This window comes from Impatiens glandulifera, chromosome 7 (genome assembly GCF_907164915.1).
Source record: "Impatiens glandulifera chromosome 7, dImpGla2.1, whole genome shotgun sequence".
Classification (NCBI taxonomy): Eukaryota; Viridiplantae; Streptophyta; class Magnoliopsida; order Ericales; family Balsaminaceae; genus Impatiens; species Impatiens glandulifera.
In genome coordinates, this window is record NC_061868.1 from 11,432,733 (window position 1) to 11,504,821 (window position 72,089).

General features: G+C 31.1%; 1 long non-coding RNA gene across 2 annotated transcripts; it reads left to right on the plus strand.

Moving 5' to 3' along the window:
* Positions 1–1,963: 1,963 nt before the first annotated feature.
* LOC124910821 lies at positions 1,964–40,007 on the plus strand. 2 transcript variants are annotated; one of them, XR_007096462.1, is made up of 3 exons: positions 1,964–2,007; positions 39,606–39,705; positions 39,786–40,007. It is a non-coding gene; the product is annotated as an uncharacterized LOC124910821 (long non-coding RNA). The 2 variants fall into 2 exon arrangements; XR_007096461.1 differs by lacking the exon at positions 1,964–2,007 and adding an exon at positions 39,322–39,476.
* Positions 40,008–72,089: the final 32,082 nt, after the last annotated feature.

Genomic DNA, 72,089 nt, shown 5'->3' on the forward strand with positions numbered 1-72,089 from the left:
TAAATATGAATATATTGTAATTACATTAAATATTATTATGGAGAATATATATAATCGTAGAATTATGATAAAAATTTAATATATTAAAAAAATTGTATTTTATAGAGTATGCTCTATATAAAATAATAAAATTAATTAATGATCTCTATAGATAATAAATTTATTTAATAGGATTATTGTCCTTAAATAACTCTAAAAATTTATTTGTATGTATATGAACAATAATGTATCATCTTTATTTAATTTTATAAAATATCATTATGGAGAGTATTATAATATTATAATTTAATATTAAGAAGAATATTATAATCTTAGAATTTAATGTCTATATTACTTACAATAAATGAAAATACATATTTAATTTGATGAAACAAATATGTTTTCATATAGTTAACGATATATAAATGAACTAAACTTAGGACACTACAATAATAAAATTTATTGATAGAATTCTTGTCATTAAATAACTCTAGGATGAATATGGGAGAATATTGTATATATAGAATTTAATGTATTAAATTAAAATACATATTTCATTTGATGAAAAAATATATATTTCAAAGAGTTTAAGTTCTAAAATTAAAAAATACACTCATGAAGCTTTAAAACTAATAAATTTTATTTCAGAACTTATTTGTATGAATATGAATAATATGTACCCTATTTTATTTAATTATATAAAATTTCATTAAATATGATTCTGGAGAATATTATAATGTTAAAATTTAAATAAATTGAAATACATATTTATTTAATAAAACCATTTGTATTTTATATAGTTAAACCTCTAAATAAATAAATATAACTTTTAAGATCTCTAAATATAAATTTGTTTATTTCAATAGACTTATTTCTATATATATTATATAAGAATAATAATAATAATAATAATAATAACAAAAATAATAATAGAATAATAAGGCTTAATATTAGGTTATTGAGTACACTAATAAAATAAGAGTCAATAGAGACAAATTGTAGCACAATCTAAAATTCCGTCGCGTTGTTGTTGATAAAGAAATAAGCTATCACTACAACAAAATATACCTACGGTAACAAATAATTGCCAACGCATATTAAGCCGTTGCAAAGTCATACACAAATTGAATTTTACATACCTTAACTCAATAAATTAGTTTAATTAATAATATATATGAAATATAATATATATTTATAAATAATTTATTTAAATTATTTATGTGTAAGAAGATTAATAAAATATATATTATACAAATTGAGAATTTTCTTAAAAATAATAATATTAACAATTAATTTCAAAACATTTTCAACGAATTTATGCTTTATTTATAATAATATATTAAAATTAAGTGATAATAAAATGAGTTATTTTAAAAAAAAATATAAGAAGTATGAGAATTTGATAACAGGGAGTGTTCACAAGCGGCTGAAGCTTCTTTTAGGGTTTCGAATAGGCCGCAATTTGTGAGTTTGAGTTCTCGCTCCTCACTCACGCTCCCTTTCCCTGCTCGCGCTCCTGCAGCCTCATCTTAGCTTTCCCTTTCTAGGTCATATAGTCGGAGAGTGAGAGATACAAGGCTATGACTAAGGATCTGGGATACGGAACTACTTCGAAAGCTAAATTGCAGAACAACATGTGGATTCATGTAGTTGGTGCTTACCGAGTAGAAAATGAAGGATGTAAATGAAATTGAAGGGAAGTTTGATGATTCTCCGATATGCGATGATTGTGTAACTGATATCTACTATCTTCATAACATGGAGGTTAGTTGGAACTGAATTACTTCTCATTTCCTATTTATGCTGTAATGGCTACTGATTGCCGATTTCATAATCCTTTCATTAATCTTGAGCTATAGTTTGGAATGTAAGTGTTATTTTCTTTTAATTACATTAAAATTGCTTAGTTATGTTGAGCTGCGTTTACAGTCTGTTTCTAATCTGAATCGTTAAGGCACCCAAAGAGCAGTCAATCAATGGCTGGCGGAGAAAAACTTCAAATACGGCATCCTAGGTGGCAACGCTAGTGTAAGTTGCACAACTCCAATATTATCGCACCTCTAATTGAATGGTGATGTATAATGAAAATATCAAATCCATAGTATTACCTTAATTATGTTATGCTCATGTGCTATCATATTACTTATTTGTGTTACAGTTGTGAAGGAGGAACGAGAGATTAAAATTGGGCTTCCAACTGATGTCAAACATATTGCACGTATGGATTGGATGGAGCCTCAGACAATCCTCCACTTGGGTATGTATTCATTCAATATATACTCATCAACTGGATTAGAAATTTATTCATTTGATCAAACAATCAACACAATACCCAGATGAATTAATTCAAGACAAAGCCCAACAAGGTTCCTGCAACTGCAAATGTCAATGCAAATATCGAGGAGACAAGATCCCACAACTCTGCAATCTTAACATGGTAATCTCAAGGTTCTCATCTTCGATTTCTCAAATGTCTGATATTTTGGTCATTTTGGTCATCACTATTGGTACTTGTGATGATGAACCTTTATGGATTTCAGGTTGCTCCTTATGTGCGTCCAACTCTTAGCAAGGGATACCTTCTTTCTGAATTTAAGTTTTCAATCTTCTAAATCATTACTGCTGATAATCTAATGTATTTTATATTTCTTGTCCATTTGATACTGATTCCAGTCACTTAGGATGCTTAAAATGAGCTCAGATCTGCAATGGGATAATCAATGATTAAAAATGTTGTTGCTCATATAAGTCTGTAACTGGCTTTTTGTGAACTTATCTATTAATTTTGTAATTCTTATAACTATTTTCTTGTTGATTTCAATGAATAAAGTTTATTGTTCATTATTAAATTGGTTGCACACAACACCTCCAAGACGACCGGGATTTCACGGTTGTGTTGGAAGTGCAGGTGAAAGATTGCTAGTAGAGTGGTATATGGAGAAAGGTTGATTCTTGCTAATTCTTGAAATATTAAGATCACATCTCTCATGTGAGAGTCTAATAGACAAATGATTTAATCATACTTGTTTTTTTTGTTACAGGAATTGAATTGATTCAACCAAAGATAGTTAAGACAGATCTTGCTTCTAAGTCTCTCATAAGTGCTACTATGGAAAGTGAAAACCTTTAATATCAATCTTTGATCATTGCTATTGGTTCTAATGTAAGCATGCTCAACATTCATTCACATCAAATTAACTGTTTTCCTTATATTCTAGCTTTTTATAATATTTGTTTGCTTTTATAATATTTGTTTGCCTAAAACTTAATTTGAGAATCAAACATCTGTTTAAAAAAAATTGAGAATTGAACCAGGGTCTTTTGCTAGACAAAGAAAATTACTTGCTTTTCACACTGGATAGATCAAATTACTTGCCTTTTCTTTCTTTTTATTTCTTTCTTTTTTTATTTACAATAATTGAATGAGATGTTCTAATTTTTAAAAGAAAAATATACATAAAATATTTCATCTGTGTATACACAAGTTTCAATCCAACCTAATCAAGGAAAAAATGTTTGATTTTGGGTGATCATTCAAACGTTAATCTTGTTCGCAATCAAAATTTCAATCCACCTAATTTCTTTCTGTCCTTGGAGAAATCATTCAGAAGTTAACCTTTGAAACTCAATCATTCAAAAGTTTCAATCCACCTTCTTTTCCTATTGTCTTGTTATTTAGTTATATATTTTCAAATCTTGAGCCACTTTGTAGAGAAGTTTTTGGTGCAGATTGGATTCGTCACTCACCAGATTCACATGTTATGTATATGTTTTCTAAAATAGCTTGTTAACATAATTTCATTAGTTACAAAGTATGGTCTAGAGAGAGTTGTTTATATCAATTACAAATGTTAATACTTATAAGTGGAACTACTGAGTTTTATTTTCTTCGATTCCAATTTCAATAAAAAATCTAACATACAACTTCCATTGGAACATGAAAGGCTGGCTTTACTGGGACTGGTGTTGGAGCTGCTTACTACAACCTTGGCCTATTATAGAGTTCATGACATTAATTTCTCCATGCAGGTTAGCATTACATATAAGCTTTAGTTGAGTAAATTTCTATCCTTACCAACTATTCATTTTGATACTTCCAAAAGGCTATATCATATGTTGAGTTAAGATCTCTTGTTTTATATTGTGTGAAGATTGAGTAAGTTATAGAGATTTACTTGACTCAATTGCTGAATGTGAATTGAGTTTTTTTTAGAATATAGTATTAAAGTCTCTCTTAACTTGATTGGTGTGAGAAATTCTCCAACACCTTTTGTTGAGTGTATTTACGAAAAGGAGTGACGACGTATTTGACATCTTTTTTAACTAAGGAAATATACTTTGTTGTCTGCTGACACTATTTGTTTATGTTGTCAAGGGAAATTAAATGATTTTTCCTTGGATCTTATTGCAAGCAATAAATCACATAATTAATTCAGTTGCAATGCAAATCTAACTAAATGTCTGGTGGTCAAATATTAGTTCCAATAATGTTTAAAGGAGGATTTACTAGAGTTGGTGCCAAAAAGTCGGATACACAAAATTGTCTTTAAGTGGTTTATGGAGTAATTGTCTTTGTTTATATCTTTTTATATAGCTTAGTATTTTTTAGTTTAATTATTTTTTAAGCTATTAGAACATTATTATAAAATTATAATATGTTAATTAATGTTTTTTATTTAATTATGGTATGATTTATGAGATAATATTATTGAGATGAATTATATTTCTTTTGTTATTATTTAAATGATAATAATTAGATCTTCTAAATGTTTCTTTTTAATGATTATTCAATTAAAAAATTTGTTAAAAATGGAAATAAAAAATAAAATTTTAAAAATTAAATAGAGTTTTGGCGACACTTAAATTAATGTTACCGACGCTTAAATAAGCGTTGTTAAAACTTCCGCCCACCCTGCTTCTGACGACGCAAGAATAAGAGTCGGTGACATTTTTGGCGACGCTTTTTAAGGGTTGGCAGAAGTCTTTTTAAGCGTCGCCAAATGTCTTTTTTTGTTGCAGTGTATATTTAAATAGCTATAGGAAATTTATACTGTTGATTGTTTCTCTTTATAAAATATTAATTATATTTTAAATAAATTTAACGTGGACCTTACCCTAGAAATCTTCTCTTGGAGTGAGCTTCAAGGAGGAGGCTATGCTCCTAGTGTTCACACACAAAGGTGACTTCAGATCTGTGACCTTTCAAGAAGATAGTCATCATTTAGAGCCGTCTAATCATGATTATTAGGCAAACTTTCCCGGACGTCCATAGCCACTTAGGCTATTAGATCCAACGCGGCCTATCGGGACTCCTTAGTTATCGACGTAAACTCATCAATCTCTTCTTGTATTGTTTGTTTCGCTCTTCTTAAACTATCATTATGAAATTCATCAATTAATGGTATTCACATGTCTTTTGCATTCATATTTCCATTAAATCTTGTTATGTATCTTAAAAATTTATAGATATCTCAAGAAACAAGACTCTGAGTTGTTCAACAAGCCTCTTCTACTGGTATATTTCTACAATTTTTCTAATTATTGTTAAGATTTCTGTTAATTTCTATTACAGTTGATTTTAAACTTATATGTTTTAGGTAAATCTATCTCATTTATAAATACAGCAAATAGATGCAAAGTTTAGATGAAAAAGAGAAGTGGATTACGAAATAATACTATGGTGAGATTTGATTCACAAAATTTGTATAAATTTGCTTTCTTTTCTAATTTTAGTCTAATTTGTATTGTTCATTTTTGTTTAATTTCTTTGTTAAGCTGGTAATTTTCCAATTTTAATTACTGTGCTTTATTGGAGTTAGCTACCAATTTTTTTTGTTATTGATATGATTTTTAAGCTCAAACTAAGCCATTCTTATGTATTAATTTTGTGAATATGCTTCTCCTTGAAATTTGTGGTATACGCTAAGATTGTTATCAATACATATTATAAGTTTTGTTTCAGATATTGTAGTGATGAGATGCTTTGAGACAATTCTCATTTAAATTTTGCTGAGATCTTGAGATTGGTTTTCTGATAAATCAGCATCTTATTTTTTTTTTATCAAATTCTTTATATACAGATTTTGAATAATGCTTTATGTGCTACATGTTCAACTTTGAGTTTTATACTTCTATTACAACAATCCTGGCCTCTGTTAAATTAGTCTAGGAATCTAATAATTATTGTGTTTGGTTCCCTTGTTTATTTTAACTTGAATTTCTTTTGGAGCTTACATCTCTGTCTTCTTGTTTCAAGAATTTTCTAAAACTCAAATATGTATTTACTAAATTAATTTATGATGCCTGCTGCCCCCTTTGCAGCAACAGAGGGTAGAGTGGAGTGTGGGAAATTAGTGAGTGTTATTATTTGATGTTGATTGGTGGATTGTCAATTCACATTGAATTTGATATACTCTTCAACATTTAACTTAACACTCTTCAACATTTAGCTTTCTTTGAGAATGCATGTAGATTGTTATATGTGTTTTAGTTTGTTTTATTTTCATAAACAACTTTTTCTTGAAATTAGTTTATTTTTTTTTTCATATTAAATGACCTGGGAGATAACTTCTTATGGTTTAGTAAAAAATAGAGGCTAAAATATGATAGAATTAGTTGGTGTATTGTGAAAAGTGATCCGGGAGCAAATGCTTATCCTCTTATTAGTTGTGGTATTTTGAAAAATGACATAGAAATGAATGCTTTTGGTAAGCTTAGGGATTGAAAAAATAAAATTTGAGTGCGGAGGAAATTGTAGATAGAATAATTATTCCATTATGGTGATTGAGACACTTGGGTTGTTTGCATTGCTTCTAGAAGCCACATGTTATTGAGATTCTAGTTGTCTAACATGTTTGACATGCCTTCTTTATATTATTTGGTTGTTCAATGGTGATATATGCAGTAGTTATGTTTAATGACTTAAATGGAATTTAATTTCATCTAGACCAGGTATTCCACATAATTTACTCCATGCACGGGGTGAAAAAGGGGTCAAGACCGGGAGTAAAAACTCTCGGTTTTGACCCTATATTTTTCGGTAAAGACACCTTACCGAAGGTTTTAGTAACTCTCGCCATCTCTCGGTATTGACTCTCTTGGTTTTTCCACAAAGAGAAAAACCGAGAGTTATATGAAAACTTTTGGTTTTTCTCTTGTGGAAAAACCGAGGGTTTACAAATAACTTTCGTTTTTCTCTTTGTGGAAAAACTGAGGGTTTTAGAAATAACTTTCGGTTTTTCTCTATGTGGAAAAGCCGAGGGTTTTACAAATAACTTTCGGTTTTTCTCTTTGTGGAAAAACCGAGAGTTTTGATTTAACTTTCGGTTTTGCTCTTCGGGTAAAAACCAAGAGTTTTCTAATAACTCTCGGTTTTCTCCTTTTGAAGAAAACCGAGAGATTTCGATATTACTTTCGGTTTTTTCCTGTAAATTTTTAAAAACGTGCGGATTATTTTGCTCGCAACCAAAACCTGTTCAGCCAAACCAATATATGAATGATAAAAGAAATGCAACATACATTAAACGATCACATTAATTGATCATTAACATTACAAAATTCGAAACCAAACTAATATTCCGAACAATCTGTTATAAATTCAACTACTAATGAAAACATGTACATAATCGAAACAACCTTAGCTTGTGGGGGGAGGAGTTGGTTGTTGCCTCATAAACAATTCGATTCTCTCCATTCTTGCGTTCATCTCTAACTTCTCCCTCTCCATTCTCTCGTTCATCTCTAACTTCTCCCTCTCCATTCTTGTCACCATTTCTTTCTTTTCGGCTTCCATTTCTTCCATTTTGCGCCTTCTTTCTTCATCCCTCTTCTCCAGTTCCTCAAGCTTGAGCTTCATTATTTGATTCTCTTCTAACAATCGCTCATTATTTCGCTGTGAACTGTTTCCACTTCGACGATCCTCACGAAAGTGTGTGGGCCGGACGCCTGATCCCATTCCAAACACTACCCCGTGTTTTTTGTTGTCCGAACACCCTCTCCGTCAATTCAAAATCTGATATTCCCGGTTATATGATAATAAACAATATATGAAAAAAGAAACATTTACGCTTCTTTATCATCAAGAACCATTTGAAAAATGCCCCTAAAAGCATTATAATGCCGAAGGGTATATGTGAGATAACTTATTCTTCTATACTTGTTAGAATCTAGGCATATATGATGTTAGATTCAGATTAGCTCAGTAGACTAGGGTATGGTAGGAATACAATCATTCATGCACTTTTGGAGATCCTAAGCTGATATGTAAAACCTTTAGAGGTCAAAGTCGTGCATAAATTTCAAGATAGGGTAACATTTCCATAACACACATAGTAGTTTTTATTTTCTTATTACAAGAACCAACATCCAATAATCAACAAATAATTATCCTCACCAATTTTTTAATACTATAAATAATTGTGTAATAGTGTTAAGATTTATGAAATTAGACTAAGATGCAATCATTGTAAAGAAAAATAATTATTCTTTATAAAATCAGATGATGGACACAAATAATGCTGTTTTGGTCAAACTAGATTAAAGGTGATGAGCTATTTATTCCCTTAAAACATGATTATAATATAGCGTTTGCTCATTGTAGGTTGAAAGCTTTGATATTGGCTATGTAAACTACCACAATGTCTCGTTTGGTAAGTTATCAATACAACAAGATTATTTTTTCTAGTTTTTTTATTGGTACCTAAAATGTTATCTTAATGAGATACGTTGGACCAAAAAAAGCTAATGAAATATGGTACATGGGCAAGGTTTCTATAATGCAGATGATGCAGACAAGAGGGGACTTTCAACATTGTTGTCCCTGTAAGATGATTGATTTTCTTCTATAGGAATGAATTAATAAATCCATGTCACAATTAACCTCATGCTTATTTAATTTTCTCATATTTAGCTAGACAAGCTTGAGCAGGAAACTGAAAAGTGGTGCTAAGAGATAAATAAGAATAAACCAACTGCAATTGAGTGATCAAATATTCTATTAGTGTTCCAATTTGAGTGATACAACATATGATATAATTATTAAAGTAAAATAAAAATGTATTAATGATCCTTAAATCTGAGTATTGATTTCTTAGTCTAGATATTTATATATGTCAAGCTAAACATAGTTGTGTGATTTATTAGAGAGAAATATATGCTGATATTTTATGGAACTAAGAAATGGAATCATAGAAGGAAATATTTGTCGATCAAATGATTAATAAAGCAAAACGAACATGCCTAACTTTTTTCTTTAACTTAGTATTTGTGTAGGGGTTATTAATCAGAATTTGTATCATACATTCATCCTTCATAATTGTATCATATGTTGTTTTGGTTGCAGAGACAATGGGGATTGATGTTGCATTATCACTTATGATATTTTCTTGGGACAGGTTATTCATCTTTCCCTTTGTGTATATTTTGAAATCATTAGTTATATTATATTTAAACAAGAGTCTTCTTAAAAAAATGTTTCTAGGCAGAGTCATTCATGGGTGATGCATACAAATTTCTCATTATCCATAAAATGTGTTACAATTAATTTAGCTCAACTATTAGAAAGGAAGTGGGTAAAAAATGTCAACCAGTTGATGAATCTTTCTGAAACTTTTGGTTCATAGACATACTATGCATTTCACTTGAAAATTCTACAGTTATTTCCAGTGTAGGAATTTTGTTTTTTAGTTTCCTTGTTGGACTACACTTGTATGTGTTTCATAAGTGATATTTATAATGAGCTTTTGTAATTTTTCAATTAATAACTCGTTGGTTCAGATTAGTGCTGCAAAAGTTGGTGCTTATCCTTGGTTTCTATTTTGAGCAGATATTAAAAAACCTCGATATGTTAGTGTAAATACTCTAAAGTCAGATGTGATGACATTCATCCATAAATTAGGAAAACTATACACCGGTAATTTAAAATCTTAAAAGTTATTCCTTTATAATGACTTGAGAATACAGTTGCACATTTTATATTTGTTAGCGTAACAAAGAGAGTGCACAAGACATATTAAATTATGTATAGTTGTAAATGTTAATGATTAGTATATTTGTTTTCTAATTATATATTTATGAATTTTCACAAGTATATTACAAGATTGATGCATTTCATTAGCAAAACCGATGTTATCTCAATTCTTATATCATCAAACTACGAGTACAAGGAGGTAATTCAATCACGAATCTTTTATAGTATTCTTAGATGATAAGATGATAATGGTATCTGATAGAAAAATTAAGTAGATTAATTTTAAACCGGCCACACATTACAATTTTTGAATATTTATTCTAAATAATCAAAATGGAGAAATTGTTAGAAAATAATTGTTAGAACTTATGAAAGGTTTAATGAATAGATAAATTAAGTTCAAATAAATATGTTAAACCGCTAAGTCATATCAAGTATATTAATTGGTTTAAATATAACAAGAAGCTGTTGTAGCATAGTGGGAAATTGAGCAAAATCCGTTCGGTTGGAAATATATATATCGTTCGGTTGTTTGACTTCGGTTTGAAGTAAAAGCTCGGTCAACCGGTTCGGCCAAGAAGTTCAGTCAGCCGGTTGGTCAACTGGAGTTCAGTTAGAAGATCGGTCAAACAGGCATTTAATAAAGAAGGCTCCGGTCAACCGACACTTAATGCAGCCGCTCGGTCATAAATGAGTTCCGGTTTATTAAATTCTCCGGTTGATTAAATGCAGCCGCTCGGTCATAAATGCTCTGGTTGATTAAATGCAGCCGCTCCGGTCATTAATTTCCCTCAACTCCGGCTAATAAATACTCCCAGGTTTGAGATGAAATCCTTGTACAGAAATCCGGAACGGTTCAAGTTCAGGACCAGCTGAGTTGCAACGGGCAAATTATTCAAAAGATATGAATATCTTGAAGACGTGTTAAGACAAACAAAATATTCCTTGGGAATATGTAAGAGAAGAAATCAGGCATGAGGCAAGATAATTATTACAATATTCCTTGGGAATATGTAAGAGCTTCCGTGTGTCCAAAATGCAAACCGACTAAGTGCATGTCTGCCATGTGTCCAAAATGCAAACCAACTAAGTGCATGTCTGCCATGTGTCCAAAATGCAAACCGGCTTATGCATGTCTGCCATTTGTCCAAACCGCCTTATGCATGTCTTCCATGTGTCAACCGGCACGGCTTCCAGTGACCAATCTCCTAGAGAGAGAAAATATGACCTTTGTCATCTATTCACTATAAAAGGAAGCTGGATCATTTCAAGAAATATAAAAAAGAAGCTCTCGCGCGAACACACAAATACGCGTGAGATTTATACAAAAAAGCTCATTCAAGAGAGAAGAAACAGAAAACGAAAGATCTTACGCATAAGTGATTGAAATCCCGAAAGTGTTTGTGTATTGTGTGTGTATTTTACCAAGTGTAAAATGTTATTGTATTACATCATAGTGAGTGGTGTAACCGACGAGTAGCGATTAAGGCTCGTTCGGAATTGTATGAGTGTTGTAACATTCAAGTTAGTGGAGATCCTTCTCATAATCTGAGAAGAAGGGGTGACGTAGGAGGGTTTGCTCCGAACATCCATAAAAAATCATGTCTTGTGTCATTTCTTTATTTTCCGACTTACTCACTCTAAAACCGAACTATCACTCACTTCAAACGAAACCGGAACATAATCCTCTTTCTTAACCAAACCATTCTATCCATCCTCTCTAACCGATTCCTCCTAAATACTCTCCAAACCGAATCGTATTCGTTGCTTCAGATTAAAACGGACATTTCCGCACTTGAACTCGGTTCAAGAGTCTGACAATCTGTGTAGTGTTAAGAACGGTTTTAGTCTCTAACCGGACTATCACCAAATTGTGTGTTGTGTTGTGTAAGCGGCCACCCTTATTAAAACCGGAAACACCCCGGTCCTCCAAGAGCGTCCCCGATCCTAACAAGTGGTATCAGAGCGAGGTTGTTAACACTCAAGCAACCGAATATCATCATGTCTTTCATCAACGAGCCCCCCATATTCTGTATCGAAGAATATGTTGATTGGAAGACACGGATGGAAGTGCATTTGGCCTCACAAGACGATGACATGTGGTATGTTATTACCGATGGCCCGATAAGGATTGATAAGCCAAGATACAAATGGACGACGGAAGATAAGAAGATGAATAACTTGGATAATGTTGCCAAAAACATTTTGTTCAAGTCGCTGGACAAAAACATGTTTAGTAAGATCAAGTTGTGCTCCTCTGCTAAAGAAATTTGGGAAAAGTTGATCCAACTGTGTGAGGGCTGCGACCAAATAAAGGAGAACCGAAAAGAGCATAAGGCTCTGATAGCTACTGAAATCAATAGCAAATGGGCCGATAGCGATTCAGACGACTCATCATCCAGCGACGGTGATGATAAAGCTGATACATGCTTCGCGGCTGAGAAAGAATCTGAGGTATTTGATTTCTCTTCTGAAGAATTTACTAAAGAAGACATAGTTATTGCACTCAATGACATGGTCGATGAGTTCAAAAAATTGTCTGTTTTAATACCGACCTGGACAAAATATGAAACCGGAAAGTCAAGTGGTACCGCTGGTGAGCCAAGCGGAACCGAGACTTACGAACCGGTTGGACTGTCCTTAAAGAATGAGAAGTTCAAAGAGACAGTCCAATCGTTAACCGAAGAAAATGAGAGAATCAAATATGTCACGGCTTCTTGGAAGAGATCTAGTGAAGCGGTAAGCCAGATGTCTAATTACCAAAGACATCCCAAATGTAAATTTGGTATTGGTTATAATAAATCCGCCACTCACAATCATTCCAACGGGATAAAACTCACAAAAGACAATCTTCCCTTTATAAGATTTGTCAAGAGCTCTTCAATCGACAATGAGGTAGAACGTGATCTAAAACCGGAAAAAGAAATAAAATATGTAAGTCCAATTGACTCGGAAAAATGGCTTCATCCTAAGAGAAGGAAAGCCAATCGGCCAACAGGTAAACAAACTGATCTACGACCACATAGAATTAATCAAAAGTCACCACAAAATAAGGCACTCTTAGGACAACAGAAAGATGTCAAGCCAAGCACCGGAAAAATAATTAGAACCATAACCGGGAAAGTTATCCGACTTATTAAAGTCTGGATTCCCAAGGGACTAATAAGCCACGGACCCAAAGAAAAATGGGGACCAGATTTTCTATTGTATATGAATGCAGGTAAATTAAGACAGAAGTTTGGAAGAGACAGCATGGCATCCGGACAGCCGGCTGCTGACGAACACATCATTGTAAGGGAACTAGCATGAAGTGGCTAACATTCTCACAAAACCACTTCTCGAGTCTAAGTTTTCTTCCCTTAGAAATATTTTAGGATTGTTAGATTACAAAATTTGAAGAAAAAATTGTTAGAAAAATAAAGTTCTCCTTAAACCAAACCATTTTTCCAAAAAACCGGCCAAACAAATATAAGTTTTTTAAAAACCGGCCAATAATTACAAGTTTTGAATATTTATTCTAAATAATCAAAAAGGGAGAAATTGTTAGAAAAATTAAGTAAGTTAATTTTAAACCGGCCACACATTACAATTTTTGAATATTTATTCTAAATAATCAAAAAGGGATAAATTGATAGAAAAATTAAGTAGATTAATTTTAAACCGGCCACACATTACAATTTTTGAATATTTATTCTAAATAATCAAAAAGGGAGAAATTGTTAGAAAATAATTGTTAGAACTTATGAAAGGTTTAATGAATAGATAAATTAAGTTCAAATAAATATGTTAAACCGCTAAGTCATATCAAGTATATTAATTGGTATAAATATAACAAGAAGCTACTGTAGCATAGTGGGAAATTGAGCAAAATCCGTTCGGTTGGAAATATATATATCGTTCGGTTGTTTGACTTCGGTTTGAAGTAAAAGCTCGGTCAACCGGTTCGGCCAAGAAGTTCAGTCAGCCGGTTGGTCAACTGGAGTTCAGTTAGAAGATCGGTCAAACAGGCATTTAATAAAGAAGGCTCTGGTCAACCGACACTTAATGCAGTCGCTCGGTCCTAAATGATTTTCGGTTTATTAAATGCTCCGGTTGATTAAATGCAGCCGCTCGGTCATAAATGCTCCGGTTGATTAAATGCAGTCGCTCCGGTCATTAATTGCCCTTAGCTCCGGCTAATAAATACTCTCAGGTTAGAGATGAAATCCTTGTGCAGAAATCCGGAACGGTTCAAGTTCAAGACCAGCTGAGTTGCAACGGGCAAATTATTCAAAAGATATGAAGTTATTGTATTACATCATAGTGAGTGGTGTAACCAACGAGTAGCGATTAAGGCTCGTTCGGCATTGTGTGAGTGTTGTAACATTCAAGTTAGTGGATATCCTTCTCATAATCTGAGAAGAAGGGGTGACGTAGGAGGGTTTGCTCCGAACATCCATAAAAAATCCTGTGTTGTATCATTTCTTTATTTTCCGGCTTACTCACTCTAAAACTGAACTATCACTCACTTCAAACGAAACCGGAACATAATCCTCTTTCTTAACCAAACCGGTCTATCCATCCTCTCTAACCGATTCCTCCTAAATACTCTCCAAACTGAATCGTATTTGTTGCTTCAAATTGAAACGGACATTTCCGCACTTGAACTCGGTTCAAGAGTCTGACAATCTGTGTAGTGTTAAGAACGGTTTTAGTCTCTAACCGGACTATCACCAAATTGTGTGTTGTGTTGTGTAAGCGACCACCCTTCTTAAAACCGGAAACACCCCGGTCCTCCAAGGGCGTCCCCGATCCTAACAGTATCGTCTTGATCTTTGGCAGGTGTTTGACTAGCCAACTAATTTGAAGACTATAGGCTGAGATTTTTTAAAAACAAATGAGAGAAACATATTCTAAGGGTTTAAATTTATATTTTATGTTTGTTTATTTTAACTTTATAAGTATGAGAAATAATGTGTATTTAATAGTAATATTATGTAGGTTTGTTTTTGTAAATATGAATCATCTAATTTCACTTATAAAAAAAATTATTTTTAGATGTTTGAAACTTTTTATTCATGTTAAATTTAGTAAAATATATAAAATTATTAGTAATGCTTTTTAATTAATGTAGGTACCTCCAGCCACAGTAATTTATTAATACGCCACCCAATAGCAATGTCATATTTTAACTACAGAACCAATAACGTCAAGTGGCGACAAATAGCGTCAATTGGCGACAGGTGCTTTTAATGTGGCTATATGCCTTTAGCGACAGTATATTGAGAAATGCGACAGTTATTCTTGTCGCTATTGCACTGTTTTTTATTAGTGGTAATCGTACCACAATATAGACTTGTTTTGTGAGACTAAATGAGTCGGGTTGTTAGTTTGTGAGTTCATCCGTCCTTAAAACATGTAACAATTAGTTAAAAAATATATTTAGATCTTGATCTTGTAACCTACAGTTATACTATATATACATTTCTCTACCAAACTAAATTATTTAATATTTTATATTAAAAATTCAATAAAATTATTTTATGAAAATACAATGATGAATCTTCAACGTTGTATGTTTTTTTTAAAACGACTTAGCGTCATTTCATTAAAAATTCCCAAAAACGTGAAAAAAACCACGAGTTTAAGAGATTATTCTAGACAGTCCTAGAATGATTTAGAAGTCGTAACATTCTGAATAAAAGATAAAAAGCTAAAAACGAAAATGAATTATCTAATTACAATTATTTCAATTCAAGTGAGTTTAAAAAATGGTAAATTCCAGTTCCTACAGATATTCCAGTTCTACTCCGTGCTTGAAATTCTTCTCCACGTTCCCGCTAGGGCACTGCAATCCGATATAATATCTTTCCATAACTCTTTAACGCTCCTGCGGGTTTTGCCATATACTCTTGCATTCCGTTTTTGCTAAATGTTATACACCACTACTCCAAAGACGCACTTGAATACGCTTGTTGCAAATCTATTTCCCTTGGCTTTTAGTAATGTCGTTTCTTTGATTTCTTTCTATTCGCTCAGGAAACTGATCAACTCTAGACTTTTATAGAATTTATCCCAAAGCTCCAAAGTAATAATTCAACTCCCGAATAGGTGATCTATAGTTTCTTCATTTCCTCTGCATAGAAGACAGCTCGCGTGCGGGATGCTCATATACTTGATGATACGATCACGAGTGTTGAGTCATTCCTAGAAGGCGAGCCATAGGATGAACTGGTATCGAGGGATAATTTTCTTTGACCATACAAGAGGAGCCCATTCTACTTTCTACACTTTTTCCCGGGTTACCTCCCATAGATTTTCTTCGATACCAGCTTTCCATTGTCCTCAACATTCCATTCATGAATATTCGGTCTGTCGTGTAGTTGTATGTTACTTATATGATCAAGTATCCTCTGTCCTTCAAGAATTTTTTAGGAGTGAGTCTCAATTCCCGTCTTTAATGTCTCTGATTTTTGCTTCTGAGCAGTCCCTTCTGATACGGGTATTTTGAAACTCCTCCTTGTGGATGATAGGCTGGTTTTCAAACCAGGAGTTGTGCCAGAATAGAGTTTCTTTCCCATCCCCTAGCTTGATGTCATAAAAATATACAATATCGCTTCTTAGTTTAAGAATTTTTTCAGTGACCAGCTCATACTTTCATGAATTTTGCAAGTCCAGATGTTGGTTTCGTATTTCATAAACCTCGTATGCACCCATTTGATCCATAGTGACTCCTGATTGCGCCCCAAATCCCAAAGATGCTTGAAGGTGAGAGTTTTGTTCCATTCGATACAGTTATTCAAGTCGATGCCTCCCTCGTCCTTCGGTTTGTAGAGAGTGGTCCATTTGACTTTCTTTCCTCCTCTTCCGCTACTTCCCCATTGTATGTTTTTAATGTTAGTGGATTATGTTTATTTAAATGTGCGTTGAATAGTCTATTTTTAATAATTAGCCATATCAATCATATATTAATAATATGGTGTTGTACCCTATATTTAATATTTTACTCATTGTCGTCAACGGGACACTCGCAGTGTGTGACACATGCCAAGAGGTATGTCCTAGAAGTGAAAATCAATATTTGTTCGAATTTTTAAGTATAACACACAATTATTAAATTAAGGATATCATAAGTAAATCTCATTCTTGAACTCTTCGTCCCAAAATGTAGATGTCTATCTTCTCGACCCAACACGGATTTGATTGATGTTTTAGAGAAATTATTTTTTAAATAAGATATCGGTAAGTATTATTGTCTTAAAAATTATAAAAAATATATGTAAAACGATGTTACAAAGAAATTAATTAAATATAATGTACAAAGAACGAAATCACAAAAATACAATGTTGATTCGAGACATGTTTTACACATTTCTTTTAAAATAGTTTCATCGTCTCCCATGTGCTAGAGCTTATCGCAAATAGTTGTCTACTAGGATTCACCGAATCTAGTAATGATTTTGTACTGGAATTAATACACATTGAACATATGACAAAGATACCTGAATTCAATCACCGGGTTCAAAAAAAGATAGTTGACTCAATAACTAGAAAAACACTCATAAAGATAAGAAAATAATTTTTAGATTTCTAAAGTGAGAAATAATAAGATAATGTGTTTTTTTATATGATGTGGGAATTAGATAGAAGGACTATTTATATTGTTGAAATAATATACCGTCAAAATAATAAAACCAATCATTAACCATTAATCCAATGACTGACATTGATGGTCTATTCATCGCTTTTTGCATTTATTCTTCATTAAGAAAGACACATTATGATTTTTATAATTGCTAATAAATTGATAACAATAATCTAATGAAGATTACAATAAAAATTAACAACAATGAATAATTTAAAATTTTTAATTTCTACTCAAACCATTAAATGTTAATTAAACAATTAACAAATTAATTATAATAATTTAATTATTTTGAACAAATTTTACTTTAATTTATGTTTGAATTTCTTATAAATTTCATTTGATTTTATCTACCCAAATTCTCATTTCCTTCATTAATAGAATTTATGAATTAGTTTACAATTCTAACTATCCTCACATTAATAGAAATTGAAAGATTAACCTGATGAAAAGTGTAACATCTGAATCTTATATAGGATAGGTAGGTGTAACACTTTGAACATTTCCTTTCAAAAATATATAACTTTACTAGCTGATTAGTAGACTATATGTACTTAAACTATTATGCATTTTTGTGTAAATGATTACACACTTTCACATAGAGTTCTTCCTGATACATGTCAAGCTCTCATGGTTGTGTTCGTTTTGGCCATGAAACACGTGCCAAGTTCTGTGAGAGGGTCTAAAATTGTTTCATATAATCCTTTGAAGTGACCCCACTTCTCTCTCACATAGGTGATCTATTTGCTCAGAAAGAATAATTAAAAGTGATATGTTTATCCTCATCAAAATATATATATTGTTTCGTTATATGATTAATCATCAACAATAATCTTCCAAGTCTATACAATAATGTTGTCCCATTAAAACTAGTTATAGGATCTTTAGTCTGCATAAGATGGGTTTTCCTTCATAGACTCATGTCTTAAAAGAATTTTAAACTAACTCTCTATTCAATAATTTGGTTTGTGAATCCACAATGTTATCTTTTACTAATATAGTCAAATGCAATGACTATATTAGAGAGTATAGTCCAATTAAATTATGTCTAAGATGAGTTTGTCTAGACCTTTTATTGACTTGACCATGTACAATGTCATATTACTATCACCATAATTAAAGATTTTATTTTAGAAAATCTTGAAATATCTTCTAATAAGAATGATCATTCATACATACTTATCATTTTAACATTCTTTTGTGAAATTATTATTTACTTGACTAACTTGTAGACAAAATGTCTTTAAACTATTATGTCTTCGTGTAAACGATTACATATTTCATAATATATATATATATATATTTGATACATGCCAAACATTTATGAATATATATTATCATTTACACTAGTAAAAAAAGGGTTTTACCGAAAGATTTTCCCGAAAGATTTATATATCTATCGGTATATATGCCGAAAGGAAGAAATCTGTCGCATATAAGAAAAGGATCCTGAAACGCTATACATATCTTTCTGTATTTAAAGACAATACTGAAAAATACATCATATATCTTTCAGCTTTGAATCCTTCCAAAATCAGTCTTTTTTTGAAGGGTGAATACCGAAAGATATAGATTATATCGTTCGGCTTTGACTCCGTCAAAAAAAAAATCAAAAAAGTTCTAAGTGAGGGGTTTTCTTTTGGGGGATTTATCAAAAGATATAGACTATATCTTCCGATTTTGAACCTTTCCAAAAAAATCAAAAAAATTCTATGTGTTGGATTTTCTCTAGGAGATATACCGAAAGATTTAGACTATATCTTTCGACTTTCACCCCTTTTAAAAAGGATGAATGTTTTTCTATGTGTTTAGATTTTTCTAGAGGGAAGATGCCGAAAGATTTGGACTATATCTTTCGGTTTTGGTCCCTTTTAATAAACATTAAAGATATGAGTTTTGTCCACTTCCGAGAAGTTTTTTTTTGTTATTTTAGGCCAAAGTCGAAAGATAACCCCTAGTACCAAAAGATTTAGTGTATATCTTTCGGTTTTGGTCACTTTTCCCTAATTTCTTCACCCTTTTCAATTGTTTTTTGGTTTCTAAGTACATGAATCTTGTTTAATTTTCCAAACATATCAATTGTGAGCATCATTCTAAATATAGGGGTTGTGATTAAATTAAATCCATTTCTCTTCACTTTTTGGATTTCTATTGATATATTTAGGATTGATATATATATATATATATATATATATATATATTAAATTAACTATTTGTTCATTGTTGATTTAAGATGAAATTTGGGGGTTAGTTGTTTGTTGATTTAAGGTTAGATGTTTGTTGATTTAGGGTTATCTATTTAATGATTGGTATTCAAATTATGAATAGATTTGATTTTGAAAGTTTATGTGTCATTGTAATTATGATTATTAGTTCAATTGGCTAAAATTTGATGAAATTAGTATGAAGTTATTGTGATATTTGGCTGAAATTAGGTGAAATTAGTTTGAAATCCTTGTTGACTAGTTTTCATTGTGATATTGAACATGAAATTAGTATAAACTAGTATGTATTTTGATATTGTAATTAGGATTATAAGTTCAATTGGCTAAAATTTGGTGAAATTGGTATGAAGTTATTGTGAAATTTGGTGAAATTAGTATGAAGTTATTGTGAAATTTGGCGAAATTAGTATGATATTAGTTCAATTGGCTAAAACTTGGTGAATTTAGTATGAAATTTAGTGAATTAAAGGTATATGACATTAAAGTTATTGTAGATACTTGTGATTGATATATATAGTTTATAAGTATATATAATTGATTTGAATTACAACTTTAGGCCTGATACAAAGAAGATCTAACCTGTAATTGATTGATAATAATTTAGGTTAAAAAAACTCATCTAATGGAAGTACCCAACAAAACTTGGATGAGCTTACGTAGAGATCATCCAAAATATGAGAAAGAAGTTGACCCCTTTCTAGATTTTGTAGTAAGTAGCATGGGACGACAAAATATGAAATGTCCTTGTGTGAAATGATTGAACACGACTTTCATGGATATAGTCGATGTGAAGACTCACCTCATTGTTTATGGAATAAATCTGAATTATGAATTCTCGTATTGTCATGGAGAAAAGAGGAGTACTATTAACATGGTTTATAATAATGACGATGATGATAACGTTGGTAATCATGATGATGACTCGAATGATGTTGTGCGAGAAGTCAGATGTACTCCCCCAAATTTGAATAATACGGTCAATGAAGAACAATATATGCAAGATTTTATATATGATATGTTCTCCAACGTTAATGATGGCCCGAACAATGATGAACCATTAGAGGATGCACAAAGATTCAATAAATTGCTTGATGATTCTAAACGGCCTTTATATGAAGGTGCACGAATAACAAAATCATCGGCACTATTGAAACTCCTCCACATAAAGAATGTCGGTCAATGGACAAAAGCTTCGTTTGATATGTTGTTACGTCTACTTAAAGAGGAGATATTACCGAAGAACGCTGAATTGCCAAACTCATACTACGAATGTAAGAAGTTCAATTAAAGATATCGGGCTTAAGTATGAGAAGATAGATGCATTTGAGAGCAATTACATGTTATTTTGGAAGAACGACAAAAATTTGGAGTCTTGCAGAATTTGTGGCATTTCTAGATGGAAAGTCGACAAAACTAGCGGGGTAGTTCGGAAGAAGCAAAATGGAAAATTTATGCCCACTAAAGTGTTAAGATATTTTCCTCTAATACCAAGATTGGAGAGGCTATACATGTGCTCTAAGACCGCTTGGCACAAGGAAGTAAGAGTTCAAGGTGATATGTTGAGACATCCGGCTGATTCATACACTTGGAAAACTTTTTATGAGAGGTATGAGGATTTCGCGTTGGACCCCGTAGAGTAAGACTTGGTTTATCAAGAGATGGGTTCCAACATTTTACAAATGGGAAAAAATCACACAGTATTTGGCCGGTTATTCTAATTCCTTATAACGTGTCACCCACTATGTGCATGGATTCAAGCAATTTCATTTTATCTATGTTAATTCCAGGTTTAAAGAGTCCGGGAGATGCAATTGACATATTTCTATAGCCATTAATCAAAGAGTTGTCTGAACTGTGGAATATTGGGGTGAGAACATTTGATGCACACACATCACAATCCTTTAACATGCGAGCATCATTGTTTTAGACCATTAACGACTTCCCAGCGTATGCGAACTTGTCCAGGTGGAGTACAAAAGGGGAACTTGCTTGTCCTCTTTTTAACTGTGACACTATATCTTTTCGATTGATTAATGGGTAAATACAATGTTACATGGGTCACATACGTTTCCTTCCACCAAACCACAAATTCAGGAGGGATAAAGAGTCATTTGATGGAAAAACCATTTATAGAGAGGCCTCGAAAATGTTAACAGGGCAAGAAATTTACAAGTATGTACGAGACCTAGAAGGCATATTTCTTACTACGGATCTGAGCAAGAAAACTAAGATATATCATAAAACACGGGGATACAATTGGAACAAACATAGCATTTTCTTCCATTTTCCTTATTGGAGATCACTTTTATTGAGACATAATTTGGATGTGATTTCATATTAAGAAAAATATTTGTGATAGCTTGTTAGGAACAATGATGGATATGAAAGAGAAGATTAAGGATGATCTAGAGCACGTAAAGATTTACAACTCTTAGGCATAAAACACCGGTTACATCGTGTAAATGATGGAAGAGTGGTTCATTATCCAAAAGTGCCTTTCACTTTGTCATCTGATCATAAAAAATATGTTTGTAATTTCTTGAAGGATCTAAAGTTGCCTAATGGTTTTTGCTCAAATATTGGAGGCTGTGTGAATTTTGAAGAGAAAAAGATTACATGATTAAAGAGTCATGATTGTCATATTTTATTGGAATATCTTATTCCTTTAGCAACCCGTGTATTACTTCTAGATCATGTGTATGATGCTATAGTAAATGTGTCCTGGTTTTTTCATTTTTGTGCTCCAAAGATTTGATTGCAATGGACCTCGAACAATTGTACTTGGATATTATAACGACACTTTACAAATTTGAAATGAGTTTCCCACCATCAATCTTCGATTTATGACTCTGCACCTTATCGATAAGAGCAATGCCGACAGATGCTGACAGTTTGACAACTTGTTGGTAAATGAGTATTACCAACAGATATAGGACTTTTACCGAGAGATTATATATTCGGTAAAAGACCTATTTTTACTAGTGTTAATCTATCAATTTATTTCGTTAAAAGATTTTTACCCATATCACTTTCAAGTGTAAACATATTTACTTATAGACGTAAAGTTTTTCATATCACAATATCATTTAATAATAACATGATATTTCATGTAGTGCAATTCACAGACTTAGTAAATTTAATCATTTTTATCGTAATTTTTAACGATAAAAATATCGTACAAAAAACACGTAATGAAATAATTTTCATTGTCTTCATTATATATATAATTGTCATATTTAGTTTTAATCAAAATATGATCAAATTTTTATATCATTATTATAAAACATTTTATAAGTCATACAAAAACTTTATAAACTTTGTTTTAACCTATTTCATAAAATCTTTTTGAAGACATTAGTTCTTTAATTTTTTTATGAAAGCAATGTCAAAGAAATGACATGCGTCTTGATTTCAAAATCTTCAAATTTGAAATATCAATTTGAGCACCAACTCAACAAATATAAACAAGACATTTTCTTGTTATTTTATTTCTTTTTTTAAATTTGTGCAACTTTATCTTTTATAGAGAACATATTTCTCTAATAATATATTATCTTTTTATTATTCATAATATACACAATAATTTTTGTGTTATTATAAATAATATATTTGTCCTACATTCGTGTTGGTAACTTTTTAAATCACACACATTTATATATTTTAAATCAATGAATTTCTAATCAAGAAAATTGTCACACAATTCTTTCACAAAATTTATTTTGTTATATTTTTCAAAAAATGAATAAGATAACTATATTATAAATATTTAATTGAATAAAACATAATTTTTATATAAGATTGTAACCCCCAGAAAAAAAACCTTTGTATTTGTTTCCGTGATAACTATATTTTAAATATTTAATTGAATAAAACATTGTTTTTTTAATATTTCATTCTTCATTACATTTTTTGAAATTAATTAAAAAATAATTAGTTTTGGGGTTAAATTTTAAATAATTTGAGGATTTATGATAATCAAATCACAATTTCATTTTTAAGTTTAGTTTAAATTAATTAAACATATTTAATTTAAAAGATTATTTATTGTTAAACAAAGTCGTCAACTGATTTTTGAAAATCAATAAAAGTTTGCATACGTACAAGCATATTGACTCGAAATTATTTTATAATTTTAAAATATTTGACGTTTCTAAAAATAAAATAGTTCACTCTTTATTTTTATTTTTTTGGTTGTATTACTGTGTCCCCCTATTTTTTTTTTTTACCAGTGCACACCTTTAGAGATTTTTAAAATGTATGTTTCTTTATTTTTATTTTTTTTGGTTGTATTACTGTGTCCCCTATATATATAGTTTCATAAATCTCAATTTCTTAGTTTTCAAACTGTTTTGACTATAGTCTTCTATTATTACTTAGTTTATTAGAATGTTTCATTAAGGTTTATGAACTATGTACATGTTCAATGTGTCTGATAAATATTTTAGAAACATTAATTTGAATATAACACAAATTTTCAATTGATATTATTTTAAGAACAATAATATTATTTTAAAATGCATAAAATTATTTAATTGAACTATAATTTTTTAAAAATAAGAATAATATATAATGATTTATTACTTGGTTTATTAAGCTTCATTAATTATTATATAAAATATTGTATAATACATTCTAACTTTTTCCATATTATAATGTTTTACTTTTATTTTTCTGTTTCATCAAAATAATTGTTCACAACTTTTTGTTGAAATTGACTTTAAAAAAAGTATCTTTCTTTAAAATAAATAAAATAAATTTCTACAGAAATTAAAAGACAAGTCTTTGCAAACATAATAAATTTTACTTCCTAGCTAACCAGGTTTATTTCAATATACATCCATCAATAGACAAAGATTGAGATTGAGATAGAGAGAAAGATTAATGGAAAATCATAGTACTCCTCTTGATGTTTTCATGAATCCTCCTCCTATTCTTTATCATGTTCCTCCATATCAAAAGGCTCCTATTCCTAAAAATGTCCTTTTGTATCAGAAGCAACAAAAAAAGCTAATTAATAAGAAACTTGTTACAGATCATAGACAGAAGATGTCTACAAAACTGAAAAGGATCCGATGGGATGCTGTACTCCATTCCAAGTTTGTCCAAGTTCTGAACTTGCTTGGTGGCCAGCAGAGTAAGTTCTCTATATATTTCAGTTCTTTCTTTCTATTTTGTACACAATAGATATGTGATCTGCAAAGAAATCAAAATAATTTATGTCAATTTTCATCAAATGAATTCATTCTTGTATGTGTACATCAATTCTTATGTATAGTGAGAAAAAATTGAAAACCCTAGTTTTTCTATTTTCACATCTATTCCTTATGTATAACATGTTTAATTTGAAATTTACACACACACATATATATATATATATATATATTTCATGAATCCAATTTGAAGAAAGTGATTAATTTATCAGATCATTTGTGCAATTTTTGAAATTGGAAATAATTTTATTCCAAAAGTAAAAATGTTTTGAATTAGAAGGGATAATATTTTTCAAAAATCAACCTAGATTCCCAAAAGTTTATAAATATTTTGTTTTGTGAGTTGAATTATTTCATTTCCAAACATTCATCAATCTGCTATGCTTTTCAAATGGAGTTAAAGAAATGAGTGTGAGAGGGAGGGGAGAAGAAGGAAATTAAAGATTTTTATATATGCGTAAATTAGTTTAATTTTATTTATTGAATAAACATCTATATTAATTGTGTGATTATTTTTTATAAATAAATGTATTGAAAAAAAATATTTTAATGAGTTAAATATACACTATTTTAATAGTGACTGAAATTTACTAAAGAATGAAGAGTATGAAAAGATAGTAAACTGGTCAGTTAAAGCAATGAGCAAGCTGATGAAGTCCTCTAAATCAAAACATATACTAATAAGAATAATTTCAAATAGAGTATAAATGAAATCTAGACAATAATGCAGGAAAGAAAGCGAATGATCATGCATATAAAGAAAAAAAATCTACTTAGGCGATGTTAAACCAAAAGTTGACGTACTCAATTCTCCTTTTAAATTTAAACTGTCATCTAAAGTAGAGGAAAAATGTGTTAAGGAATAGAAAAATGTATTGGTTGGAATTACATAGGAAAGAACAATGTATTCTTCCCAACCATGAAGGAAGCCTTAATGAAATAATGGGAGTAGAATGGACTATAGAAAGTTTCAGCGAATATACATGATCTCTATTTTTTGTAGTTCAAGAGAGATCAAACTTGGATGATATTCTAAAACATGGGCAAACTTATATTTTATCATACTATATTAAGCTGGAGAGGTGGTCTAAAAAGTTAAATCTATGAAGCAAACCAAAGGAAATAGCTTAGATATGGCTTAAGCTTTGGAACATCCCATCACACATGTACAATACAGAAGCTCTAAGTCAATTTGAAAGTTTGTTGGAAAACCATTATACATAGACATAATTACAGAAGAAGGAGAGTAATTTGCTTTTGTTAGAATAAAAATTGAAATGCATCCTCGAAGTACGCTACCAAAGAAGATGATAGTAGTTGATATGAAATCTATAGTTATGGAAATCACATATGAATGGAGGTCACACATGTGTGCTTTCTGCAATACTTTCTAACATTCTAGCACTATAGGTGTAAAAGAAATTGAGGAAGAGCGAAAAATCCTGAAAGTCAAAGAAAAATAAAAATTAAACGGAAGAATCAAAGATCAAAGAGAACATTGGGGAAGTTAAAGGCAATAAGCAAGGAAAAAATCAAAAAAGAATAAGGAAGGAAGAAAGCAATGTTGTAAAGGAAGAAAGCAATGTAGAATCAGATATTGAATAATGCAAAGAAATTGACGAAATAGGGGATGTTAAAGAATATAAACCTAAAGGCAAGGAAGAGGAAGATGTAGAAAATAAATGAAAATATATAGCAGAGGAGAATAGCGTAGAAGAAACTATGGTTGTTGATCCTCAAACACATAAAACTGAAGTAGAGAAAACTAGTGACAAAAGTCCTAAAATCCTGATGAAGATACCTTTTATCATATTAGTATAGGTTCATATAGATGAAGATTACACAATGATCATCATCTGCTTCAATTCAATCTCCCTTCATAAAGAACGAGAGGGAAAGGGGACGTGGAAGAAGGAAATATGGTCAAAAAGGCAGACATGGAGACAACACAAGTTAGGATAGATAAATTGTAGTCTTTGTTTATTATAATCTGTGTTTGTAATTATGTTTGACGGTTACTATTTAGAAACTTTTGAGTTGTTTGTTTGTCATCTTACAATGAAAATTTGGGTTTATCGAGTTTTGATTATTGACCCTCCCACTTTTTGGGTTTCTTAATGAAATGATGTTAAATTGTTTTTCCAAAAAAAAAACACTAGGGGCATTTTCGAAATAAGAGAAAATGAAGTATAAGTCAATTTGTTTTGGACTACGAAACTTCAAAAAAAAACAAAGCGAAACACTAAAGGTATTTTATTGAAAAATTGCATCGCCATTTTAAAAATAAAACAAGACCTCTATATCATTACTAAGGATATTTTTCGAAATAAAAAAAAAAAGAAGTATAAATCAATTGTCTTCAAACTACGCAATTTTCAAAACATACCCCGACGTCAACACTATGGGCATTTTTACCAAATAAAAAATGGTGCGATAAAAAACCTAAGTCATGGATTAGGGCTATTTTGTTGAAAAAATATGTTGTTAAATAAAATGATATCCTTAAGTCAACACTTAGGGTCTTTTAAAAAAAATAAAAACATTTAAAGTATAAGTCGATTGTCTTCGGACTAACTTAAAAAAAAGAACATTATGTGAAATAAAATAAAATGAAAAATATGAAGTATATGTCGATTGTCTTTAGACTACACAAATTCTAAGAAAAATAGAACGATTGATTGAAGTATTTCACTACCCATCAACTAAGAAAATAAGAACGGTGGATTAGAGTACTTCGTTACTCATCCATCGAGAAAATAAGAACAGTACTCATCAACTAAGAAAATGAGAACGATTAATTGGAGTATTTCACTACTTATCAACCGGGAACATGAGAATGGTGGATTGGAGTATTTCATTAGGCATGCTCCAGAAAAAAAGATTAGTGGATTGGAGTATTTTGCTACTCATCCATCGAGAAAATGTAAAAGGTTGAATTGAAGTATTTCTATATTTTATAAAATGTGAAAATAAGAATGATGTCTATGAATGATAAAATTATAACACCTTAAAGTGACGATGATTTAGAATTGTGATCAACATTAAATAGACATTTACTTTCCTACTTTTGTCTTTGTTTTGCAAAAGCGTTTTAAGTGTTGGGGTTAGTTAAAAGCATACAAACGGTAAAACTATTCACTCCTCATTCTCTCCTTACATTTCGTACTTTATGGTTTGTACAAAATAAAGAAAGAAAAAAATACATTTGACCTAATTATAAGGAATGACAAGAAACGTAAATTTTCAGAATAGTTGTTTTCTTCCTTGTGGTTCTTTTATGTTGGCCTTGACTTCACCATGTACAGGAATTTGTCCGTGAGCATCAAATTTCCTCTATAGGGCCAGGCATGGACACTACAACAAAAAAGACAAACGACGACGCTTAAAAAGATCTCTGCCAATCCTAAAAAGTGTCGCAAAAAATATTACCGACACTTAGTCTTGCATCGCCGAAAACAGGGTGGGCACACGTTTTAACAACGCTTATTTAAGCGTCGGTACGACTATTTTAAGCGTTGCCAAAAGGAAAGGGCATTTAACAACGCTTATTTAAGCGTTGGTAAAGTAATTCAAACGTCGCCAAAAGTCTAGTTTATTTTATACTTTTATTTTAACAATTCTTTTAATTTTTTATTTATTTATATTTATACATTTGGTAAGATGATGTAATTTTCTTTATAAATTAAATAATGAAATAAAAATAACATTTCAAAATAAATAATAAAACTTAAATAATTAAATAAAAAGAATATTAATTAATTACCTCTTACATCTAATGTTCTATTTATTTAAATAAAATGCATTAAATTTCAAATAAATAGTTCCTTGAGATGAAAATAACTTTACTACTTTCTGTCTCACTTTCATAAAAGATTCTTTGACAATTTGAGATCTTTAGGCAATTTGAGTGCTGGTATAATTGCCCCAGTTTCTATTAATGCATCCATAATTCCCTCAACTTGCTTCTCAACTTTAACACAATTCTCATTTTCAAGTCAAATGAGTACCTCTCTTGCAACACAGATGCTGACAATGGTTTCAACACAACTATTAAAAAACAAAGTGGCATGCATACCTCTCTTGCAAGACAGATGCTGACAATGGTTTCAACTGTAAATTTTGTAGCTACTTCTTAAGGAGAAGAATAAATTTTATATTTGAAACTAACCCAGGAAAAATGTACATATTGTTTCCCTAATTGCTATGGCCAATATGCCTATTACCTGCAGAATGTGTGCCAAATTCCATAGATCAAGTTATTATTCACATCTATTTAAGTAAGACTACAGAAAATTTAATCATCCTTACCATATCATTAATGATCTAACCTCTAAGAGAATTTTGATTCTTACAAAGCAAACACACTTAAAATGCTCAATTATAGATATAAATAGTTAATGGGGATAGGTTATTTGAACAAAAACTAAGTAAATTATTTATTCAAAATGCAGCATACTTTTTCTATTTGGAAAAGTTGGATAGGTAAAATTTGGCAGGCTAAAAGAGAAACCTTCAGCACATAGATTGGGGTCATACCAAAATCCACATCTCTAAATAGGCTTCCACTAACATACATGACATTCTCACCCAATACAGAGAAAGCTTCTTTAGGGGTGCATTCAGTTGTCAATGGAAGAAAGTTTAATGTGTTAGATGGAGAATGACGCCGACTTAGGTATTGCAGTACCGAGAATACCATTTTTTGTCGGATTTGACATTGCAAAAATTGCTGGTTTGGGGGAAGATGAGTCCTTCAGAGCTTCTAATACTTGAAACAACATTTTCATATTATTGTAACACAAAAATTAATGAGGATAATAACCTCTCAACATCCAATATGACTTTGAAGGAAAAAAGTTGAAACAAATGAACCATTTATGTGATAATTGATAAGCACTAAAACAAATTGTATGAGACTTAGGAAGACTAATCTGAAGCCTATAAGAACATGACAAGCTTAACACCAATATTTGACCTTGGAAAAACTAAATTGGAAGAGATTGCATATTCATCATAAACCAATATCAAATTAAGGGAAGGTATTACAGTTGTAGGTGGTATTCAAATCGATGATACTTATGGATAAATTAGTAGCCTATATTTTTCTTTTTAACCTAAAATATCAAATAAAATTACACTCAAGTTGGCAAACTGATTATGTAGGAATCATATATGCTGGAACAACCATTAACTATGCATTTGTACACAACAAACACAACGGGTATGTTATAGAATGGAAAAGAGAGGAAATGATTGAAAGCAACACAAGTCAACCTTATAAAGCAGCAAACGGGAAAATTATAAAATGTGAATGTGTAATGTTTCTGTGTGTGTGAAAGATGAGAGTCAATTTATCAAAATTTTCCAATGTCTAGTATGAAATGAAATAGGGGTAGGCCATTATCATTACTTGTATAGTATTTTAAATTACCTGGACATCATCATTAAATATTCTGTAGTTGTTTCTATAACGTTGCAAAAACTTGAATGCCCACTTACTTTGAAAATCTTCAAACTATATGAATATAGAACATAACTATTACTCTTGAAAGAGGAAAAATAATTGAAGCAATGTGTATCACTTTCCAGAATTACCTGCACAATCACATGAGGCCATCAAGTAAAGACAGCCTTCATAAATTCATCAACAACAACAATATAGTCCTCACCATCAAGGCGAGGTTCTTGCAATCCCAGAATTAAATAATATTTCTATTCACATCCACTAAACATTTAGAGGAGTGTGTTCAGATGCCAAATCAATAGGTATGTGCTAGTGGAATGCCAAATCAATAGGTATGTGCTAGTGGAATTTAACATGGAAGAAGCAAATTCAAGCCAAGAAGTGAAGGATGTGAATTAATCTACATACTCCAAGTGCACCTTAATAAAGAAGTCAAGGTAAATCCAAAGTTTCATGGATAAAGATAAGTAACAAGTTAAATTCAACAAATCTAAACTCTCATATGGTTTAGAACAATATCAACTATCAGCCTAACTCATGAGAATTGCAAACATGATCAGCTGGCTAGTTATAGACCATTGACATCATTTTGCCACGATCCGCATCACTAAAGTACATTCTCCTGGGTCTTCTAAATATCCCATTATAGTTCTGGCAAACAAGACCAACCATGGGAGTAAACTATTGGAGCATACTCCTCAATATGGATGATAAGTACTTGTTAAATGACATGAGAGTGAACTTACTGTTTAAATCCAAAATCACTTCACATGGTTATTGATCAAACTAACAAGAAATGCTAACAACAATGAATTTAATTGAGAATTACTGGACAATAGGTTGTAGCAACCAATAAGGTGGAAATTAGTGTTCGTAAAAAGATGTTCATAGTTATTGCACAATCAGATAATGTCCAAAGTTGTGCACGTTTCCCCTTACCTTCGAAGATGAAAACAGTTAGAAAATTCCAAAATCATCCAATTGATGGTTTCTTCAAGCAACCACGTTGGTCTTATTTCTATCATGAAATTTAGTAAGTATGTGCCACTTCGCTAAAGCATTTGGATCTGATGGTCCATCTTTAGTCTGCACCGCAAGCCTCTTCAAATATGTCATTGTTATTTGATATAATTTTTTATGTCAATGAAGAAGTTCAAGTCAATAATATTAATGTAAAAAACATTCCCAATCTAAAAGGGACAGGTTAGATGAATCTTAAGTAGCTCCAGAAAACATATAATAACTACATAAACAGAATAATAACCCAATGTCCCACCTAAGGAAATGAAAAACCATAAAATTCCTGTCAAAGATGAAAGTACTAAAATGTGAAACACGTGAAAAATAAACTCTACAAATTCTCAGATGGAAGAATCCAGCCAAGTGTTCTTTATATTTTAATATGATCCAATTAATTTGCTGAATCTTTCACTACACAACTTTATAGAAATATTCACCTGCAGAGAATGCAATCATGCCAAACACACAATGATCTCTCGCTTCTTTAACTACCAAATCCAGTTTTACCAACCAAATATTAATAACATACCCTTTCAAGAAGAAAATAACCCACAATAACCAACATACCTGATGGCTTAGCGGTGCTAATGGAGTGAAAACCTGCAATTTAAGAAACTGAAATAAATAAAAGTATATCTAAATAGGATAAATGATCGTTTAAAGATTCTAACAATGCACCTAAGTGAATGTTCTTAACAGTAGGAAAACAAACACAATGCGCAACTTTATAATAGAAATTTTCTAAGCACAACAAAAACATAATAATAGAAAATTTCAGGATAACGAATTCATTTGGAAACATCTTTTCTTATCCGGATGTGGATTTAGAAGGGATGACGTTTGAAAACGGAAAATAAACACAGAAATCTGGAAGTGATACCTTTTTGAAGCTTGTTGATTGTAGAAACAAATCTAAAGTTTTTCAACGTAGATTGAGAACGAATGCACACCTGGAGAATGAATGCTCTAGTCGTTGCTTGGTAATTGATTCGTCTACAATTGAGTAGATAAATGATGGATTCGAATCTAGCAGGTTTTGGGAAGGTCGCGGCAAAAGAAGAAATTAGAGGAGATTAGAGGTCGCGACTTAGAAGGCTTAGAAGAGATTCAAAGTGTGGTAGAAGAGACTGAAGGATCTAGAGAGAGAAGTGAAAATGAAAGTTAATAAAAACCTATCTCTTTAACCTAATCTTAGAAGTGACCCGCCCGAGTTTATGACCCGTGATTTTTTATTTTATTTTTATTATTATTATTTTTTAAGGTTGTCATAAACATTAAAAGTTGGCAAAAACCTTTTTTTGTTTAAGAGTTTAACCAACGCTTAATATTTGTGGGTAGTTATTGGTCACTGAAAACATGTTTGGTTGTAGTGGGACATACCTATGAGGAAAACACAAAACAACCAAATACCACATTGCTTTTGAAAATCTAGAGTGTACTAGTTGTCACATATCTCATCTACAAACTTTTGACGAGCTTGTATTGCATGAGAGACGAGTCTTGAAACTGTTTTGAGTATAGTCTTCTATTATTACTTAGTTAATTAGAATGTTTCATTAAGGTTTATGAACTATGTACATGTTCAATGTGTCTGATAAATATTTTAGAAACATTAATTTGAATATAACACAAATTTTCAATTGATATTATTTTAAAAATAATAATATTTTTTTTAAAATGCATAAAATTACTTCATTGAACTATAATTTTTTTAAAATAAGAATAATATATAATGATTTATTACTTGGTTTATTAAGCTTCATTAATTATTATATAAAATATTGTATAATACATTCTAACTTTTGCCATATTATAATGTTTTACTTTTATTTTTCTGTTTCATCAAAATAATTGTTTACAACTTTTTGTTGAAATTGACTTTAAAAAAAGTATCTTTCTTTAAAATAAATAAAATAAATTTCTACAGAAATTAAAAGACAAGCCTTTGCAAACATAATAAATTTTACTTCCTAGCTAACCTGGTTTATTTCAATATACATCCATCAATAGACAAAGATTGAGATTTAGATAGAGAGAGAGAGAGATTAATGGAAAATCATAGTACTCCTCTTGATGTTTTCATGAATCCTCCTCCTATTCCTTATCATGTTCCTCCATATCAAAAGGCTCCTATTCCTAAAAATGTCCTTTTGTATCAGAAGCAACAAAAAAAACTAATGAATAAGAAACTTGTTACAGATCATAGACAGAAGATGTCTATAAAACCGAAAAGGATCCGATGGGATGCTGCACTCCATTCCAAGTTTGTCCAAGTTGTGAACTTGCTTGGTGGCCAGCAGAGTAAGTTCTCTATCTAATTCAGTTCTTTCTTTCTATTTTGTACACAATAGATATGTGATCTGCAAAGAAATCAAAATAATTTATGTCAATTTTCATCAAATGAATTCATTCTTGTATGTGTATATCAAATTCTTATGTATAGTGAGAAAAAATTGTAAACCCTAGTTTTTATTTTCATCTCTATTCCTTATGTATAACATGTTTAATTTGAAATTTACACACACACACATATATATATATATATATATATATATCACGAATCCAATTAATTTGAAGAAAGTGATTAAGTTATCAGATCATTTGTGCAATTTTTGAAATTGGAAATAATTTTATTGCAATAGTAAAAATGTTTTGAATTAGAAGGGATAATATTTTTCAAAAATCAACCTAGATTCCCAAAAGTTTATAAATATTTTGTTTTGTGAGTTGAATTATTTCATTTCCAAACATTCCTCAATCTGCTATGCTTTTCAAATTGAGTCAAAGAAATGAGTGTGAGAGGGAGGGGAGAAGAAGGAAATGAAAGATTTTTATATATGTGTAAATTAGTTTAATTTTATTTATTGAATAAACATCTATATTAATTGTGTGATTATTTTTTATAAATAAATGTAATGAAAAAAAAAATTAGATCATAAATCTATTTGTTTTATTTCTTTGAGTCAAATTTTCTGATTGTTGAAAATATTTGAAGTGTGTAGAGAATTTATTTGAAATGATTAAATTTTCTTATAATTTGCAGAGGCTACCCCAAACAATATATTATCTTATATGAAGAAGGAAAGGCTTACTCTCCCTCAGATTAAAAGTCATTTACAGGTAAACTGATTTTATTTGAATTTATTCTAGGTGTGGCTATCATGACTATCTATAGTCATATTCCATTTTAAATGAGAGGCAATTCTTGGTCAAAATTATGTATTTTGTTCCATTTTATTGATTTTACTAACATTTCTATACAATGTGTTGTATACTTGAATATGTTATTTTGATCAATTGACTATATATTGGTTAATTTATACAGAAATTTAGACAAGGTGGACCAAAGAAATTAATGATAGGTAAGATTGTCAAATAATTTCTTTAAAATTATATTTGGACTAATATCATATCATGTTAAATTTTGGCGAGCAGGTCAAGGGATAATATCAAAAGAAGTGGTACGAAAATCGATCCCACGCATATTTGAAGCTAGCTCGACACCTAGGTACATATATGAAATTATTACATAAATGTCTGTTTTAATTTGTTAATCATTTAATTTGTTATATCAATTTCTTTTGTTCCTCATTCATCTACAAGTTATGATATGCAAACTCCCTTCTTATTTGGTGGATCAATTGCTGGAGAAAGAGAACACGAGGGAAATCCAACTAATCATATGATTGGAGATGAGGTAATTAGTAATTGTCTTTTCTTTGTATATAAAAATTCTTTAATGCATGTCACAAATTAGAATATTTGTTCATCACACAGATTCAACAACTTTTAACGCAAGAACATTCTGAACTAGGACCTTATGAAGGTCACAATTCTTCCCTTCCACATGCTACAATGGGAAGCTTTGAAAAAGTTGGTAAGGAAGGATCGCAGAGTGCTACTATTTTTCCATCTTGGAATCCGATTACTCATTCGTTTATGGGAAATGATGCACCTAATTTTACTATTAACAAACACAACTACTTATTTGGAGGATCGGTTGGTGAAAAGAGACAATACGAGGGGAATATAGCTGAAACTAATGACTATCAAGTAATAAGAAATCAGAATCCAGAAGAAGAGGTAGTTATTTATTGTCTTGTCTTTGTATTGAATGATTCTTTAGTGCATGTCACAAATTCAATTTTTTTGTTCATTACATAGATGGAACAATTGTTGATGCAATCACAAGTAGAAGCAGAATCGCAAACGTATGAAGTTCGTAGTTCTTCCATTCCATGTACTATTATGGCGAGCTTTGGAGATGTTTTTTCATCTGTGGATCTCGTTCCTCCTTCGTTTACAAGCTCTGATCTGCAAGCTCCCTTGAGTTATACACCTTACTATAGTAATGGGAACACCAACTTATTTGGAGGATCATTTTCTGGGGAGGGAGAACAAGAGGTGGATCTAGCTGCAACATATTTGAATCTTGATGCAGATAATGTTGTTTCCTTAAGCAACTTCAATGGAGACTGAAAATGTGTGTAGTTATCACCATTTTTTGAACTATTCAAGTTTACTTTTTGTAATGTGTTGTGACTTTGTTTGAATTGTCTTTTCAAAACTCCATTTTTATTTAAAATTAACATTGGTTGTTGAACATTTTGCTATTGCATATATGATGACATAATTTTATAGCTTTATCTTACATTTCTCTATTGCATCTATGTGTTGCTATTTTGTTGTTACATTTTCCCAGAGTTTTATGGGGAAAATAGTTTTGTTGATGTGTTAAGGTTGTTATAGTTATATTTTACAACTTCATGTTTTATTTTGAATTAATTTCTAGCTACACTATTTTTTATCATTATTTTCATGTATCAAGTAAGTTTCACTATTGAATTTACAATATATGCAACCTTGGCATGGCATGTAAAGTAGATTTTGGCTGAAAAAAAAAGCTTGTTCCTATTATTGTTTTTTTGATGTTTTTTTTTTGGAAATTTAAGATTTATTTTTCATTAAATCATGCATCCTTCAAGATCACATGTAGCAATAGAGGGGAAGGAGACACCATCAAATTAATGGGTTCAATAGTTAAACAAGGATCTTGCCACTATAAGGATTAAGATAAGTAATCGATAATAATTCTTATAATATGGTCCATTCATTTATGTTTATTTGAATTCATGTGTTTGTAACTTTCTTTTGCTAAACTTGTAACAAGTCTGATCACAACTTGACTTTGTACCGGTGATATTTGTTTTCGGTATTCAAATAAAATCCTAATCTGGCTGCTTCAAATTTACACTCAGATTTAAAACTGTTGGTATAGACTCAATCCAGTAATTATTGCTTTCTACAGGTCTTGAGATGGAAATGGAAGAGGGTGTAGAGAGAGAAACTGAGGTTTTTGGGCGACATTAACCAGCTTGCTAAAATCTTAGTAGAATTTAATGTTCAGAAATCCATTAATGTCTTGCTAAGAAGATGATGAAGTTCAATGTGTATCTAAAGATAACGAAATCTGATAGGGCAGTAGAGAAATAAATGAGGAAAAAAGAGGGTTTAACCCTGAGCAGCCAAATTACTTGGTTGGTGAAAGTGAACTTAAACCATCTAGGTTGATATGAGACATAAAAAAATAGATGAATTCTTAAGAAAGGATTATAGAACCAAATTATTCTCCAATTCTTACCTTCTAATGTAATTGGTTGATTGTTCAACGTCTTAATTTAAGATTAAAATTGATTTACTAATTCAACATAATATTATGAATATTAAATAAAAAGTACAAATGTTAGAACAATTACCTCCAACCTGGCTTATTTTCCGATGAGCATTAGCGTGTCTTCCTTCAACGACGTATTTCTTTTTACACGACATCCATCCAACAAGACATAGATTCCTCTAAATATTTTTTTCTTTCTCAGCTCTAAATAGTTTAAACTCTAACTAAAATAAAAATCTTAGAGAATTTATTGACCTCTAAAAAATAACAAATTTTATTTGATAAACTTATAGTCATTAATTAAATAACTTTATAAAATTATTTGTCTAAATATGAATATATTTGTAATTACATTAAATATTATTATGGAGAATATTATAATCTTAGAATTTAATTATAATAAATTAATATATTAAAAAATTGTATTTTATAGAGTATGCTCTATATAAAATAATAAATTAATTAATGATCTCTATAGATAATAAATTTTATTTAATAGGATTATTGTCCTTAAATAACTCTAAAATATGTATCATCTTTTATTTAATTTTATAAAATATCATTATGGAGAGTATTATAATATTATAATTTAATATTAAGAAGAATATTATAATCTTAGAATTTAATGTCTATATTTAATTACAATAAATGAAAATACATATTTAATTTGATGAAAGAAATATTTTTTTCATATAGTTAAGCTATATATAAATGAATAAACTTAGGACCACTACAATAATAAGATTTATTTGATAGAATTATTGTCATTAAATAACTCTAGGATGAATATGGGAGAATATTGTAATATAAGAATTTAATGTATAAATTTAAAATACATATTTAATTTGATGAAAAAATATATATTTCAAAGAGTTAAGCTCTAAATTAAAAAAAATACACTTATGAAGCTTTAAAACTAATAAATTTTATTTCAGAACTTATTTGTATGAATATGAATAATATGTACCCTATTTTATTTAATTATATAAAATTTCATTAAATATGATTATGGAGAATATTATAATGTTAAAATTTAAATAAATTGAAATACATATTTTATTTAACAAAAACATTTGTATTTTATATAGTTAAACTCTAAATAAAAAAAAACTTTAGAGATCTCTAAATATAACAAATTTTATTTCATAGACTTATTTCTCTCTATATATAATAATAATAATAATAATAATAATAATAATAATAATAATAATAATAATAATAATAATGCTTAATATTAGGTTATCGAGTACACTAGTAAAATAAGAGTCAATAGAGACAAATTTAGCCACAATCTAAGTATTCCCGTCGCTTGTTGTTGATAAAAGAAATAAGCTATCACTACAACGAAATATACATACGGTAACACATCATTGTCAACGCATATTAAGCGTTGGCAAAAATCATACAAAAATTGAATTTTACCTACCTTAACTCAATAAATTAGTTTAATTAATAATTATATATGAAATATAATATATATTTAAAAATAATTTTATTTAAATTATTTATGTGTAAAAAGATTAACAAAATATATATTATACAAATTGAGAATTTTCTTAAAAATAATAATATTAAAATTAATTTAAAAAATATTTTCAACGAATTTATGCTTTATTTATAATAATATATTAAAATTAAGTGATTAATTAAAATGAGTTATTTTAAAAAAATAAATAAGAAGTATGAGAATTTGATAACATGGAGTATTCACAAGCGGCTGAAGCTTCTTTTAGGGTTTCGAATAGGCCACAATTTGTGAGTTTGAGTTTGAGTTCTCGCTCTCACTCACGCTCCCTTTCCTGCTCGCGCTCCTGCCGCCTCATCTTAGCTTTCCCTTTCTAGGTCATATAGTGGGAGAGTGAGAGATACAAGCTATAACTAAGGATCTGGATACGGAGCTTCGAAAGCTAAATTGCAGAACAACATGTGGATTCATGAAGTTGGTGCTTACCGAGTAGAAAATGAAGGATGTAAATGAAATTGAAGGGAAGTTTCATGATTCTCCGATATGCGATGATTGTGTAACTGATATCTACTATCTTCATAACATGGAGGTTAGTTGGACTGAATTACTTCTCATTTCTTATTTATGCTGTAATGGCTACTAATTGCTGATTTCATAATCCTTTCATCAATCTTGAACTATAGTTTGGAATGTAAGTGTATTTTCTTTTAATTACATTAAAATTTCTTAGTTATGTTGAGTTGCGTTTACATTTTGTTTTCTGATCTGAATCGTTAAGCCACCCAACGAGCAGTCAATCAATGGCGGAGAAAAACTTCAAATACGGCATCCTAGGTGGCAACGCAAGTGTAAGTTGCACAACTCCAATATTATCGCACTCTAATTGAAAGTTGATGTATAACGAAAATACCAAATCCATAGTATACCTTAATTATGTTATGCTCATGTGCTATCATATTACATTATTTGTGTTGCAGTTGTGAAGGAGGAACGAGAGATTGAAATTGGGCTTCCAACTGATGTCAAACATATTGCACGTATTGGATGGGATGGAGCCTCTGACAATCCTCCACTTGGGTATGTATTCATTCAATTTATACTCATCAAACTGGATTAAAAATTTATTCATTTGATCAAACAATCAACACAATACCCAGATGAATTAATTCAAGATAAAGCCCAACAAGGTTCCTGCAACTGCAAATGTCAATGCCAATATCGAGGAGACAAGATCCCACAACTCTGCAATCTTAACATGCTAATCTCAAGGTTCTCATCTTCGATTTCTCAAATGTCTGATATTTTTCCTAAATGCACCTGAAATTTTGAAAATCTTGTTCAATAGAGGATTGAATGATTCTTTAGTAGAGGCAAATTATGTAGAATTTTCGGATTTGTTTGTTTGGTTTTGCGTTATTCAGGTTTTATTATACAATTACAAGTTATGACAAAAAAATACTATTACAAGTTATGCTCAGGTGCTATCATAGCTTTGTGAAAACAACTTTTCTTTCACCCTAATTTTTGGTACCACATCAAAATTGAATTGATGCAATATTATTATTGTAGGTTTATGTTGTTAGAGAGTTCTACAAGTAGGGGGTTAAGCCAGTCGAACTTGCAATTATTTCTAAATAAGTAGTATGTATGACTTTCCATGCATTTATTGTCTTTTTCATGTACATTGTTAATTTTTTATTGGAGTAATGCTAATTTGATTTTGTTCATTTTGGTCATCACTATTGGTACTTGTGATGATGAACCTTTTCTGGATTTCAGGTTGCTCCTTATGTGTGTTCAACTCTTAGAAAGAGATACCTTCTTCCTGAATTTAAATTTTCAAATCTTCTAAATCATTACTGCTGATAATCTAATGTATTTATATTTCATGTCCATTTGATACTGATTCCAGTCACTTAGGATGCTTAAAATGAGCTCAGATCTGCAATGGGATAATCAATGATTGAAAATGTTGTTGCTCATATAAGTCTGTAACTGGCTTTCTGTAAACTTATCTGTTAATTTTGTAATTCTTATAATTATTTTCTTGTTGATTTCAATGAAATAAAGTTTATGAATTCATTATTAAATTGGTTGCACAACACCTCCAAGACGATCGGGATTTCACGTTTGTGTTGGAAGTGCAGGTGAAAGATTGCTAGTAGAGTGGTATATGGAGAAAGGTTGATTCTTGCTAATTCTTGAATATTAAGATCACATCTCTCAGGTGAGAGTCTAATAGACAAATGATTTAATCATACTTGTTTTTTTTGTTACAGGAATTGAATTGATTCAACACAAAGATAGTTAACACAGATTTTGCTTCTAAGTCTCTCATAAGTGCTACTATGAAAGTTTAAGAATATCAATCTTTAAATATCAATCTTTGATCATTGCTATTGGTTCTAATGTAAGCATGCTCAACATTCATTCACATCAGATTAACTTGTTTTCCTTATATTCCAACTTTTGATAATATTTGTTTGCCTAAAATTTAATTTGAGAATCAAACATCTGTTTAAAAAAAATTGAGAATTGAACCAGGGTCTTTTTGCTAGACAAAGAAAATTACTTGCTTTCACACTATGATAAGTCAAAATTACTTGCCTTTTCTTTCTTTTCTTTCTTTCTTTTTTTTTATTTACAATAATTGAATGAGATGTTCTAATTTTCAAAAGCAAAATATACATAAAACATTTCATCTGTGTATATACAAGTTTCAATCCAACCTAATCAAGGAAAAAAATGTTTGATTTTGGGTGATCATTCAAACGTTAATCTTGTTCGCAATCAAAATTTCAATCCACCTAATTTTCTTCTGTCCTCGGGGAAATCATTCAGAAGTTAACCTTTGAAACTCAATCATTCAAAAGATTCAATCCACCTTCTTTTCCTTTTGTCTTGTTATTTAGTTATATATTTTCAAATCTTGAGCCACTTGAAGAGAAGTTTTTGGTGCAGATTGGATTCGTCACTCACCAGGTTCACATGTTTTGTATATGTTTTTCTAAAATAGCTTGTTAACATAATTTCATTAGTTACAAAAGTATGGTCCAGAGAGAGTTGTTGATATCAATTACAGATGTTAATACTTATAAGTGGAACTACTGAGTTTTATTTCTTCTGCTTCAATTTCAATAAAAAAAATCTAACAACATACAACTTCCCATGAAAGGCTGGCTTTACTGGGACTGGTGTTGGAGCTGCTTACTACAGCCTGTGGCCTATTATAGAGTTCATGACATTTAATTTCGCCATGCAGGTTAGCATTAAATATAAGCTTTAGTTGAGTAAATCTCTATCCTTACCAACTATTCATTTTGATACTTCCAAAAGGCTATATCATATGTTGAGTTAAGATCTCTTGTTTTATATTGTGTGAAGATTGAGTAAGTTATAGAGATTTACTTGACTCAATTACTGAATGTGGAATTGAGTTTTTTTAGAATTTAGTATTAAAGTCTCTCTTAACTTGATTGGTGTGAGAAATTCCCCAACACCTTTTGTTGAGTGTATTTACGAAAAGGAGTGACGACGTGTTTGACATCTTTTTTCTCATTTGTTTATGTTGTCAAGGGCAATCAAATGGTTTTTCCTTGGATCTTATTGCAAGCAATAGATCACATAATTAATTCAGTTGCAATGCAAATCTAACTAAATGTCTGGTGGTCAAATATCAGTTCCAATAATGTTTAAAGGAGGATTTACTGGAGTTGGTGCCCAAAAAGTTGGATACACAAAATTGTCTTTAAGTGGTTTATGGAGTAATTGTCTTTGTTTACATCTTTTTATATAGCTTTAGTATTTTTTAGTTTAATTATTTTTTAAACTATTAGAACATTATTATAAAATTGTAATATGTTAATTAATGTTTTTTTATTTAATTATGATATGATTTTATGAGATAATATTATTGAGATGAATTATATTTCTTTTGTTATTATTTAAATGATAATAATTAGATCTTCTAAATGTTTCTTTTTAATGATTATTCAATCAAAAAATTTGTTAAAAAATGGAAATAAAAAATAAAATTTTAAAAATAAAATAGACTTTTGGCGACGCTTAAATTAATGTTACCGACGCTTAAATAAGCGTTGTTAAAACTTCCGTCCACCCTGCTTCTGGCGACGCAAGAATAAGGGTCAGTGACATTTTTGGCGACGCTTTTAATGGTTGGCAGAAGTCTTTTTAAGCGTCGCCAAAAGTCTTTTTTTGTTGTAGTGTATATTTAAATAGCTACAGGAAATTTATATTGTTGCTTGTTTCTCTTTATAAAATATTAATTATATTTTAAATAAATTTAACGTGGACCTAACCCTAGAAAATCTTCTCTTGGAAGTGAGCTTCAAGGAGGAGGCTATGCTCCTAGTGTTCACACACAAAGGTGACTTCAGATCTGTGACCTTTCAAGAAGATAGTCATCATTTAGCGCCGTCTAATCATGATTATTAGGCAAACTTTCCCCGACGTCCATAGCCACTTAGGCTATTAGATCCAACGCGGCCTATCGGGACTCCTTAGTTATCTGCTTACGTTCATTTAAGTGGACGACGATGTCATCGACGTAAACTCATCAAATCTCTTCTTGTATTGTTTGTTTCTCTCTTCTTAAACTATCATTATGAAATTCATCGATTAATGGTATTCACATGTCTTTTGCATTCATATTTTCCATTAAATCTTGTTATGTATCTTAAAAATGTATAGATATCTCAAAGAAACAAGACTCTAAGTTGTTCAACAAGCCTCTTCTACTGGTATACTTGTACATTCTTTTCTAATTATTGTTAAGATTTCTGCTAATTTCTATTACAGTTGATTTTAAACTTATATGTTTTTAGGTAAATCTATCTCATTTATAAATACAGCAAATAGATGCAAAGTTTAGATGAAAAAGAGAGGTGGATTACGAAATAATACTGTGGTGAGATTTTTATTCACAAAATTTGTTTTAATTTGCTTTCTTTCTAATTTTAGTCTAATTTGTATTGTTCATTTTTGTTTAATTTCTTTGTTGAGTTGGTAATTTTTCCAATTTTAATTATTGTGCTTTATTGGAGTTAGCTACCAAATTTTTTTTTGTTATTGATATGATTTTTAAGCTCAAACTAAGCCATTCTTATGTATTAATTTTTTGAATATGCTTCTCCTTGAAATTTGTGGTATACGCTAAGATTGTTATCAGTACATATTATAAGTTTTGTTTCAGATATTGTGGTGATGAGATGCTTTGAGACAATTCTCATTTAAATTTTGCTGAGATTCTTGAGATTGGTTTTTGATAAATCAGCATCTTATTTTTTTATCAAATTCTTTATATACAGATTTTGAATAATGCTTTATGTGCTACTTGTTGAACTTTTGAGTTTTATACTTCTATTACAACAATCCTGGCCTCTGTTAAATTAGTCTAGAATTGAATCTAATAATTATTGTGTTTGGTTCCCTTGTTTATTTTAATCTGAATTTCTTTTGAAGCTTCCACCTATGTCTTCTTGTGTCAAGAATTTTCTAAAACTCGAATCTGTATTTACTAAATTAATTTATGATGCCTGCTGCCCCCTTTCAGCAACAGAGGGTAGGGTGGAGTGTGGGAAATTAGTGAGTATTATTATTTAATGTTGATTGGTGGATTGTCAATTCACATTGAATTTGATATACTCTTCAACATTTAACTTAACACCCTTTAACATTTAGCTTTCTTTGAGAATGCATGTAGATTGTTATATGTGTTTTAGTTTGTTTTATTTTTCGCTGAAGACAGATCATAAACAACTTCTTCTTGAAATTAGTTTTTTTTTCATATTAAATGACCTGGGAGATAACTTCTTATGGTTTAGTAAAAAATAGAAGCTAAAATATGATAGAATTAATTGGTGTATTGTGAAAAGTGATCCGGGAGCAAATGCTTATCCTCTTATTAGTTGTGGTATTTTGAAAAATGACATAGAAATGAATGCTTTTGGTAAACTTAGGGATTTGAAAAATTAAATTTGGGTGCGGAGGAAATTGTAGATAGGATAATTATTCCATTAAGGTTATCTTTCTTTTTCTTTTACATTCCCATTACAGTTAATAGGAATTGAGTCATTGTATATTGTCTTGGTATTTCTATTCATATCTTAATGCGTATTATGGTGATTGAGACACTTGGGTTGTTTGCATTGCTTCTAGAAGCCACATGTTATTGAGATTCTAGTTGTCTAGCATGTTTGACATGCCTTCTTTATATTATTTGGTTGTTCAATGGTGATATATGCAGTAGTTATGTTTAATGACTTAAATGGAATTTAATTTCATCTAGACCAGGTATACCACATAATTTACTCCATGATAGTAAAAAACATATGAAAAAGAAACATTTACGCTTCTTTATCATCAAGAAACATTTGAAAAATGCCCCTAAAAGCATTATAATATCGAAGGGTATATATGAAATAACTTATTCTTCTATACTTGTTAGAATCTAGGCATATATGAAGTTAGATTCAGATTAGCTCAGTAGACTAAGGGATGGTAGGAATACAATCATTCCTGCACTTTTGGAGATCCTAAGCTGATATGTAAAACCTTTAGAGGTCAAAGTCGTGCATAAATTTCAAGATGGGGTAATATTTCCATAACACACATGGTAGTTCTTATTTTCTTATTACTTAAGAACCCAACATCCAATAATCAACAAATAATTATCCTCACTAATTTTTAATACTATTAATAGTTGTTTAATAGTGTTAAGATTTATGAAATTAGACTAAGATGCAATCATTTGTAAAGAAAAATAATTATTCTTTTATAAAATCAGATGATGGACACAAATAATGCTGTTTTGGTCAAACTAGACAAAGGTGATGAGCTATTTATTCCCTTAAAACATGATTATAATATAGCGTTTGCTCATTGCAGGTTGAAAGCTTTGATATTGGCTATGTAAATACCACAATGTCTCGTTTGGTAAGTTATCAATACAACAAGATTTATTTTTTTCTACTTTTTTTTATTGGTACCTAAAATGTTATCTTAATGAGATACGTTGGACAAAAAAAGACAATGAAATATGGTACATGGCAAGGTTCTATAATCCAGCTGAAGCAGACAAGATGGGACTTTCAACATTGTTGTCCCTGGAAGATGATTGATTTTCTTCTATATGAATGAATTAATGAATCCATGTCACAATTAACCTCATGCTTATTTAATTTTCTCATATTTAGCTAGACAAGCTTGAGCAGGAAACTGAAAAGTGGTGCTAAGAGATAAATAAGAATAAACCAACTGCTATTCGAGTGATCAAATATTCTATTAGTGTTGCAATTTGAGTGATACAACATGATATAATTATTAAAGTAAAATAAAAATGTATTAATGATCCTTAAATCTGAGTATTGATTTCTTAGTCTAGATATTTATATATGTCAAGCTAAACATAGTTGTGTGATTTCTTTTAATTTGAGAAGGAATTGAGAGAGAAATGTATGCTTATATTTTATGGAACTAAGAAATGGAATCATAGAAGGAAATTTTTTGTCGATCAAATGATTAATAAAGGCAAAACGAACATGCCTAACTTTTTGCTTTAACTTAGTATTTGTGTAGGGGTTATTAATCAGAATTTATATCATAAATTCATCCTTCATAATTGTATCATATGTTGTTTTGGTTGCAGAGATAATGGGGATTGATGTTGCATTATCACTTATGATATTCTCTTGGGACAGGTTATTCATCTTTTCCTTTATGTATATTTTGAAATCATTAGTTATATTATATTTACACGAGAGTCTTCTTAAAAAAAAGTTTCTACAGTCTAGTGTTGGATACCAAGAGTTTGTACTTCAAATTGCGAGAATTCATTCTGACTGGGCAAACTCTTTATACTCTATTATAGTTTTATAGGCATATCCTAGCTCCTGAAGTTACCCTTCAATTTGCCTAATATTGTTATTAATATTGTTATAGATATTTCCTTTTTTTAGTAGGCTAGTTTATCCTTGTATACTAATGACACAAAACTCTCATAGGCAGAGTCATTCATGGGTGATGCATACAAATTTCTCATTATCCATAACAACGTGTCACAATTAATTTAGCTCAACTATTAGAAAGGAAGTGAGTAAAAAATGTCAACCAGTTGATGAATCTTTCTGAAACTTTTGGTTCATACACATACTATGCATTTCACTTGAAAATTCTACAGTTATTTCCAGTGTAGGAATTTTGTTTTTTAGTTTCCTTGTTGGACTACACTTGTATGTGTTTCATAAGTGATATTTATAAGTTTTATTTGTAATGAGCTTTTGTAATTTTTCAATTAATAACTTGTTGGTTCAGATTAATGCTGCAAAAGTCGGTGCTTATCCTTGGTTTCTGTTTTTGTGCAGATATTCAAAAACCTCGATATGTTAGTGTAAATACTCTAAAGTCAGATGTGATGAAAATCATCCATAAATTAGGAAAGCTGTACACGGTAATTTGAAATCTTAAAAGTTATTCCTTTATAATGACTTTGAGAATACAGTTGCACATTTTATATTTGTTAGCGTAACAAAGAGAGTGCACAAGACATATTAAATTATGTATAGTTGTAAATGTTAATGATTAGTATATTTGTTTTCTAATTATATATTTATGAATTTTCTCAAGTATATTACAAGATTAATGCATTTCATCAGCCAAACCGATGTTATCTCAATTCTTATATCATCAAACTACGAGCATGAGGAGGTAATTCAATCACGAATCTTTTATAGTATTCTTAGATGATAGGATGATAATGGTATCGTCTTGATCTTTGGAAGGTCTTTGACTAGCCAACTAATTTGAATACTATAGGCTGAGATTTTTTAAAAACAAATGGAGAGCAACATATTATAAGGGTTTAAATTTATATTTGATGTTTGCTTATTTTTACTTTATAAGGATGAGAAATAATGTGTATTTAATATTTATATTATGTAGGTTCGTTTTTTAAATATGCACTAGTATAAATATGAGTAATAGCGATAGAAATTAGCGATGATCTACATTTTCCGTCGCTATTTATGTGCAGAATAAATTAATAATAAAATATATGTATCAACAGCTACTGGTTTTTAATTCCGTTTCCAAACACAAATTTTTTATTTTTAAATAAATACAAAATCAAACTAAACACTTCACTTATACCTAAACAACTAAATGAAAATAGAATCTAAACCTAGGCTACTTTGTTTGGAGAGACATTACTTGCGACTAGAGCTTGGAGGAGGCCTGTGCGATTTGGAGAGCTTGGAGGAGGTACTGCTTGCGATTTCAGCTTCGAAGAGGCACTGTGCGATTTGGAAAGGTTAGAGAATGTGCGACTTGAGTTTGGAGGAGATGCTGATGCGCAGACACTGATGCGCGATTTGGAGACGCTGATGCGCGATTAATACTATCTTTATTAACCATCTTCATGTTCGTGATGATAATACACGATCCATCCCAATTCCTAATCCGTTTTCAGGTTATGCTGCTAATCTAGACATGATTTAACGATTATGCCTCAAACTTTGTTGTAGCATTCTTTACAATCGAACTGTTTATCCTGAAGAAAGTTTTGATATAGTAAAGAAATATTAACTTTCAATGTTAATAACTCAAGATGGGGTGTTAAAATCTTCGTTTTCATTTTAACTATTCAGCTTTCTAAAGCTAGTAAGATTTTAATTTAAGATTATTTTTTTGGTGGAGTAGTTACGGGTGGAATATCTAGGGTTTTCTTTTATTGATCAAATTTTATTTTCATTTGATTCATAATGCAAATAAATGACTTTAATCTGGGAAGTTACAAATGATAGTTCTTGTCATAATGAGTAAGGCTACAAATGAGGTGTTGGAGCTATGGAACTTCAGCATTGAAAAATATGTACCTTTTTCCCATCTGTTCCATGAATGATGTTTTGCTTGATCATTATTATTACTTGATAATAGAGTCTTAATATGAAGCTTTCTCTAACTTCATAAGTTGAAGTAACATTAACATTGAAATGAAGGTTCTTACCATTAGTCAAAACCTATAATGTGGTTTGTGTACAATAATACACATCCTTAATACCCAATAGAAGTGAGCATTAATGGCTATTTGTCTGGATAATGCTTCTTTATTATTATAAAGACATATCAGCTTAACTATTGTATAGACATAATAATATTCAAGCACTAACTTGCTTACCTAGTTTGACCTAGACCATCAGCTTCTTTAACTATAACTCGGGTGGTTCTTACTTAACTGAGATTATAAATTGAGAACTAACTGACAGAGAAAGACAGACTTAGTGAGTTTCAGTTGGATGGAGTTGAAATAGGTTATTTTTGGCCTCTTCTCTTCTCTTTTGTTTTTGATAATTTGATGTAACAACTTGATTTATTGTGTTTTTCCAGCATTGAAGTTTGTTCCGTCTATACATATTGTTTATTCAATTATCTACCCCAGGTTAACTATTGTATAGAAATAGATTTAGAATATAGACAGTTCTATTTGATGGATTAATTCAACTAATAAAATTATTGCCTTAATTATGTTCCTAAATACTTGTTCTCTTTCCACATTGTAATTTGTCACTGTATATTAAACTCTCCAAGTTGGTTAGTTCTTATTTACTTTGAACTTAACATTTTTTACTAACATCTATCTATTATTTATAGTAACATATTTTTCATAATACTGCAAATTAATTGACTATCTTTTAATTTGTGTATTCCTTTCTTAGGGTGTAGAAATCATGACTATCTCTTAAATGTTTACCGTTGAAGTAAATTTTTTATCACCATATGTTGAAGATATGTTAATAAGTATTTTTGGAGAAAATGCAGTGGTGAGGGATGTATTAGAAGAAATTAACATAATGTTTATTGTGTTTTTCTGTTATTTGTTTTTACACTTGACTTGTTGATTTTTACTGGTTAGCTACTTTATCAACCTCTTTTATTATTTGTCTGATTCAATAGTTCAATTGCATCTCAAAGAGTTTCAGTTAGTGTCTTTTATTTATATATGTTCTGAAATATTGTTTTCAATTTCTCTTTTCATTTTGGTAGGATAGTGGCTCATGTTATTGAACTCTTGAGCCCTGGGAACACTCCAACAAAGGTTATTCTTAAGGAATAATATGACCATCTTGATGGAATCAACATCAAGTAACTCCACTTGGTTGTATATAACATAATTCTGTCTTCACATTTTTAACTTGACATGTTAGTGAATAATCTATTTATAATTTTATCTAAGAATTATATATAATTTTATAATTCTGTCTTCATTCCTTTCCTATTGATTATTTTTCAGGATTGCAATTATTTCTTCATACTTTAAGTATGAATTGTAAATCAATTTCAATATTTATAAAATTGACAATATAGTTCTAATTCTGATTATACATAGATGCATTTTATATATTTTGCATCTAGATTCCAGTTAGCTAGGACATTAGAGATTGTGAACAAGTTGTGAATAAATTAGATCCCAAAGCTTGTGAGAAGACAATGAGTTTGAACTTTCTACAACCATCAATCATATAAAAATGGGTTACGTACTGCATTTATCTTATTTAATGGGAATTTATAGGAGGAAAAGTTAAGTTACCTCGTCTACCAGGTTTGAGAAAACCAAACACTGCTAAGTTATTGTTGTCTTTATTTATTTTCAGTGTCACAGTTTCCCATTGGTTAACTTCTTAAAAAATAAAATGGGGTGGTTTGTATATGGCTTGTATTATTATTATGCTTTACAAGATATTTTCTTTCTTTTTTTCAACTTGGGAATGATAATTTATGTCAAATTGTCAATGCATATGTATGAGCCTAAGTGGGTTAAGAGAGATATGTGTTATTTAGTGTTTTACGTTTTTTTAAAAAGGATTAATGATACTTTGTTTGCATTGTTTAAAATATGTTATTCAAACTTGTTATGCAACACTGTCAATGCTTTAACATTATATATATATAATGTTTGAGTAGTTCATCACTCTTGTTGAGTTATGACCAAGTTCCCTGAATGTGTGTGTGGTAGGAGGAGATTCTGGGAAAATAGACACCATATGGGTGACTATATCCCGCAAGAAGAGTTTGAAAAATTTACGACTTTGTACAATGATGAAGCTCCACATAAAGCAATCAGGGAGGGATGCTGTAGAGAAGGCAAATATTTAGTCAGATAATATTAGCCATAAACTCCTATCCAAGATGGGTTGAAAAGAAGGTAACTTAAACTATTTACTTAACTTTCTAAGTAATTCTGAATAGCTGGAGTATGCAGAAGAGGGTCTAGGGAGCTCTAGGACTGAGCTTGCAAATCCAATAATAGCAGGTGATGTTAAACTGAACAATTTGGGTGTTAGAGCTAGTCAAGCTGGAAAAGTGGTGTATGATGATGATATATATGAACAACATAAAAATAGGAAGATGCTTGGTTATAGACACATGCCCAACCCCTGGTATGTAATTTAACTTACATTACATTAATTATTCCTATAGAGTAATGAAGTCATTCTCCAGATTTTGTTGACTAGTTATTTGATTATGATCCAATCTAACCTCTTTAAATGTAGGCATAATTGAATCAATATACACATGTATATCAATATTAATATTTGATTAAGATTTTTAGTACTTATTAAGTTGTTTATCTTTTTATGGAAACAAAAAAGATTATAGTTTTTTACTTTATGAAATTTATTGAATCCTTAATTCTTGTTACTGAACACTAGTATTACTGTTCTCAATTAGTGATAAATATAATTGTAAAAGGTCCACATCGGGAGATCAAAATATGAATCATCTAATTTCACTTATAAAAAAATTATTTTGAGATGTTTGAAACTTTTTATTCATGTTAAATTTAGTAAAATATATAAAATTATTAGTAATGGTTTTTAATTATTGTAGGTACCTTTAGCCATTACTGAAGCCACCCATAGTCTTGTGGCCATATTTTAGCTACAGAACCAATAGCGTCAGTTGGCGACAGGTGCTTTTACTGTGGCTATATACCTTTAGGACAGTATATTGAGAAATAACGACAATTATTCCTGTCGCTATTGCACTGTTTTTATTAGTGGTACTCGCACCACAATATAGACTTGTTTTGTGAGATTAAATGAGTCGGGTTGTTAGTTTATGAGTTCACCCGTCCTTAAAACATGAAACAATTAGTTAAAAAAATATTAAATTAAAAAATATATTTAGATCTTGATCTTGTAACCTACGGTTATAGCATTTCTCTACCAAACTAAATTATTTAACATTTTATATTAAAAATTCAATAAAATTATTTTATGAAAATACAATGATGAATCTTCAACATTGTATGTTTTTTTTTAAAATGATTTAACGTCACTTCATTAAAAATTCCAAAAAATGGAAAAAAAACCACGAGTTTAAGAGATTATTTTAGACAGGCCTAGAATGATTTAGAAGTCGTAACATTCTGAATAAAAGATAAAAAGCTAAAAACGTAAATGAATTATCTGATTACAGTGCTTTCAATTCTAGTGAGTTCAAAAAATGGTAAATTTCAGTTCCTTTAGATATTCAGTTCTACTCCGTGTTTGAAATTCTTCTCCACGTTCCCGCGAGGGGTCTGCAATCCGATATAATATCTTTCCATAACTCTTTAACGCTCATGTGTACCCTTGCATTCCGTTCTTGCCAAATGTTATACACCAATACTCCAAAGCTACACTTGAATACGCTTGTTGCAAATCTATTTTTCCTTGGTTTTGAGTAATGTCGTTTCTTTGATTTCATTCTATTCGCTCGGGAAACTGATCAACTCCAGGCTTTTATAGAATTTATCCCAAAGCTCCGAAGTAATACATCAAATCCCGAATAGGTGATCTATGGTTTCTTCATTTCCTCTGCATAGAAGACAGCTCGCGTCTGGGATGCTCATATACTTGATGATACGATCACGAGTGTTGAGTCATTTCTAGAAGGCGAGTCATAGGATGAACTGGTATCGAGGTATAATTTTCTTTGACCATACTAGAGGAGCCCATTCTACTTTCTACGCTTTTTCCCGGGTTACCTCCCATATATTTTCTTCGATACCAGCTTCCCATTGTCCTCAACTTTCCATTCATGAATATCCGGTCTGTCGAGTAGTTGTATGTTACTTATATGATCAAGTATCCTCTGTCCTTCAAGATTTCTTCTCAGGAGTGAGTCTCAATTCTCGTCTTTAATGTCTCTGATTTTTTTCTTCCGATTAGTCCCTTCTGATACGGGTATCTTGAAACTCCTCTTTGTGGATGATAGGCTGGTTTTCGAACTAGGAGTTGTTCCAGAATAGAGTTCCTTTCCCATCCCCTAGTTGGATGTCATAAAGATCTACAATATCACTTCTTAGTTTAAGAATTTTTTCAGAGACCAGCTCATACTTTCATGAATTTTGCAGGTGCAGATGTTGGTTTCGTATTTCATAAACCTCGTATGCACCCATTTGATCCATAATGACTCCTGATTGCACTCCAACGCCCAAAGATGCTTGAAGGTGAGAGCTTTGTTCCACTCGATACAGTTCTTCAAGTCGATGCCTCCCTCGTCCTTCGATTTGTAGATAGTGGTCCATTTGACTTTCTTTCCTCCTCTTCCGCTACTGCCCCATTGTATGTTTTTAATGTTAGAGGATTATGTTTATTTAAATGTGCGTTGAATAGTCTATTTTGAATAATTAGCCATATCAATCATATATTAATAATATGGCGATGTACCCTGTATTTAACATTTTACTCATTGTCGTCAACGGGACACTCGTAGTGTGTACCACATGCCAAGAGGTCTGTGCTAAAAGTGAAAATCAATATTTGTTCGAATTTTTAAGTATAACACACAATTATCTATATATATAATGATGTTTAATTTTTAAAGTGTCCGGATTGCCGGGTTGAGAGCTGTAGTTAATTTGGATATATGTTAGAGTAAATGAATACTTGGGTCGGATTGTGGGTTGACCCGCCCATAAACTTAAAACGGTTAAAAATAAAATTAAAAATGCTATAGGTATGGTTCGGACTTGCAACCTAACAAAACAAGTACAACCTTTTAACCAACTAGGCTAATAACACTTTATTTTTTAAATTAACCTAAAATTTGATAAACGCGTGACATTTTAAAAATATAAGTTCATTTTTTTAACTAACTAATATATATATATATATAATGATGTTTAATTTTTAATTTGGATATATGTGAGAGTAAATGGATACTTGGGTCGGATTGTGGGTTGACCCGCCCATAAATTTAAAACGGTTAAAAATAAAATTAAAAATGTTATAGGTATGATTCGAACTTGCAACCTAACAAAACAAGTACAACTTTTTAACCAACTAGGATAATAACACTTTATATTTTAAATTCAATCCAAAATTTGATAAACGCGTGATATTTTAACAATATAAGTTCACTTAATTTTTAAAGTGTCGGGATTTCCGGGTCGAGAACTATGGTTAATTTGGATATATGTGAGAATAAATGGATATTTGGGTCGGATTGTGGGTTGACCCGCCCATACAAATTTTACCGTAATATTTTTTCACGGTTTTTTATATTATTACTCGTGCAAATGCACATGATACATGCTAGTTAAATTAAGGATGTCATAAGTAAATCTCATTCTTGAACTCTTCGTCCCAAAATGTAGATGTCTCTCTTCGGTTTCATGATTATCTCGACCCAACACAGATTTGATTGATGTTTTAGAGAAATTATTTTTTAAATTAGATATCGGTAAGTATTTTTGTCTTCAAAATTATAGAAAATATATGTAAAACGATGTTACAAAGAAATTAATTAAATATAATGTACAAAGAACGAAATCACAAAAATACAATGTTAATTCGAGACATGTTTTACACATTTCTTTTAAAACAGTTTCATCGTCTCCCATGTGCTAGAGCTTATCGCTAATAGTTGTCTCCTAGGATACACCGAATCTAGTAATGATTTTGTACTGGAATTAATACACATTGAACCTATGACAAAGATACCTAAATCCAATCACTGGGTTTCAAAAAAGATAGTTGACTAAATAACTCGAAAAATACTCACAAAGATAAGAAAATAACTTTTAGATTTCTAAAGTGAGAAATAATAAGATAATGTGTTGATTTTTTGTATGATGTGGGAATTAGATAGAAGGACTATTTATATTGTTGAAATAATATACCGTCAAAATAATAAAACCAATCAATAACCATTGATCCAATGACTGACATTGATTGTCTATTCATCGCCTTTTGCATTTCTTCTTCATTAGGAAAGACACATTATGATTTTTATAATTACTAATAAATTGATAACAATAATCTAATGAAGGTTACAATAACAATTAACAATAATGAATAATTTAAATTTTTTAATTTCTACTCAAACCATTAAATGTTATTTAAACAATTAACAAATTAATTATAATAATTTAATTATTTTGAACAAATTTTACTTTAATTTATGTTTGAATTTCTTGTAAATTTCATTTGATTTTATCTACCCAAATTCTCATTTCCTTCATTAATAGAATTTATGAATTAGTTTACAATTCTAACTATCCTCACATTAATAGAAATTGAAAGATTAACCTGATAAAAAGTGCAACATCTGAATCTTACATAGGATAGGTAGGTGTAACCCTTTGAACATTTTTTCTTTCGAAAATATATATAACTTAGTAGACTATATGTACTTAAACTATTATGCATTTTTGTGTAAATGATTACACACTTTCACATAGAGTTCTTCCTGATACATGTCAAGCTCTCATGGTTGTGTTCGTTTTGGCCATGAAACACGTGCCAAGTTCTGTGAGAGGGTCTAAAATTGTTTCATATAATCCTTTGAAGTGACTCCACTTCTCTCTCACATAGGTGATCTATTTGCTTAGAAAGAATAATTAAAAGTGATATGTTTATCCTCATCAAAATATATATATTGTTTCGTTATATGATTAATCATCAACAATAATCTTTCAAGTTTGTACAATAATGTTGTCCCATTATAACTAGTTCTTAGGATCTTTAGTCTGCATAAGATGGGTTTTCCTTCATAGACTCATGTCTTAAAAGAATTTTAAACTAACTCTCTATTCAATAATTTGGTTAGTGAATCCACAATGTTATCATTTACTAATATAGTCAAATGCGATAACTATATTAGAAAGTATAGTCCAATGACATTATGTCTAAGATGAGTTTGTCTAGACCTTTCATTGACTTGACCATGTACAATTTCATATTACTATCACTATAATTAAAGATTTCATTTTAGAAAATCTTCAAATATCTTCTAATAAGAATGATCATTCATACATACTTATCATTTTAACATTCTTTTATGAAATTATTATTTACTTGACTAACTTGTAGACAAAATGTCTTTAAACTATTATGTCTTCATGTAAACGATTACATATTTCATAATATATATATATATATATTTGACACATGCCAAACATTTATGAATATATATTATCATTTACACTAGTAAAAAAGAGGGTTTTACCGAAAGATTTTCCCGACAGATTTATATATCTATCGGTATATATGCCGAAAGGAAGAAATCCGTCGCATATAAGAAAAGGATCCTGAAATGCTATACATATCTTTCGGTATTTAGAGACAATACTGAAAGATACATCATATATCTTTCAGCCTTGAATCCTTCCAAAAAACAGTATTTTTTTGAAGGGTGAATACCGAAAGATCGGCTTTGACTCCGTAAAAAAAAATCAAAAAAGTTCTAAGTGAGGGGTTTTCTTTTGGGGGATTTATCAAAAGATATAGACTATATCTTCCGGCTTTGAACCTTTCCAAAAAAATCAAAAAAAAATCTAAGTGTTGGGTTTTCTCTAGGGGATATACCCAAAGATTTAGACTATATCTTTCGGCTTTCACCCCTTTTAAAAGGGATGAAAGTTTTTCTAAGTGTTTAGATTTTTCTAGAGGGGAGATGCCGAAAGATTTGGACTATATCTTTCGGTTTTGGTCCCATCTAATAAACATTAAAGATATGAGTTTTTTCCACTTTCGAGAAGTTTTTTTTGTTATTTTAGGCCAAAGTCGAAAGATAACCCCTAATACCAAAAGATTTAGTGTATATCTTTCGGTTTTGGTCACTTTTCCCTAATTTATTCACCCTTTTTCAATTGTTTTTTGGTTTCTAAGTACATGAATCTTGTTTAATTGTCCAAACATATCAATTGTGAGCCATCATTCTAAATATAGGGGTTGTGATTGAATTAATTACAAGTATATGTTTGTGTTTGATTATAATATGATGTATAAGGTTTTTGTTTGTTTATACTTAGAATGAGTTATTATATTTTAAATTTGTATGTGTAGGGGTTTGTGTTTAATTTATAATTAGGATTGTGTTTAGGTTTTTAAGGATAAAATATAATTATGCTTCAATCTGGTGAAAATAATAAATTTTAAAAGGTTAAATACTAAAAGATTTCCCTCATATCTTTCGGTATTCAAGGGTAAACACGAAAGATTTGTGTAAATCTTTCAGTTTTGCCCACTTCCCATCAGTTTTTTTTGTTATTTTAGGCCAAAGCCGAAAGATATGAGCATATCTTTCGGTTTTAACCCCTAATACCGAAAGATTTAGTTATATCTTTTGGCTTTGGTCACTCTTACTTAATTTCTTCACCCTTTTCAAATTGGTTTTTTGGTTTCTAAATACATGAATCTTGTTTAATTGTCCAAACATATCAATTGTGAGCCAATATTCCAAATATATGGGTTGTAATTGAATTAATTACAAGTATAGGTTTGTGTTTGATAATAATAGGATGTATAAGGTTTGTGTTTGATTATACTTAGAATGAGTTATTATGTTTTATATTTGTATGTGTATGGGTTTTGTTTGATTTATAATTATAAGATTGTATTTAGGTTTTAATGATAAAACATAATAATTCTTCAATATGGTAAATAATATATTTTAAAAGAGTCTAATATCGAAATATTTAGGGTATATCTTTCGGTATTCAAGGATAAAATCGAAAGTTTGTCTAAATCTTTCGATTTTGCCCACTTTCCAGCAATTGTTTTTTTTTGGTTAGTGAAGACCAAACCCGAAAGATATGTGTAAAACTGTTGCCCGTTATGGAAGAGGCAATACCCACAGATTTACTATATCTATCGGTATTTCCATTTATATCGCGATTTTGGACAGAAACCCTCCCATGCGCTCTCTCTCTTCTTCACTCTGCTCCGACAAAGCCATATATCGCCGAAACCGTTCTTTTCTCCGCTGAAGCCGCAAATCGAAGGTAGAAGACGTCGTTGATCCGCCATCTCTGTCAGAACTCCGCAGATCCCGACGTTCTCCGTCAGAACTCCACACATCCGTCTCCTCTCTTCATCTTCTCTAATCTGTAGGTATGTAAATCCATTTCTCTTCACTTTTTGGATTTCTATTGATATATTTAGGATCGATATATATATATATATATTTAGATTAACTATTTGTTCATTGTTGATTTAAGATGAAATTTGGGGGTTAGTTGTTTGTTGATTTAAAGTTAGATGTTTGTTGATTTAGAGTTATCTATTTATTAATTGGTATTCAAATTATGAATGGATTTGAGTTTGAAAGTTTATGTGTCATTGTAATTAAGATTATTAGTTCAATTGGCTAAAATTTGGTGAAATTAGTATGAAATCCTTGGTGAAATTTGGTGAAGTTATTGTGATATTTGGCTGAAATTAGGTGAAATTAGTTTGAAATCCTTGTTGACTAGTTTTCATTGTAATATTGAACATGGAATTAGTATAAACTAGTATGTATTTTGATATTGTAATTAGGATTATTAGTTCAATTGGCTGAAATTTGGTGAAATTAGTATGAAGTTATTGTGAAATTTGGTTGAAATTTGGTGAAATTAGTATGAAGTTATTGTGAAATTTGGCGAAATTAGTATGATATTAGTTCAATTGGGTAAAACTTGGTAGTATGAAATTTGGTGAATTAAAGGTATATGGCATTGAAGTTATTGTAGATACGTGATTGATATATATAGTTTATAAGTATATATAATTTATTTGAATTACAACTTTAGGCCTAATACAAAGAAGATCTAACCTGTAATTGATTCATAATAATTTAGGTTAAAAAAACTCATCTAATGGAAGTACCCAACAAAACTTGGATGATCTTACGTAGAGATCATCCAAAATATGAGGAAGGAGTTGACCACTTTCTAGATTTTGCAGTAAGTAGCATAGGACGACAAAATATGAAATGTCCTTGTGTGAAATGCTTGAACACGACTTTTATGGATATAGTCGATGTGAAGACTCACCTCATTGTTTATGGAATAAATCTGAATTATGAATTCTCGTATTGTCATGAAGAAAAAAGGAGTACTATTAACATGGTTTATAATAATGACGATGATGATAACGTTGGTAATCATGATGATGACTCGGATGATGTTGTGCGAGAAGTCAGATGTATTCCCCCAAATTTGAATAATACGGTCAATGAAGAACAATATATGCAAAATTTATACACGATATGTTCTCCAACGTTAATGATTGCCCGAACAACGATGAACCATTCGAGGATGCACAAAGATTCTATAAATTGCTTGATGATTCTAAACGACATTTATATGAAGGTGCACGAATAACAAAATCATCAGCACTATTGAAACTCCTCCACATAAAGAATGTCGGTCAATGGAAAAAAGCTTCGTTTGATATGTTGTTATGTCTACTTAAAGAGGAGATATTACCGATGGACGCTGAATTGCCAAACTCATACTACGAATGTAAGAAGTTCTTTAAAGATATCGGGCTTAAGTATGAGAAGATAGATGCATGTGAGAGCAATTGCATGTTATTTTGGAAGAACGACAAAAATTTGGAGTCTTGCAGAATTTGTGGCATTTCTAGATGGAAAGTCGACAAAAATAGTGGGGTTGTTCGGAAGAAGCAAAATGGAAAATTTATGCCCACTAAAGTGTTAAGATATTTTCCTCTAATACCAAGATTGGAGAGGCTATACATGTGCTCTAAGACCGCTTGGCACAAGGAAGTAAGAGTTCAAGGTGATATGTTGAGACATCCGACTTATTCATACACTTGGAAAACTTTTGATGAGAGGTATGAGGATTTCGCGTCGAACCCCCGTAGAGTAAGACTTGGTTTATCAAGAGATGGGTTCCAACATTTTGCAAATGGGAAAAAATCATACAGTATTTGGACCGTTATTCTAATTCCTTATAACGTGTCACCCACTATGTGCATGGATTCAAGCAATTCCATTTTATCTATGTTAATTCCAGGCCCAAAGAGTCCGAGAAATGCAATTGATATATTTCTACAGCCATTGATCAAAGAGTTGTCTGAACTGTGTAATATTGGGATGAGAACATTTGATGCACACACATCGCAATCCTTTAACATGCAAGCATCATTGTTTTGGACCATTAACGACTTCCTAGCGTATGCGAACTTGTCCAGGTGGAGTATAAAAGGGGAACTTGCTTGTCCTTTTTGTAACCATGACACTATATCTTTTCGATTGATTAATGGGCATAAAAATGTTACATGGGTCACATACATTTCCTTCCACCAAACCACAAACTCATGAGGGATAAAGAGTCGTTTGATGGTCAGACCATTTATAGAGAGGCCTCGAAAATGTTAGCAGGGTAGGAAATTTACGAGTATGCACGAGATCTAGAAGGTATAGTTCTTACTACGGATCTGAGCAAGAAAACTAAGATATATCATGAAACACGGGGATACAATTGGAACAAACTTAGCATTTTCTTCCAACACTGGTTACATCGTGTAAATGATGGAAGAGTGGTTCATTATCCAAAAGTGCCTTTCACTTTGTCATCTGATCATTAAAAATGTGTTTGTAATTTCTTGAAGGATCTAAATTTGCCTAATGGTTTTTGCTCAAATATTGGAGGTTGTGTGAATTTGGAAGAGAAAAAGATTACGTGATTAAATAGTCATGATTGTCATATTTTATTAGAATATCTTATTCCTTTAGCAACCCGTGGATTACTTCTAGATCATGTGTATGATGCTATAGTAAATTTGTCCCGGTTTTTTCATTTTTGTGCTCCAAAGAGTTGATTGCAACGGACCTCGAACAATTGTACTTGGATATTATAACGACACTTTACAAATTTAAAATGAGTTTCCTACCATCAATCTCCGACTTATGACTCTACACCTTACCGATAAGAGCAATGCCGACAGATGTCGACAGTTTGACAACTTGTCGGTGAAGGAGTATTACCAACAGATATAGGACTTTTACCGAGAGATTAGACTTTTGGTAAAAGACCTATTTTTACTAGTGTTAATCTATCAATTTATTTCGTTAAAAGATTTTTACCCATATCACTTTCAAGTGTAAACATATTCACTTATAGACGTAAAGTTTTTCATATCACAATATCATTTAATAACAACATGATATTTAATGTAGTGCAATTCACATACTTGGTAAATTTAATCATTTTTATCGTAATTTTTAACGATAAAAATATCGTACAAAAAACACGTAATGAAATAATTTTCATTGTCTTCATTATATATATAATTGTCATATTCACTTTTAATATGATCAAATTTTCATATCATTATTATAAAACATTTTATAAGTCATAAAAAAACTTTATAAACTTTGTTTTAACGTATTTCATAAAATCTTTTTGAAGACATTAGTTCTTTAATTTTTTTTATGAAAGCAATGTCAAAGAAATGACATGCGTCTTGATTTCAAAATCTTCAAATTTGAAATATCAATTTGAGCACCAACTCAACAAATATAAACAAGATATTTTCTTGTTATTTAATTTTATTTTTTTAATTTGTGCAACTTTATCTTTTATAGAGAACATATTTCTCTAATAATATATTATCTTTTTATTAATCATAATATACACAATAATTTTTGTGTTATTATAAATAAAATATTTGTCCCACATTCGTGTTGGTAACTTTTTAAATCACACATTTATATATTTTAAATCAATGAATTTATAATCAAGAAAATTGTCACACAATTCTTTTACAAAATTTATTTTGTTATATTTTACAAAAAAAATGAATAAGATAACTATATTATAAATATTTAATTGAATAAAACATAATTTTTATATAAGATTGTAACTCCCAGAAAAAAACTTTTATATTTGTTTCTGTGATAACTATATTATAAATATTTAATTGAATAAAACATTGTTTTTTTAATATTTCATTGTTCATTACATTTTTTTGAAATTAACTAAAATAATTAGTTTTGGGGTTAAATTTTAAATAATTTGGGGATTTATGATAATCAAATCACAATTTCATTTTTAAGTTTAGTTTAAATTAATTAAACATATTTAATTTAAAAGATTATTTATTGTGAAACAAAGTCGTCAACTGATTTTTGAAAATCAATAAAAGTTTGCCTATGTATAGAAGCATATTGACTAGAGTTTTTGTTCACTCCGTACATTGATGATACTTGGTAAATGACTTTCGCACTTTATTCTCCGTATCTATTTTAAAAACAGTCTCTACTTATAAAGTTGTCTTATAGAAAATTGGTTGTATAATGTTTGAGTTTAACTGGTTATTCTTCTAGTCCTAGTCATGCTTATATATTTTAGCGTTATTTAAAATATTGAAATAATAATATTTAAAATGTTGGTACCTGTTGCTGATGATAACTAGGGAGGATTATACTTGAAGAACATCAGTCATTTTAATAGCGTAAGGTTTTAGAAATAAACACCAAACAAGCCTTAGTCAAAATATGTTTTGTGTAAACATCCCAAAAATATTATGAAATCATTTTCTAATTTTTTCGAGATCTTAAGAAAATGGTGTGGGGTCCCAAATTACAAAAATAATTGTGGATTTTAAAAAGTGGAACCAAACATTCCTTAGGACCGGAGTTCTAAGCCTCGAGTTCGTTTTTATCGGTCGAGGTCAATAGACAATCAATCCAGGTAGAGGAGCCTCTCGGTCGAGACTCGTGATCTTCAGTTTGAGTATATAAGTTCCTTGGTCTGGGTGCTAAGGACTCACGGTCCTTGGATGATCTTATCAGTCTGGCTATATGAACCCATTGGTCATATGCTAACTCTATGTTATGTCCCTCGTTTAGGGTGTATAAACCTCTCTGTCTTGGGATAGCTCCAGGCTAATTCCATCGGTAATGTGTTTAAACCTTTCGGTCCTAGGCTAGTTCTAGACTAAGTTCCTCGGTCCTAGGTTCAGGAACTCTCGGTCCTATGTTAGGAATTCTCGGTCTCAATGTCCTCTCTCTCGGTCCTATAGTTTGGGAGTCTTGGTCCTAAGTTGGACCTCTTGGTCCTATGTTAGACCTCTCAGTCCTAGATAGAAATCTTCGGTTAGATTTCTCAGTCCTAGATGAACATCAGTCGGACCCCTCAGTCTTGTTGAAATTCTCGGTTCTAGGTCTCAGTCCTAGGTTCGAATTTCTCAGTCTTAGGCAAAGAATCCTCGATCCTCAAGAACACAAGTGTGCAAATTTTTAAATTCATTTATTTAGCTCTGATTATATCATCAAATAGCTTAGGTAGCTTCACAAAATTCCCAAGAACATATTGATCATCATCTCAAGATATGAATCAACATGGATGATGATCAATTTGTTCAAAACAATTTGTGATAAAAAAAAATCGATTTTTTATTTATTTTAAAGCTGTTTTGAAGTATAAGGAGCTATCCAATAGCTTATTTATACAAAAAATACTTTATTGGTACCAAAACAAAAATACAGCCCATTTGTTTTGACCAAATCAAGAACTCAAAATTTTCAATTATTTTTAAAATTTTGATTTTAATCAAACATGATCTGGATGGATCAAACATAATCCAAACAGTTGTCCAACATCATTATAATCATACTGGGAAGCTTTATGGGATGTGATTCAACATAAATAGCCCAAGAATAACAAACTAGATTTTTGGATTTTAATAATTCAAATTTAGGTTTTTGTTATTGAGATCGATTGATTAGTTATATATTATCCAGATAGTTTCTAAATGATCCTAGGATCATTATTCCACCATAAAACACCATAAATAGTAAGCATACAAGATTATGCAATTTGGAAGATAAAAAATTCAAAGTTAAACTATGAATATGAATTAGAGGGTGATTGTATCCTTACCAAGTGTTGGGATCAAGATTGCCGATAGGGGACCGGGGTCCAGCTAAAAGAGACCTCTTACACACTCACAAAGGTTAGCGCTAATCCGATTAAGAATTAACACCAGTCTCAACACTACACAGTCTATCGCAAGCTCTTCAACTGGGTTTAAGTGCAGAAGTAACTTGTTTCAGCTTGAAGTAACACACACAAATCAGATAGAGAGAAGAATGAAGAAGGATCGGTTTGCCATTAAAAGAGATCAGTTTAGACAATAAAATGATCGGAAATGACAAAGAACACAAGACATAATTTTATGGATGTTCTGAGATAAAACTCCTACGTCACCCCTTCTTCTCAAACAACGAGAATGATATTCACTAGGAATATTCAAACACAATACAACACACGATCGAGTCTTATTTATTAATCGATATTCACTTTACAACTCTCACACAGAATTGTAATACAATTGATTCACAAATACAACTTAATGCTTGCCTTTCTAAAGATTGCTCAAAGAGTTGTATTTTAACGGAAAAATAGATTATATCAAAATATCAATCTCTTGATCATTCATTGTTCTTCAACTCTTCATCTTCTTCTTTTTATAGTGGAAATATGACAACAGTCATATTTTTTGACTTGCATTTAATATGGTTGGTGTAGTTGGTCAAAAAGGAGCCGCATAGCATTTAATGCGGTTGAAGCTTCCCAAGTCATAATGCAGCGCCGACTCAAATTAGGTAACTGTTCACTTGACAGCTGTACTTTTGATGGTTACCTGCTCCTTGAAAACTGCGCTATAGCTTTATACCAACCCAGGTAACTGTTCATCTAACAATTACCTGCTACTTGTAGACTTAACAGTAGACTTATACCAGAAAGGAAAAGACACATTCTGATCTTTAGAAGATCTTCCTTTACACATTCCCACGGAATATATGTTCGCACTAAATTATCAATTTCCAATATTTTCATATATTTGATTTTGTCTTGATTCAAATCTGCCCGTTGGAAATGTTCGTTATCTTATTATTATCTGGAAGTAGAACCAATCGGGCACATATCGGTTTATTGCTAGACAACCGGTTGATTGGTTCTACCGCTTAGTACATGAAAATCGATTTCTGATAACATGTTCACCGATTCTGAGGTTTAAAACGGATTGGTCTTCTGATAAGATAAATCAATAAGGTTAATTTCGGTTTGTGCTATTTCAGAGGTGTAAGTTTGACCGACAAATATGTGACCAGTCCTTTGTACCTGCACATAAATTTGAATTTAATTAATTTCTTTAGATAGTTAATTACTTATTAATTAACTATCTAATTTATCTAACAATTTCTTCCTTTTTGATTATTTAAGTTAAATATTCAAAACCCTACAATCGTTGGCCGGTTTAAAGAATTTATATTTATTTGGCCGGTTAGAAAACGATCTATTTTAAAGATAGAGTTTTAAGAAAAATTTTGAGAAAAAATTGTGTGAAAATTTTTGTATGTTTAATAATTTCTACCTTTTTAATATTTTTAAGCTAAAAGTATCAAAACCCTGTAAATTGAAACTAAAACCGAAAACTTTATATTTCCAAAATATCATAAGTTCCCAAAAGTGATAATAAGTTTTCCCAAAATATTCATAAGTTATAATATATATAATTGAAAAACATAAAGGTTGAGAATTCATTGGCCCTCTTTATCCGCCTTGTTGACCATGTCGATAAAACAGCTGTACAAGAAACTCTTTTCCTGGAGGAGTAGGATCTCAAGAACTGCTTGCCGGTTGACTTGATACTCCAGTCGACCGTTGGGGTCTTATCGGTCAAACAGGAATTTAGAACGATGGATTTCTCTGACTCTACACGAAGTTTTCAACCGAATCTGTTCTAGTTCCTTGATCTGACCGGGGACCAGAACGAACAGATTGAAGTGGAACCGCCGAGATCGGTGTGGTTGAAACTGTAGACCGACATTTTCTTAGATTCGGAGGTGCAGCATTTTCCTCTTCTTCGTTAGGAACCGGATTTTCTGAACCATCGGTAGGATTCACAATCGTTTGAATATTTTCCTGTTCAACCCGAGCCAATAACGCTACTACTTTATCCCTTTTTCTTTTGTTCGCTTGTGCCCTTTTTTTTTGCAATTATAGTGGGTATCTTTCTTCTTTCTTCATTTGCCACCTATAAAATTAGTTATTGTTGATGATTTCTAGCCGCATCGGCGTTTTCTTGTTCAACCGCTTTAGAATTATCCTATTCGGCTTGAAGTCTCCGGGCAAGTTCTACATCGTTATGTTTAACCTCCTCGACTATACGGTCCCTTTCATTTTCCTCTTCTTGATGCTTCCTACCCGTTTCTTCATCTTTTCTGATTTGTTCTTCGTTGGCAGCCTCTTTGATTCTTGCCAAATCATGTATTTAAACCGACAAGGCTTGTACCCTTTCCAGAGTTTGAGATACAACCTTTTCAACATTTTCAATTTTGGAATCGGTCGATGAAGCCCTAGACTCCATAGATGCCTTCCACGAGGTCATGGAATTTTGAACTGTCTCTTGAATAGAAACCTAAATCTCTTTAGATAGTAAATCAATCGAAAAATTTTGCACCGGGGGAGGAGGGTGAACCCAACCAGTTTCGGAGAGTCATTCTTTTTTTATTTGCTTCGGTCAGAAGACTTACCCAAAGATCTGACCGATGGAGTTTTGATAGATGATTCAATAGTTTGTGACTCCGTTAATCCATCTCGCTTTTCATTGTTTTCCGGAAATACAAAATGAGGCTCTGGTTCACTTTCTTCATTTTGATCCCCTGTCGGTCTAGATGATTGACCGACCTCAAAGTTTGTCTTTTCAGGCTGTTTCCCATTTCGGTCAGCATCTTCAACCGGAGTAGACTTAAGCATTTCAGCATTTCTCTCGGTTTCTTCTTCCATCTTCTTGATATTGGCTTGAAGTTTCACTTCAACCATTTTCAATGTTTCCATCACACTATTGTGTACCCCATTTATTTCACATTTAGCCATATATTTTTGATGAACGATGTCCAATGTCAACGTTAGCATCTTTAATTTTGCGTTGGTTTCGACCAACTTTATCCTTGACATAACTATCGGTATGGATGATGTCTTGGCGAGATCAATCACCTTTTTCTCCAAATTTATCAAGGTCGAACACTTGTCAGTTTCAGAATAATTCGGGAGCATATCCTCGAATAATATTTCATTCCTTAGTCTCCCCCATTCATAGAAGGAATTAGATAAATCATAAGCTTGTTCCTCAAACATCTTGAGAACATTATCTACGATTTCATCATCCCTAGCATCGACCATTTGAGAGTCCGGAATTTCAGAATTCGGAATAGTTTTATTATTAACTGTCTCCTCATGAGTCGGATTTTGATCGGATCCGATTGAGAGAATTTCTTCGTTGACCGGATCGGTTGAACTCTCCCGGTATGAGCACTCTCATGCACTGGAGATTGTCACCCAAAAACTCTTCTTCATGTTCGGCCGTCTCATTGGCCTTATCAGCATCATCTGCCCGGTTAGTTTCAGTAGTCTGACCTGTTTCAACATGCTTACTCGTCACATCGGTTTCAACAACGGATGGAATAGTAGAATCCCTCGTAACAGTAATAAGAGTGGAAGTAAGAGTATTTACCTTAGATCTGGATCGATTGGTCGTGCTGGTCGTGGACTCGACATGAGTATGAGGAATAACCGGATTTGGAACTAGTTTAGCAAGAATCTGATCATCAACCGGAGTGACCTCGCGGTTAACTAGTATGGCAATCTCTGCCTTTGTTGTCTCATTATCGGATTTTTCTTCATCCGATGCCTCAACTACCGGTCTTTTTCCTTTCTTCACCTTCTCTTTTGTTTCCTTTACCTTAGGCTCCTTATCCTTCGGTTTCTATTCTTTTGTTACTTTAGCTTTCCCAGCTCTCACTAGACTTTTTCCAATACTAACCGAATTTAATATTTTAGATATTGGAAGAACAATACCTGGACAGGTCTGAACTTCAAGATGTAGCAGGATCTTGTCGATCTGCATCGCAAAATCTAGAGACCGATCCTTCTTTGAATTTACCATCTCGCATAGAACTTCAAATAAAATGCTTCCCCAGTTGATTTTATCACCGAGAAGAATCCTGACCATCATTTCAAATTTTCCTTAGTGAGGTTGTCAAAGTTACCTCCTCTTCCCTGAAGTGATTTGGAGACAATATCGCATAGCAACCGAAATTCAAATTTCATAGAAACGTTAATGGGTTTAAACAACTCATGTAGGTCTTATATTATGAGTAAAAGGGGTTTCCCTTAATCCTTTATATATGGCTGCTTGACAAGCTTAAGCGTCTACCGCCAGTTATGCTTGATAGCATCATGACCCCTTTATCTAATATCATAGAATGAAATAAGCCTTTCCTGGACTTCAAGTACAGAGCAATGATGAAATCTGGAACATTCTCCCATGGTATCCCATCAAGAAAGTGACTTTCATGATGGATAATAAGTCACTAATCATGCTTATGGGTTTGAAATGGGTTACTTACTACTATAACTATTTATTGTTCAAGAATTTTAGCTAAAACTTTGTCGAATTTGCTTTCGTTGTGGATTTACCCATTGATCGTAGGGCCCATGTAATATATCTTGAAAAATGGCATATCACCATTCAAATAAATATCCTATCAAAGTGGATGAAATTCCAGGATCACATCCACAATCAATATGAGAAAGTTCAGGAAATTATAACGGAAGAAGATACTAGTGTCGGAACAGACTACAATTGGACTTAAATTCTTTAATTTCCGTTAAACATTTTTTCCCTTTTAGACTTTATCTGTTAAATATCAACAAAAGAGTCTTGTCTGTAATAAACCTTGCGAGTATGTTTATATACGACTCTACATTTGTTTTAATCGAATCACAAAAAAAGATTCTCATTCTCAAAGATTCATCATATGCATTTGAATTTATTATTTTTATTACATGTACAAAACCATTACCTCTTTCTCGTTCCAATCGTATTTCACTACAACAAGCCGATACGGCCCCATGAAAATAGAGACCCAAAAACTGGACGTTTTGTGCACCAAGATATGGCTGAAGGAACTCCAAAAATTAATAAGGATATAGTATCTCTAACTAAATTTGCTGAAATAAAGACTATTTTTTAGCAAGTAACAAAATAGTTGGTAATATTAACAAGCTTAATGGACAAGCATGTTATTCCTGTTCAGGAGCAGCCATCCTCGTCACAACAATAGTTTGTCCTACATGTCGCCACACAAATTAGGATAAACCTTCAAACTCGTCGTAACATGGAGGAAGCCTCTTTTTATGAGGAAGATAAGGTTAATAGATCAACATTGACCCCAACACCCAAGAGGGTGCAAACCCTACAAATATTCCTCCTACGGAACACGAGGTACAAATGGTGCAGTTGAATGTCAATCAAGCCAAGTTCCAAGATTAATTAAATCAGCTAACTAAAGGTAGAATTGATGAACACTATGACTGGAAAATGTTATAAAGACTGTCGAACGAGCAATCATTTCATTTTGTATAAAATTGTCCTCTTTGTCAAAATACGTAGGCAAGAGACCCTGTCTATTTCTTTCATATATATATAATGGCAATGACACCTTTACATTTGGAAGAATCAACTACCCTCCATTTATTTCCATAGTACTTAGATAATGTAGCTTTCCGTTGGTATCACCAAAAGAAGGTAGTGTACCTTTAAATTATCGATGAACTCGTATCAACCTTTATAGAACGGTACAATATGCATAGCTTATAACGGCCTAAGAAGAAGCTCAAAAACGTAAATCAAGGTGAGAATGAGATATTTTTGGTCTTTATCGAAAGATGGAAAACTGTTTCTGAAGAAATAGATTCTTTACCTAGCGAACAAAGACAAATCAACATGATTTTGGATAATGTTAACGACCAATATTCTGTTCGATTTTCCGTTAAAACCTTCCCAACGCATGACGAAATTCCTCAAGACGGGTAATAACCTTGAAGAAGCCTTTAAAAAGAAAAGAAAAGAGGGTAAAATCGTGAAAACATATCTTCCTCTTATGCGACCTCAAAGAAAGGACAAAACTGAAGTTCACTAGGTCACAACAGACTAGAAATCTATGGCTTCTCCTAAATAAAGTCTGAGCAAACTTGTGTTGGCTAAAACAAATATTCCAACGGCATCTAAGTCGTCAATACAAAAGGCCTCGAGGCCTCCCAGAACTTTTATGATTTGGGTATAACCCTAAGTAAAGCTCTTACTCTCCTCCAACAAAGGAATTTAATCAAGCATTTAAATCTAAGAGAAGGTAAAGAGTTTCTTGGAAAATTTGAAAGTGCGTGGTGTGCATACCATTAGTTGAAAGGTCACTCTACTAATAAATGTAGTGTCCTTAAGCATCAGTGTCAAGACATGATTGATTAGAAAATTGTCCCTAAACTTGAGATCGCGGAAAATCCTCTTTACTCAATAATCAAGTCAATATGATCTCCGTAGATTAACGTATTGAAAATCTTGAAGTCAATATGGTCAATCCATAGCCTAAAAAGGAGGATCGAGGAGTTCCACCCCCTCCGGCGGTATCTCGAGATTGGTGGATCCCTAATAATCCTAGCATGCATTCTCCAAGAATAAATGTGCAACATGAATTCCTAGCAACCCGAAGCAGATCTGACTTCCAATCAAGTTTTATGAAAATAGACCCTACCAATACGGTTAACCTTCCTAGAACATCTAATGATCCAAGGAGGAAAATGATCAAGAGCTCAAAATACGGGCGATAGTCTTCTTACTCTACTAAAGAAGACAAATGTCAATATCTCCATTTGGGAAATCCCGATGCATTATATAGAACACATGCAGGTTGTACTAAATAAGCTAAAGCTAATATACCAGCCAACACAAACCCTGAAGAGTTGGTTGGAATCATTTCAGTAACCTCAAAAATTAATATGAGAGGTTTCGAGGATAAAGATTTACCTTCTTTTGACGAAACTCATGTTAAGGCACTTTATATATCTTTAAAGATTGCAAATAAAGTCGTTCTCATGACTCTAATTGACAATGGTTTAGCATTGAACATTTTTCTATGGAGGACTCTCCAAGAAATTGGCCTCTGTTGATAAAATTCTTTCATCAGACCTGTGTGTTCTAGGTTTAGAAAATTCTCGTCGAGAAATTATGGGTAGTTTTCGAAAAATGATTTACGTAGTCGATATACTATTTGAAGTAGAATTTTGCATAATAAACATGTGACTGTCATACAACCTAATCTTAGGAAGTTCTTGGTTGCATCAGGCCAAGACTCTAGCCTCCACACTACATCAGAAAATACGGTTCATGGAAAACGGTAAACTCATCACCATAGAAGGTGAGAAGTACATCACGATCATCATTGGATCAACTCATTCCAGTAGCTCAGAGGTTGAGTTAAGTGGATTCGACATTTATCCTATATTTAGAAAAGATCATGATTCATCTCACATTCCTAACTTTAAACCATATAGTGTCATGTACACGCGTCTCATGCAAAAAATGGGATACTACCCAGGAATGGGTTTAGGACCAAATCCTACTAGCATGCCCTCTTTTCTTTGGTCTTATTACGACACAGATAACTTCAGTATCGAATATACTCTGACAGATTATGTGGATTCTAGAAAAGATAAAATATCTAAGCAATATGTACGTATCCTTCCAACCTTAAATGGACAGTTTGTACGATAAGAGAAAACCACACTATGTTTTGATTTCCCGAGCCATTTTTCAATAAAGTTATGCAAGCATGCTCTCTAGGTTTCAAAATCATTTTAGATTGTCCTTATAATCCTAATTTATTTGTTAAAATGATTAGGAAAATGACTTCTTATTGGCACGAAACCCTAGAAAAGTTGGTTAGAGATGATCCCTCTATGACGGTAAAAGGCTCTAATGATGAAAGTTCTTATAAGAAAGACTATGCAAACCTACCAGTAGTTGATAAAGCAACTGTGATCAACCTGAGAGTTGATGAGAACATCACCCATTTTCAATTGTGAAAAAGTATCTGATGTTGTAATAAATAAAGAAGTCTGTAACGACAATCCTGATGGATGTCCTCCTCTCTTCGTAATAAAGTGTCCAATAAAATACCAAAATATAGTTTCGAATATTGTCAGATGATGATGTTTCTTTTCAGTCTAATATTAATTTTGAAATGAAAAATTTCTTGGAACATGAGGACAAAATCATTTCCTCTACTGAAACAATAATCGAAATAAACCTTAATAC